We start from the raw sequence: 72089 nt of genomic DNA, 5'->3' as shown, positions 1-72089 counted from the left end.
GGATTATTGCAGTTGTAATAATGGATAAAGTGTGGACGTTTTCCATCCTTTTCCAACTGAAACTGATTAACTCTGGATGTCTGTGCATGCAAGGAATAACTCAGAAATTCAAAGGTTACTGTCAAAGATTCTAAGCTCCTCCAGATGTTGTGCTGTTGATGCACTCCAAGAGTGCAATCAATGAGCTATCTTATGAATTAACACAAATTTATGTTCATCTACCTGTAGAAAATCACACAACACCAGGTTATAGTCCAACAGGTTTAATTGGAAGTACACTAGGTTTCGGAGCGCCGCTCCTTCATCAGGTGGTTGTGCGGCACTCCAAAAGCTAGTGTGCTTCCAATTAAACCTGTTGGACTATAATCTGGTGTTGTGTGATTTTTAACTTTGTATACCCCAGTCCAATACCAGCATCTCCAAATCATGACTACCTGTAGAAAGCCTTGAAAATATTACACCTGCTTTATTTAACATTGGACTAATTTTATAATTACTATTAACATCATCAATTTTCTACTTGTGGAATGTTATCTTTATCCATAATAATGAAAACATTTACATAGTTTATAAAGAATGAACATTTCTGTGTCTATACTTTAGTTTCTATCTTAATCCCAAAACAATTACTTATTTCACTGTTTGAAGATTTAAATTAAATGGAAAAGATATTAATTATTGTGAACTTATTGGTTTGTGGTTGGTGAGAATATTTCAGAATGCTTAGCTTCCTACCAATTTGATGAAATCACTGCTGCCAAACACCAGGCATTCCTCATCAGATTTAAATAGTCATTGAGAAAAAGGGAAGGTTATCACTGGATCTTAGTAGGCAGCTTTCATTGAGGTCAATTGTGAGCACTGTTATCTCTATACTGGCAGCAACATCGAGTCCATTGTTTTCTGAGGTAGAAGAATGATAAATAGCTTGTAAATACTGTGAAAACATCTAACTGTCACTATCAAGGAAGTTACTACCATTTCACGGACCTGTTATATACACGTTAATATATACCTGTAGTATATGCATTAATAAATGAAATGCCAGTGCAAACATATCATATAAAAAGAAATAATTCTCATCCATTAATAGTGATGCTTTCACAATCAAAATATTAATAGTTCTGTTCTGCCATGGATCCTGATTGAAGTGCTAGGTATGTTCGGCTTTAACATTTTTATTTTCAATTTTCAGATTTTAGATTTCTTTTACATTATTGAATGTTAGTGCTTTTTAATTCTCTAAGAGGCAGTGAGTTCTGGATTTAATACTTCATTTATCATTTCAACAAATTAGAAAAAGAAACATTAAAGGGAAAGAAAAATCAATGTTAGAAATTCCAAGAATCACAAGTAGCATAACATTGAATTTTTGATATTTCCAAATAAATCTAGACTAGCTCTAGATGTGAGAGACACTCAGTATTTGGAACTTAATAGAAGAACTTTATGATAATGATGGATTCACCAAAACATATTACACAATATGTGAATGCTATGTAGCAATATGATGCCAAGGTGAGAAAGCTGGAAGGCATTCTGCATCTTCAGAATAAACTCTTAAGATATTACCTAAACTGCTGTTAACAATGAAACTATCTTCAGCTGTAAAATAAATTTTTAGTATGCACTATAATGAGCTTGTTCACTAGAAAGTTCTTGCACCAGTCATTATCTTGCTGATAATGAGAGAAAAAAAGATGAACTGCACGGATGCATTTATTCAAAGCCAATTAATACACTTCAGATATAATTAGTATGCACGTCAAGCTATTCAGTCTGGCTGAATAAGTGAAAGCCAAATCACATGGTTCTGAATGCAAGGAATGAATTTTGCCATGCTATATTTGATGCAGAGTTGATTCTGCTAACCAATACTTCAATGCCATCTCCAGCACCTGAAAAATTTAAGTGAAGACTTGAAAGTCTTTTAGTTTAAAATACTAATGAATTAGACAGTTGTCAGATACTGCCAACCCTGTTTAAATGATGGTAATGAGAAAGTATTGAACTTGTCTTTCTCCTTATTCAGTTAAAGGAAGGAATGCATAGTTGAATAGTTGATAAAGTTAAAGTAACATTTAGATGTTTCACCAACTCAGATCAAGGTATCAGGAGAATTCCTCAAGTTACTATATGCTGTCATTTGCTCTTCTTTGTGGCACACTGGAGAATTAAGTTGATGTCACATGGGATTAACATGAGTGATGCTTGTTTAAGAGAAACATCTTTCAAGTACCAGAATAAAATATTTTGAAATAATCCAAGGTGTCCTTTTAACTTCTATATCTAAAGGAAAATTTGCAGGGAGATTATCCTTCTGTAAATGGGTCAACATCTGGTTGATCCTCGAGATCTATAACTGCAAAGATATTTTTTAAAACTCACTTGCACCTGTATTTCTGTTTTGACACATTTCAAATGATTCATCTCAAGAATGATCTCACTGTGTAAAGTGCTTCAAGTGTAATTAATGCACACTAAAAGCTCAAGGGGATTATGTTGCGTCAAATCTGATTTGTTCTGATGCGTCTATGCAAATACTTCATTTCATTCACTTGTAAGCCATGTGGCACTCAAACTGCATTCAGTGGTGCAAAGTGAGAATCACCATCATCTTTCTTCATCTTGTCATTTAGCTCTGTGCTGGACCTTTCACCTAAAATACAATAGAAATGCATAAATATTTCATTCATGATGCACTTTGGCCTGCTTATGCTATAAACACTTGCTGAAGGTACTATTATCAACTTTGTAGGGCAAAGCCGTGGCTCTAATTTACTCCTTTCTTGGTACAAAATAGACAAGAACTACAATGTACCTTCCCCAGCACAAGATGGAATGTTCCAAATTTCTTTTAACGGAGCTGGCAATTTGTTCATGACATGGGTTGCATTCTGCCATGATTTTCAGACCATTAATATGAGTAACCTAACTAGAAGTATAGCTGTTGCCTAGCCTGCTGGAATCCATGGACACAATCTTGAAAGGCAAATATAGGAAATGGAAAACCATAGATATAAGGCATGTATCTATCAATGTAAACTTTATCTCCAACGTGTACAAATCTTTTCAATAATTTGGCTTTTTTCATAACAAAGCCATTTCCTGGAAGCGATGAGGCCTGACTCAGTCAAACAGCTCTTAACAAGCTTCAGTCATATGGGGTTTGCATTTTGTTGTTAAACACTTCCAGTACAAATGGTGAAACCTCACCAAGTCAAACAGCACATGAGTGGTCTCAATTGCATGCGTGTTTTTAAATGCTTACAGTATAAGGGATGAAGCCTGATTTCAAACATCCAAATCATGTTCAGTGATTCATTTAACTGTAGGAAGAAGGGTTTTTAAGTTTCACAGTGGTAATGGTGCTGGGGTTCGGTGTTACTTCGCATTCACAGGACCATGTATCTGAAAGGAGGAAACTACAATGCAGACTGTAGATTCCAATGTTGTGGGGCTGTATTGCAGGATTTAATGAAAACCACCAGGAGTCAGACATTTCTTAGATCAGTAATTGCATGCAAAAAGTGTGAGAAGGGCATGAAAAATGGCATTAGAAGCTAGGCAGTTGTTTTTGACTCACATAGACTCATTGAGTGGAAGGACATTTTTCTGTGCGTAGACTGTATATATAGATATACACTTGCAATGCTGAGGCATACAAGACTATTGGCCAAGTGCTGGAAAATGAGATTAGAATTGATAGTTGGTTGTTTTTAATTTGCACAGACTCAATGGACTTAAGGATCTCTTCTGTGCTGTAGACCTCCATTAACATGACCCTAACTCAGCAGCCGCCCATGCACTGCTGAAGTTTAAGAAGCAGGAGGAAAAGAAGGAATACCCATCACCAACAGACTCAGCATCATGAGATTTAGTGGCCTGCAATTGTGCAAGAACAAGCAGCACATGAAGGGGAAAGCGAGGCTCTTTAGCACTGTCAAACAGTGGCTTTTGCGACTCAATCTTAGCCAGCTTTATCACCAAGCCTGCCTCATGAAGTTGATTGAACAATTCTGATAGATGCTTCAGATGTTTCTTCCATGTTTGACTAAAAATCACCATATAGTCAATGTACTCCACTCAACTGGGTAATCTAGAAACAACTTTATTGGTTAGACTTTTAAAATGTAGCTGGTGCATTTCTCATACCAAATGGCATGGCTTTAAAGTGGTACATTCCATTCAGCATCACGAAAGCTGAAATTTCCTTTGCTCTTTCGGATAAAGGTACCTGCCAGTATCCTCTGAGTAAGTCCAACTTCAAAATATAAGCTGCTTGTCCCATTTTCTCAATACAGTCTTCCAAGTGTAGAATAGGATATGAATCACATTTTGTAACTGCATTGACTTTGCATTAGGCTACACATAATCATTAAGCACCATCTGGTTTTGGCACTTTTACTATGGGTGAGCTCCAGTCACTACAACTCACTTTGATTATATTGTCTTTGAGCATGGCATGTCCAGCAAAATTTAATCATATGCAGTCCAGGCCAATAAAAATGTTTTTGTATTTTGGCTGGACTTTTCCTTACATTCAAATGATCTTCTACTGGTAATTCATGTGCTACCCACAACACCTCCTTTCTATAACCCCCTGGTAATACAACTTGATGGACTTCTGCCCATTCCTCATCCTCCTGAATATGTGATGGTCTCCATTTCCTCATCAAGATGTCATTTTTAAGCTCGTAACATTCAGATTCTTCTTCTGCGTATGATTTTTGATTAACTGCTTTAGTCTTTCATCTTTCTGTTGTAATTCAGCTAATGTCTTTGAACTAAAAATATCCACTTTATCCTCTAACTCTTCCTTTTTTTTCTCAACCCTTTGATCAAACATTGTTTCTGATAATTGTACATCAACGTCCTTAACTTTATGTTTTGATTTATCCTTCTGCTTCAACCTGTGGCTTTGTGATCTTGTTACCACACGGTCAGAAATAAATATGGGGACATATTTCCTGTAACACCTCAGTTTCCTGATTTTCCACTGGCTTTTCGACCTCAGTAGGCATCACTCCCATGTGATGCAGCGATATTGTTACTAAGGATAAACTGTATTACTGGAATTCAGAATTTCTCTGTTACTCCTAACACCACTTCACCACTTTTTACTGGACTCTCCAACCTCACGTTATGTAATGGAAGACTGCCCTTCTCTTCATGAATTCCACATATTAACATCATTTCTAGCAATAGTCCTTCTGAATTACATATCTCCTTACCTCTCACCATCAAAGGTTGACTTGCTCCTGTATCTCTAAAATTTAACTTCTTTATATGCTCCTCCTGTTTGATTCCAGCCTCAGGAGACTCTCTGTGGTGAATTTACACATTCCCCCTGTTTCTGCATGGGTTCCCTCCCACAGTCCAAAGATGTGCAGGTTAGGTGGATTGGCCATTCTAAATTGTCCATTCTGTCCAGAGATGTGCAGGCTAGGTAGATTAGCCACAGGCAAATGTGGAATTAGGGAGATAGGGTTGGGATGCTCTTTGGATGGTTGGTGTGGACTCGATGGGACGAATGGCCTGCTTCCACACTTTAGAGATTTGCATTGAATTCAAATTCCACTATCTGCTATGATGGGATTTGAACCCAGGTCCCCAGAACGTTGACTTGCTCTCCAAATTAATAGTCTACTGGTAATATCTCTAGACCATCACCTTCCCTCTTTGCTTTGCGCTGCTTCTGTTAAGATTCATTATTATAGCTTGGATCTTCTGACAGGAGGATAGTCTTTGTAGTACTGTGGACAGGAGCTGCATGTCAGGACCATGCATAAGTCCCTGTATAACTGATTCCATGGGAATTGTCCAGTGATTTTGAACTTTTGTTGGGTAATTCCTTGGCACCTAAAACTCTCAGAAAAAGTCCCCAATTCTGAATTAGAGTTGAAGATTTTAGAAAGTTCTGACTGACTGAACTTCATTGTTAACCAGCAAAAGTTAGAGAATTTGAAACCTGTTCTGACTCCTGGTTTAACTATCAAACTGAACTCCCTGACTCACCATTGATTCCTCACCACCCACTCCCCAGAAGTCCCATGGAGCCAGAACCCCACATCCCTTCTTTCTGTACATGGCCCCTTGACACCCCCACAAACCAACCCTGACGTAATCCTCACAACTCTCAACCATGCGTGCAATTCTTGTCTCCTTCCTATCAGAAAGATGATATGAAACTTGAAAGGGTTCAAAAAAGATTTACAAGGATGTTGCCAGGGTTGGAGGATTTGAGCTATAAGGAGAGGCTGCACAGGCTGGGGCTGTTTTCCCTGGAGTGTCGGAGGCTGAGGAGTGACCTTATAGAGGTTTACAAAGTTATGAATGGCATGGATAGGATAAATAGACAAACTCATTTCCCTGGGGTCGGGGAGTCCAGAACTAGAGAGCATAGGTTTAGGGTGAGAGGGGCAAAGAGACCTCAGGGGCAACTTTTTCACACAGAAGATGGTACTTGTATGGAATGAGCTGCCAGAGAATGTGGTAGAGGCTGGTACAATTGCAACATTTAAAAGGCATTTGGATGGGTATATGAATAGGAAGGGTTTGGAGGGATATGGGCCAGGTGCTGGCAGGTGGGACTAGATTGCATTGGGATACCGAGTCAGCATGGACGAGTTGGACCGAAGGGTCTGTTTCCATGCTGTACATCTCTATGACTCAGTGACTCTATCCCTGCAACTGACACCATGGCTCAACCTATTTCTCTTGAACCTGTCAGCTCCCCCAACTCCATCTGATCTGTCAAGCTAATCCCCTTCGATTTGCCCCCTTCACTCCGGCACACACTGACAGCCCTCAACTACCCCTACCGTGCCAATTTCCCAACCCATCCTAGCCCTCATCCATTTGCTTGCCACCCTACTCTCTCATGTAACTGGCACATAGAACCTTTGCACACCTGTCCAATGTAACCATCACCCACCTGGTCCCCTACCACCTCAAGTACCTGTCATTTTATTTATTCATCTACCTGGCACCTGTAACTCTTCACAAACTTGGTATCAAACCCTTGACCTAATTTCCACTCTGTTCCACCATCCACTTCAGACTTTACCATTCCACCTCACACACTTGCCACCCTACTCCCTCACTCATCTCTCACTTGTACACTCTGCCTCAGCCCACCCATCCCACCTCACTTACATATCTCACTTGTCTTTGTTCAATATCTATCAAAGTGCTTTAAGACCTTTAATCTGTAGAACTATTTTCTGAAGAGGGGGCATGATTTCTGTTTCAATCCTCTCTCTTGCTGCTACCTCTGAAGATTGTTGGACTGAGAAGGGGTACTTGGGGATACTTAAACAATCAATGGTTTCACACAGAGAAAAAAACTGGAAGTAACTGGGATGAGTCAGCATAGTTTAATCAATGGGAAATCATAGTTAACCAATTCATTGGAATTCATTAATAAAGGAAATAATGGAGAGCTTGTAGAAATTCTATGTTTGATTTTGCAGATGGTATTTGATAAGTTTCCACATAAAATGTTATTCTGGAAAATTAAAGCTCGTGGTATAGGAGGTAACATCATAGCGTGGATAGTAGATTGGCTGGCTGGCAGAAAGCAAAGCATGCATCAGTGAACCTCTACATGATTGGCAGGGTGTGATGAGTAGAGGACTGCATGGATCTGTCCAGGGGATGTCTGAACATTTCCAATTTATATCAAAGACTTAGGTGAGAGGAGTGAAAGCACGTTAGAAACATTCATAGAACAAACTAAGAGAGGTCGGAAAATATGTTGAGAAGATAATTAAGGAAGCTGCAAATGATTATAAATAGTTTGAGTGAGTGGTCAAAAATCTGGAAGTTGGAGTCTAATGTGTGAAAATGCAACATTATTCATTTTAGCAAGATAAATGGAAAATGGAAATTGTTTAAATGGTGAACAATTGCAGAATCCCAAGGTACAAGAGAGATTTGTGTGTTTTGGTGCATGAAGCATGAAGTTAATATGTAGGTATAGCACATAATCAAGAAGGCTAATGGGCTACTATACTATTTTACAAGCGAAATTGACCTAAGGATGTTATGCTTCAGTTTTTCAGGGCATTAGTGAGACCACATCTTGAATACTGTGTAGTTTTGGTCTCCTTATTTAAGGAAGGGTGTAAATACATTGCAGGTGGCTCAGAGAAAGTTTACTAGATTCATACCTTGAATAAAAGGTTATCTTATAAGATTAGGTCAGACAGGCTAGACTTACTTCCAGCAGAGTTTAGATGAGAAAATGGTCTTAACAATGTGGACATTGAAAGAATGTTTCCTCTTGTGGATAAATCACAAAAAAAGATCAGCCATGATTCAGGTATCTTGTCGAATGATGGAATAGGTTTGAGAGACCAAATGGTCAACTTCTGCTCCTGTTTCCTATATCTGTATATAAAAACTAAGGCTACAACTGCAGGTTAGAGGCTAGGAATTCTGTGGTAAGCAAATCACTTCTCTTCTGCCCAGTGCCTATCCACCATTGACAAGGCACAGGTCAGGAACTTGATGGAACACTCTTCATGAAAGCCCCAAACCACTTGGGAAACCTGACAGCAGCCACTTGTTTGGCACTACCTTGAACAGCGGCAGCAGTATTGTACCAGCTACAAGATGCTCTGCAGCACCTTACCCTGTCTCCTTTGACAGCACCTTCTGAGCCTGTGACTTCCACTATCCAGAAGGACAAGAGCAACAGACACATGGGAACATCATCCACTGCAGGGTTCCCTCCAATATAGACACCATCCTGAGTTTGAATTCTATTACCTGTTCCTTCACTGCCACCAAAAGAAAATCCTGAATTTTACTTCCTAACAACACTTTGGGTGTCCCTGCATACCAAGAACTGCAATGGTTTTATAAAAGATGTTCACCAGAGCAGTTAGAGATGGGCAATGAAAGGTGGGCAATGAAAGCTGGCCAAACCTGCAATGTCAATATACCATGTATGAATAAAAGAACTCAACATGTAGATAGCGTGTGATCATTTGTAGCATTTTAAAGCAAATAATTATGACCTCCCCTTCCTTTAATGAATTGAATAATGCATTGTTTCTGACTGAGGTTTTGAATGTCATAATTGTCATAAATGCTGAGATGATAATCTCTGCATTGTGCGCAAGTTATATGAAAATAAAAAGATATAGCATGCAAGTTAATACTCAGTAAGCTTCTGAAGCCTTCATTCTGTGATAATCCATTTGCATTGGAGGCACCACAACCAGAGGATGGTTCCTGAGTGACCAAGTCTATCCTTTGACATGTCCTGAGTCCATGGGCAAGGTCACATTTAAATAAAATGTCACGTAGTCACAACAAATGTAGCGCAGAAACTACATAAGGTGCACAACTGCACTTCTGCAGTGTGGACTACTTTATAAGAGTCCTACAGTATTGGGCCAAACTCATATCAATCATCATGATGGCCTGTTGCATGCTGCACAATATCATCATGATCAAGTTAAAAATCACACAACACCAGGTTATAGTCCAACAGGTTTATTCGGAAGCACTAATTTTCGTAATGCTGCTCCTTCATCAGGTGGTTGTGGAGCATAAGATTGTAAGACACAGAATTTATAGCAAATGTTTGCAGTGTGATGTAACTGGAATTATATATTGAAAAAAACCTGGATTGTTTGTTATGTCTCTCACCTTTTAGAATGAACATGTTGGTTTCAGTTCTTTCATATGTAAATCGCAAAACCTTTTCAAAGTTACATTCTCAAGTGAACTTTAACAATTGGTGTTGTTGATGTATGTTTTGTTCCACAAATCCGGATGACACAAGTTTCTGTACAATGGGAGATGCTTTATTATCGGACAGCCAGCGAGAGATTCAAGATGTCCCCAAAGTAGCCGTGTGTCTATTTGTGGTGATACTTCTCCACGAATCTCTGCCCTACACACGAAGACAGTATTTTGTATAGGGATTAAACAAAAGGTTTGTCAGTCACATGGTCGATTGTTATTTCATAGTTTAAGATAGATAATTATGAATTTACAAAACCTGATGAATGTTGATGTCCTGTGATAACTTGTGCATGATTTACAGGTACTGATTATCGTATTCTTCATGATCATGTGTTGATGGGAAGAGATTAAAACAGAAGGGTTTTGCCTGTACTTCATGGGGGATTCACATACCTATGCTAAAAGGAGGGGAAGTAAGACTATGGGAGCAGGAGGCAGTTTAACAGGGTTGTTGTCAAGGCTCTCAGTCTTGTCTGGGAAGGGCAAATACCTCTATCTGGGGCTACAAGGGGAATCCACATGTGTGTCTCCACCTGGGTCTGTTTCTGAGATACAATCAGCCTCCCCCCATACTGTCTGTATTGTAAGAGTACAGGCTTTCAGTTGATACTGCAGTAAGTCCTTTGGCAGTGGAATGTTTACCCTTGAGTCTCCAATGTGTCCTGAAAGAAAAGTAAAGCATGGAACTGACCCCTCTTTGGCATTTTAACTTGCTCAGTGTCATGTCGGCCCAGATGATGCATTTAAGGTTTGAGGTGCCCTGTGTGAGACTGTCTGTGCCACAATGTTCAGATTGATTCTAATAAAAAAAAAACAGATTTATGGAATCTTACATGAATTCATGCAGTTTTTGAGCAAAATAAAATGCAATTCTGCAAGTACAAATTCACCCTACAAACCTGTGTGTGTGCACATGCATGTAGGGAGGGGGCAGTTATGAGTGCCTGTGAGAGAGTGTGTGCACGTGTGTGAGTCTGAGTGTAAAGAGGTATAAGTCTGTGAGAGGGTGCATGTACACGTGTGAGTGTGGGAGTGTATGCGTTGACGAATGAGAGAGAGCTTGCGCATAAAAGAGAGTCTGCATGAGTGTATGGGTCTATAGGTGTGTGTGTGTGTGTCTGTAGGTGTGTGTGCATGTCTGTGTGTGTCTGTCTGTATGTGTGTGTGTGTGTGTGTGTGTGTGTGTGTCTGTGTTTGCGAGGCGCAGTGGGGTCTTCCGTAGTGTATCATGAACCTAAGGTTGAGGCTGTCCCCATGGGCACCGATCTTGGCTATCAGCCTCTGCTTGGCCACTTTGCGATATTGCCTGTCCTGAAGTCTGCCTTGGAGGACAGTCAACTGAAAGTTTGAGGTCAAATGTCCCGCTGAAGTGTTCTCCAACTGGGAGGGAACACTCCTGTCTGTTGATTGTTGTGTGGTTTTCATTCATACATTGCCGTAGCCTCTGCTCGGTCTCGTCAGTGTACAATGGGTGCGGACCAGTCGAACTGAGAGCATTCCTTGTCACAATGGACATTTCAGCACTCTGCATCAGCATCCATCACAATGATGGTATTGCGGCAACAGCCTCAGTAGTCAACACCAACAACTGCCAATCTCCAAGCACTGTCCCACAAATCATCCGTTTTATCCCCGACCACAACATTTTCACCTTTGACAATCAGTTCTTCATCCAGACACATGGAACAACCATGGAAACCAAATGTGCATCCCAATACATTTTTATGCACAGGTTCAAACAAGACTTCTTCTCTACACAGGACCTCCAACCAACACTATACATCAGGTACATTGACGACATTTTCTTCCTCTGGACCCATGGCGAGGAGTCACTGAGAAAACTATACAATGATATCAATGAGTTTCATCCCACCATCAAACTCACCACGCTATCTGCCCCATTCTTGGACACATGCGTCTCCATCAAGGATGGGCACCTCAGCACCTCACTCTACTGCAAACCCACGGATAACCTCATGATGCTGCACTTCTCCAGCTTTCACCCAAAACATATTAAAACAGCCATCCCTATGGACAAGCCCTATGCATACACAGGATCTGTTCAGATGAGGAGGAACGTGACGGGCACCTGGAAGTATTCAAGGATGCCCTTATAAGAACGGGGTACGATGTTCAACTCATCCACTGCCAGTTCTGACGTGCCCACAGCGGGAAACCATAATGACCTCCTCAGGAGGCAAACACGAGCTACAACCGACAGGGTCCCCTTCACTGTCCAGTACTTCCCAGGAGTCAAATAACTACTTTTTCGCAGCCTGCAACACATTATCAATGAGGATGAGCACCTCACCAAGACCTTCCCCACACCTCCATATCTCGCCTTTAAACAACCACCAAGCCTCAAACAGATCATTGTTTGTAGCAAACTGCCAGGCTTTCAGGACAATACCATACAACCTTGTCACAGTAGATGCTGCAAGACATGTCAGAATGTCAACACGGACACCACTATTACGCATGGAGACACCTGCCAAGGTGTATGTGGCAGGTATTCATGCAACTCAGCCGATGTTGTCTATCTCATACACTGCAGGCAAGGATGCCCTGAGGCCTGGTACATTGGTGAGACTGAGCAGAGGCTACAGCCATGGATGAATGGGTACTGTACAACAATCAACAGACAGGAGTGTTCCCTCCCAGTCAGAGAACACTTCAGCGGTTCTGGGACATTTGACCTCGAATCTTCGGGTGACCATCCTCTAAGGCGGACTTCGGGTCAGGCAACAATGCAAAGTGGCTGAGCAGAGGCTGAAAGCCAAGTTCGGTACCCATGATGATGGCCTCAACTAGACTTTGGCTTCATGACACTCTACCGGGGACCCCACTGAACCACACACACACAAGCTTGGTGGGGTGAATTTGTGCTTGCAGAATAACATTTTATTTTGCTCAAAATCTGCATGAATTCATCTAAGATTCTGTATATCTGTTATTTAGATTAGAATCAGTCGGACCATTGTGGCACAGACAGTCTCACACAGGGCACCTCACACCTTAAATACATTATCTGGGCCGACATGACACCAATTGTTAAAGTTCATTTGAGAACGTAACTTTAAAGACATTCTGGGATTTACACCTGAAAGAACTGAAACCAACATGTTCATTCTAAAAGATGAAAGACTTAACAAACAATCCAGGTCTTTTTCAATATATAATTCCAGTTACATCACACTGTAAACTTCTCCTATAAATTTGATGTGTTTTACGATCTTGTACTCCACAACCACCTGATGGTGGAGCAGCGCTCCAAAATCTAATCCTTCCAAGTAAACCTGTTGGACTATAACCTGGTATTGTGTGATTTTTAACTTTGCCCACCGCAGTCCAACACCAGCACCTCCACATCATGGCCAAGGTATAGCTCTGTCCACTGCATATAAGGCAACCAGCTGAGCGGGAAGAAGAGGAAGGGGTAAAGTTACCAAGCAGTCTCTTTGTGACCACCTTGACTATGACCACACATCTGACCATGATTTCAGTAAAATTAATCCCAATTCCCAATTCAACAACAGTCCCATAATCCTTCATTTCTTCCAACACCGATCGTCACAGTATCCCTGACCATAATGCAAAAGCAAAAGGAGAACCTATGAACTATAGAAACAAGATGAATAAGTCAAACATACAATATTTGATTAAAACTCAATTAATCACTCTTGCTCATTCCCTTGACAGAAGTTACAGCTTGCTGACTCATGTGCACGTAATATACATATATCTCACCTGATGAAGGAGCAGCACTCCGAAAGCTTGTGATTTCAAATAAACTTGTTGGACTATAATCTGGTGTCATGTGACATCTGATCTTATATATATATATACCTCCTTAGAGTTGATCAGCCTAGATATCTTCAGTTGCCCATTATGGGTGTTTGACTGGGGAAGTAAACATTTTCAGCCCCACACCTGAGAAATTGAAAGATTGCCATTCACTCAGCATTGGCTCTGTCACTGATAATGGCTGATCTGGAGGTATTGCAGGTATTCTTTCTAATGGAGGCAAGAGTTTTACTGTGTAGACCTTTTACTGTGCAACCAGTAATTCTGCTGTTCTGAAACTGTGCCCTACACATCTTCTAGAAATGACCTACAGTTTTGAAGGTATAGCATTCCTTAATGATGGCAGGACATTGTCTATGCCTGTAAACCTTGTTGCCCCTGAATACTGATCCTATTTTTTTAATATTAGGTGTTTGACTTGTTATGTACTTTTGTCATCTACTTCTCAACAATGTCCACAATATTAATAGACTTTGCTGCCCTCTTGAGGTAGTATTTGTCTTCTCTGCTCAGGAAAGTACACAGTCAGAAAACATGGTTAGCTTTCTCCAAAGTTAATTCTTCAATGGACTGTAAGAAATCTGACAAAGCTTATTCAAGAATTCCAATAAGTCTAATTTCAAACTTTAATTATCACAATTTAAATTCAATTGCTCAAGAATATTATTTGCTATTAAATTGAAATAATTATCAAAAGGTTTTAAAAAATCTTCAAATGTATCTGGTTTCAAAGTTTTCGCTGGTAATGACAGCATTGGTAATTGAACCCACTATTACTATATGATCTTGCTCAATTTTTAAGTTGTTAATGTCTCTGCTGATCTTATGACTGGATAAGTCTGGCTGAAACATGGCTTCGTAGAACATATTTTGCTTTGTTGTGACTTTAACAAAGTGGTCTGTTGCTGAAACATAAGTGTACACTGTTGCAGTGTTTGCTTAGGGAGATTGTAATAACTCATCTACTGAAAACTCAAGGAAAACTCTTTGTTTCCATCTGCAGTGTATGTGCATTATCAATAAAATGGCTGAAGCCAATGTAACATGAATATAAGCCCTCCAGAACTATTACTTTATACATGTATATCCAAGTAATGTTGGGAGGATGGTGTGTTGAATAGTATATGTGAGGTTCATGGGATATTATATTTAAAGTTACATTCAATGATGTTGACCAGTCATGTGAGGATATTGAACTTTTTGCAATACTATGTTAGATATTAGCTTCCTAATTTTTGAATCCTGTCATGGAATGCCACAACAATCCAGTCCAATCATCTTTGCAATCTTTGCTTGAAGGGTCTCCAGTAGTTAGTTTACATTTTCTCTACCTACCCTTTCTTCCACCTAGGTGTCTAGCATAGCATTGGAAAATCCTGGAGCATCTTTACTCCAATTTTGCACGATTATTGAGCATTGCCTAAAATGTGAGTCAGTTACAGAATGATTTTGAGCAGTTGATTCAATTAGAATGCTGCTTTGCTATAAGGAGTGCAGGTTGCCTTGCCTTGCCTTACATCAACTTAATCCATCTGCTGAACATGCTGTTACTAAACTGTTTGTTCATCACTGGTTACATGCAACAATTGTGCTAATAAGCATACAGCACGATGTTGATTTGCTGCTTGGTTTGAAAGTATGGAACATGGCTTAATAATACATCATTAATCCTATGTTCATTTTTAGGAGCTGTTACATCTTGTTTCCCATTTAGCGCCTGCCAAATTCTATAGAAAACACAATGTTTTAACCACTGTCAGAATTGAAACTTACTTGTGCAGAAATTGCAGCTTATAAACCCATTTGTTAAGAAGTGGCGTGGATTCCGCAGTAACAACAGATTAATGAGGTAGAAATAAGATGAATAGACAGAATAAAAAATATAAACAAGAATGCCAATTGTTGCAAATACATCAATGGTATGACAGATTTTTTTTTCTTCTGTTCCCTTCTTCAACCATGGAAATGAAAACACCCACCTTAACAGACCAGACTATATTAATATCAAGTGGAGTAGAACAACAATATCTCACGGAAGTCACATTGATGATGTTACCTAGCATGGTGACAAAATGTCTGAATAACAACCCACCAACTCAGCGAGCAAACCAACACCTGCATCCACATAAGCTACAAATCTGATCTATAAATTTTCGCAAAAACCTTAGGAAGTTAAGCTTGCAGAATATAATTTATGGAGATCCTGTGTTGTCATCAATATTGAATTCAGCAAACACTCAACTGCTTGCTCACAATATTCAAGTCAATGGAGACAGCATTAAAGCCCCTCATTCCTGATGAAAGGCTTTTGCCCGAAACAGTGATTTTCCTGCTCCTTGGATGCTGCTTGACCTGCTGTGCTTTTCCAGCACCAGACTCTCAACTCTAATCTCCAGCATCTGCAATCCTTACTTTCACGTACAGCATTACAAACTATCTAACCTCCATTATGGTTGTAAGCTTTTGCTGCAAATATTATCTTTTTTATAAAGGAGTCAGTGTGAAGTCCAGAGATTGGATCGTGATTGGCAAAAGGATATTTGCAGTTGAAGAAGGAACAATAAATTAAACAAGTATTCCTCACATGCAAATTTGTTATAATTCAGTCATTCATTTTGCAATCAGGTAGCCATGAAAGAGTAAAATAAAGTTAATCTGCCTTTCTGAATGGCACTTGATTATGTTCTTTGTTTTTAACAAACAGCAATTTGTTTCAGCTTATGTTCGTTTCATGTATTTGTCCAATTTTTTTGCAGACATAATAACCCGTGTGAATTTTTAAGTCGCCAAATTAAAGGTAACTTGTCAGTTGTTTTAAATATATTCATCCTGTAAGACACTGTGAATGAGAAATAAAGTGAAAAATGAAAAAAGTTATCACCAACAGTTTATATGGAAACCATTGCACAATTTTGAACAAATTCATTTATAATCAATATTGGAGAAGTTCATACTTTGTACAAACACTATAAATGTGAGAATAGATTAATAACAATATTCAAAAACAGTTTAACCATGCATAAAATTACATTGGGATAGGAAGAAGTGAGAAAGTGAATGTAACAAATTTCCAGATTATAAATAAAAGCTATCAACATGGCTGCATTTCCTTTTCATTATTAGAATAATGTAACTTATTCCATTCTTTAGAGAAGCATTAACCAAGGCTTGGGTGTTTGCAAGATGGTAAGATTGTCAACATTCACCATCATTACTCCGCATGCACATGCACAGAATAACAGGTCAATTGTAATCAGTGCTTCTAAGCTGCTTCAAAGGGTATGGTTATGAGGTTGTTCCAGACTACAGTTCCTGAGCAATAAGTGAATCAATGAGAACTACAGTATTGCTTTAACATCAATAATCTTACTGTAAGAGTCCTTTAAAAAGGTTATAGTTGATTGTTGAATAAAGTGTAATTGAGTTTTAAACTGTGTTCTAACTTCATGTGGCAGAATTTTTCACATGACACGATTTCCTGTTTTGATACCAAAAATAACAGTAAGGAACGCACCACAGTTCCTTAACAGTTGAACCACAGCTATTGATGCTGGGATGAATCATTAGTTGGAAGTGGGCCTTCTGACACTAGCTGGGATGGAGGTTATGCCTTAACTGAGCAGCTTGCAAGTCTTTAGTTCTGGCAGTGCTTAAGGGCCAGTGCTGACTGCTGGAAATAGATAGCATCCCACTGAGCTAAGTGCCAGGAGCCCAGGTAAATCTGAGAGGTTCTTGGTAATGCCGAAAGAGGGCATTATGGATGGACTCGGAGTGTAGGTTGGTTGCAAAGGCTAGGAATCTCATCTGGATAGAGGTTGGAGTGTCTGATTAAGAAAAAGGGATCATGACCTCCCATCCCTTCCCAACCAAGTAGAGTGATCTTTCAGGCTTCACTTCTGTCCCTAACAGACAACTGGGCATGAAATAATTAATGAACGGCCAATTATTATTTTTTGAGTGGGAGCAGCAGCGGAGGTAAGATGAACCAGGAAGGCTACAGCCAAGGTAAGGGAGATTTGTAAAATTACTTACCGGTAGTGGCCAGCGGTGCTTTCCCTCCACAGTAGGAGCGGGAGCAGCAGCGGAAGTGACGCGGACCAGAGGGGCTGCCAGGAAGGAAAGTAAGTGACCATATATATTAGCAAGGTGGCTAAACACGAGGCACTAGTACTGTAGTGTCTCCCACCCGCTCTCCTCCTCTAACCAAGTTAATAAGGTATGGTTCATTTCTAAACTTCCTTTATTGAATATAAGTTTATTGCTTGATTTTGTAGCAATTGAATTAAGCTTTCTTGTTTAGTATAGTGTGGGCATTCAGATAAGTGGGGTATGGATGCTAGGGCAGTTGCTTGCTCCTCCTACAGAATGTGGCAAGGGAGAGACATGACATATGTCTCTGCTGGCTATATCTGCGGGAAGTGCACCCAACTCCAGTTCCTTGAAAACAGTGTTAGGGAATTGGAGCTGGAGCTGGATGAACTACGGATCATTGGGGAGGCTGAGGGGGTAATTGGGAGAAGTTACCGGCAGCTGGTCACTCCTGAGGCTCAGGATAAGGATAGATGGGTTACAGTCAGGGGGAGGAAAGGGGACAGACAGACAGTGCAGAGATCCCCTGTGGACATTCCCCTCAGCAATAATTATATCATTTTGGATACTGCTGGGGGGGGGATGACCTACCAGAGGAAAGCCATAGTGGTCAGTTCTCTGGCACTGAGCCTGACGCTGTGGCCTAGAAAGGAAGGAGGCAGAATAGAAAAGCGTTAGTGGTAAGAGATTCGATTGTTAGGAGAATTGACAGGAGATTTTGTGGTCAGGATCGGGATTCCCAGAAGGTATGTTGCCTTCCTGGTGCCAGGGTCCAGGACGTCTCCAATCGGGTGTATAAGATTCTGAAACGGGAGTGCAAACAGCCAGAAATCATATTACATATTGGCACCAATGATGTAGCCAGGAAAAGGATCAAGGATATAAAAAGTGATTTCAGGGAGTTAGGGTGGAAGCTGCAGAGCAGGACAAACAGAATAGTGTTCTCGGGTTTACTACCGGTGCCACGAGATAGCGAGGTGAGGAACAGGGAGCAAGCGCAGCTTAACATGTGGCTGCGGAGCTGATGTAGGAGGGAGGCTTCAGATATGTAGATAATTGGGATGCCTTCTGGGGAAGGTGGGACCTGTACAAGAAGGATGGGTTGCACCTGAACTGGAAGGGGACCAATGTCCTGGGTGGAAGGTTTGCTCGAGTGGTTCAGGAGGGTTTAAACTAGTATGGCGGGGGGGTGGGAACCTGAGCTATATACCAGTGGTGAGAGTTGATGGAGATGAGGCAATAGCAAGAGGTAGCGCAGCCAGTGGGAAGGAATTTCCTGGGAAAGAACCAAGGGATCGGTTAAAGTGTGTTTGCTTTAATGCAAGGAGTATCAGGAATAAAAGTGATGAGCTTAGAGCATGGATCAGTACCTGGTGATATGATGTTGTGGTCATAACAGAGACGTGGGTTTCTCAGGGGCAGGGTTTAGAACATTTAAAAAGAACAGGGAGGGGGGAAAAGAGGAGGGAGTGTAGCACTGCTAATCAGAGAGGATATCACAGCTGCTGAAGTTACCATTGTTGAGGAGGGTGTGCCTACTGAGTCAGTATGGGTGGAAATTAGGAACAGTAAGAGAGCAGTCACCTCATTAGGGGTTTACTACAGGTCTTCCAATAGCAGCAGGGAGATTGAAGAAAGCATAGGTCAGCAGATTTTCGAACAGTGTGAATATAGTCGGGTAGTTGTAATGGGTGACTTTAACTTTCCCAATATTGATTGGAACCTCCTTCGAGCAGATGGTTTGGAAGGAGCTATTTTGTAAGGTGTGTTCAGGAGGGTTTCCTAACTCAGTACGTTGACAGGCAACGAGGGGAGAGGCCATTTTGGATTTGGTGCTCGGCAATGAGCTGGGGCAGGTGTCAGATCTTGAGGTGGGAGAGCATTTTGGTGATAGTGACCACAACTGCCTCACATTCTACATGGCTATGGAGAAGGAGAGAAGCAGGCACAATGGGAGGATATTTAATTGGGGAAAAGGAAACTATGATGCTATCAGACATGAGTTGGGAAGCATGGACTGGGAGCAATTATTCCATGGAAAGGGCAGTATCGACATGTGGAGACTGTTTAAGGAACAGTTGTTGTGAGTGATGCACAAATGTGTTCCTCTGAGACAGGCAAGAAGGGGTAAGATAAAGGAACTTGGATGACGAGAGTGGAGGAGCTTCTCATCAAAAGAAAGAAGGCAGCTTATGTAAGGTGGAGGAAGCCAGGGTCTTGCTCAGCTCTAGAGGATTACAGGCAGGCAAGGAAGGAACTCAAAAATGGTCTGAGGAGAGCCAGGAGGGGGCACAAAAAAGGCTTGGCAGGAAGGATTAGGGAGAATCCAAAGGCATTTTACACGTATGTGAGGAATAAAAGAATGATCAAAGAAAGAGTAGGGCCAATCAGGGATAGCATACTTGTGTATAGAGTCTGAGGAGGTAGAGGAAGCCCTAAATGAGCTTTTTGCTTCTGTCTTTACTAAAGAAAAGGACCTTGTAGTGAGTGAAACCATTGAGGAGCAGGTATGCATGCTGGAACAGATAGAGATTGAGGAAGCTGATGTGCTGAAAAAACTTTGAAATCATTAAGATTGACAATTCACCAGGGCCAGACCAGATTTGTCCTCGGCTGCTTTAGGAAGTGAGAAATGTGATTGCTTCGCCGCTTGCGAAGATCTTTGCATCCTCGCTCTCCACCGGAGTTGTACCTGAGGACTGGAGGGAGGCAAATGTAATTCCTCTCTTCAAGAAAGGAAATAGGGAAATCCCCAGCAATTACAGACCAGTCAGTCTCACGTCTGTTGTCTGCAAGGTGTTAGAAAGGATTCTGAGGGATAGGATTTATGACCATCTGGAAGAGCATGGCTTGATTAAATACAGTCAGCACGGCTTTGTGAGGGGCAGGTCATGCTTCACAAATCTTATTGAGTTCTTTGAGGATGTTACTAGACAAGTTGATGAGGATTGAGCGGTGGATGTGGTGTATATGGACTTCAGCAAGGCATTTGATAAAGTTCCCCATGGTAGGCTCGTTCAGAAGGTCAGGAGGAATGGGATACAGGGAAATTTAGCTGTCTGGTTACAGAATTGGCTTGTCGACAGAAGACTGTGAGTGGCAGTGGAAGGAAAGTATTCTGCCTGGAAGTCAGTGGTGAGTGGTGTTCCACATAGCTCTGTTCTTGGGCCTCTACTCTTTGTAATTTTTATTAATGACTTGGATGAGGAGATTGAAGGATGGGTTAGCATGTTTGCAGACGACACAAAGGTTGGAGGTGTTGTTGACAGTATAGAGGACTGTTGTAGGCTGCAGCGTGACATTGACAGGATGCAGAGATGGGCTGAGAGGTGGCAGATGGAGTTCAACCTGGATAAATGCAAAGTGATGCATTTTGGAAGGTCGAACTTGAAAGTTGAGTACCGGATTAAAGACAGGATTCTTGGCAGTGTGGAGGAACAGCGGGATCTTGGTGTGCATGTATATAGATCCCTTAAAATTGCCACCCAAGTGGACAGGGTTGTTAAGAAAGCATATGGTGTTTTGGCTTTCATTAACAGGGGGATTGAGTTTAAGAGCCGTGAGATCTTGTTGCAGCTCTATAAAACTTTGGTTAGACCGCACTTGGAATACTGTATCCAGTTCTGGTCGCCCTATTACAGGAAAGATGTGGATGCTTTGGAGAGGGTTCAGAGGAGGTTTACCAGGGTGCTGCCTGGAATGGAGGGCTTATCTTACGAAGAGAGGTTGACTGAGCTCGGTCATTTTTCATTAGAAAAAAGAAGGAAGAGAGGGGACCTAATTGAGGTGTACAAGATAATGAGAGGCATAGATAGAGTTGATAGCCAGTGACTTTTTCCCAGGGCAGAAATTGTTAACATGAGGGGGTAATAGTTTTAAGCTGTTTGGCGGAAAGTATAGAGGGGATGTCAGAGACAGGTTCTTTACGCAGACAGTTGTGAGAGCATTGAATGCGTTGCCAGCAGCAGTTGTGGAAGCAAGGTTATTGGGGATATTTAAGGAGACTGCTGGACATGCATATGGTCACAGAAATTTGAGGGTTCGTACATTAGGTTTACCTTACATGTGGATCAATGGTCGGCACAACATTGTGGGCTTAAGGGCCTGTTCTGTGCTTTACTGTTCTATGATCTATGTAACTCAAGGCTACAAACTGACAAGCGGCTCTCCTATAGTCTGTCTCTGATTCACTGCCAGCTCAGCGACAGGCCCACTCATCTGGAAGTGTAACATGAAGATGGGCACAGCAGGGGATTGGTATTGGTTGGTTTGCAGTGTTGGTTGTAAAATTCTGCCCGGCATTTAGCACCTTCATTGACCCAGAAAGACTAATTTTATATTTATAGAATCACAAATGTCTCCATTATGTTGAAAGATTCCCATATTTTGAAATGTGTTGACACTGGACCTTTTACTGATGAATGCAGCCTCAGTCATATCACAAAGAGACAGCAGGAGATTTTAAGTGCTGCATGAGTAATGACACATTGTGCTCACAGCCTCAAACCATCCAAGAAAGGTAACATTGTGTAAAAGAGCATTGTGCATTAGTTGCAACCTACTTACAGTATAGAGTGGCAGGAGATCAATTCCATGCTCCTGTGCAGCCTTTGAGATCTTGCATTAGCTTTGTGCTTTGTGGCCTCCTGGCGCCACTGTTAAGATCACTTCTGCTTCACAGAGATGGCTATCTTCAAACTACAATGATTAATGGCATGGTCAAGATTGCTTGTGACATGCAGTTGCAACCCACAGAGAGCACATTTCACATGCAGGATAATATGATTGCAAGGGATTTGCAGTGTATCATACAAATGATTGATGCTAATGCCCCTGGAAGGACCTCCTGTCACTCAAAGGTGGAGCCTGCATATGTGGAGAGAAGGGAAAAAAAAACTGGTGTGGTCACGGGGATTTTCCATTTGGAGTTCATATTTAAGATTCAATATAATTATGAAATGCAGGTCATGCTCCAAGGTGACCTCTAATAAACCACCTCCTGCAGTATCCCATGTCCCCCACTTAACTGTTGAATTTGCATTCCTCCTACTGTCCTTGTCCCCTCTTTTTCCCAGGTTTATCCCTCTAAGCCCAAGTAATGAAATTGCCCATTTCCCTACCTCAGTAGTATCCAATTGTAACAATTATCCATCTTATTTTGCCTCCCAGAGCTGTGGATAAGCTGACATTGATCTCATGATAAGTGATATCTTGGACAGAATGAAACGTGCAGTTATGTAAATTTGCTTACTGCGAGTAGATGTGTGGCAGGATTTCACTGCATATTTTTCCATGCCTCATTTATTTCTTCCTGTATATTCTGTCCGGCAGTGCAAGTACTGTTAAGGGGTCTGTAACTGACACCCACAAATGATCTCTTATCTTTCCTATTTCTTATCTCTACTCCTATTCTACACCTTGTGTTTTTTTGAGTTCAAGCTATCTTCCACAATTGTAATAATCACATCCTTAATTCACGAGACACCCAACCATCATTTCCTTGATTCTTATTCTTCCAAAGTCCCACTCATGTTTATTTTTAATAGTTAACAAGTTAAATTTATTTATTTTAAGTGTGCGTACAATTCACCAATCTTATTATGATTGCTGCACAAACGTTTAGAAACACTTGCCTTATCTGCCAGAGTACTATTAAATTTAGATTCTCTCTCCTTCCTGCCATACTTAATTTATTGTTACTATGCTGCTCTGCTGCTTTGTTTTCCTTTGACATCCCACGTCACCTTTGACATGATTCCCTCCTCTACCTTTTAGATTAAAGCCTTTCCTACTACTGGAGTTTTATATAAATCACCTGAGCACTGGTTGCTGCATGGTTTGGGTGAAGACCACCCATTGATATTGCTCCTGCTTTCCCCAATATGTTTTCAGTAACCCATGAATCAAAAGCATTTCTCTCATACAAAACTTTGATCCATGTATTCATCTCTCTTCAATTTGCTAGTGGCTTGATCAAGTAATCTGGAGATTATTACCTTTTGAGGTTTTGCTCTTTCAGTCCTCAGTTGCACATTATTACCAAAGAGAATCATCTTAAAGCTGACAACAGTCAGTTCTGTCTGAAAAAAAAGTGGACATTATGACCTGATAAGTGTTATGTTTAGTCTGGAGGGCTATAAGGCAACTGAGTGAAAGATAATGTACTGCTCCAGAAATTTATGTCGATTAGAATAGCATGGGAAGCCATGGACAGATCATAGTGGGAGTACGTTGGAGAATTAAGAGTGAGACTATCAGATTGAAAAACATGAACTGAAAGCATACAGAGTCAAAATCAGAAAATATTAATCCAAATTAAATCAAGCATAGAAAGCAAAATGAGGACTCAGAAAGACATGGAATCTAGACGGAGACAAAAGAGAAGCAGAAACACACAGATATATACATTCAAAATCCCGAACATTAGCAATTTTGAAAGAGTCAGACCAACAACAAATTACATTTTTAGACCCAAAAGGTTGTATGTGGTAGCTATTACTTTCCATACCACTAAATGTTTTCCTGTCAAGTACATAAACAATAGCTTAATGGCACTAATGGGAGGTAATGGGCAAGTACCTCCAAGATCAGACCATTCCACTTGCTTTAATGTAGAATCTATCAGTAAGGAACGGTTACATGCCCCAGTGGAGGAGCACAGTACTATGTATAGCAACCTGCAGATTTCTGCTTGAAACTGCACAAATCTGGATCGAGGGTTTGATGTTTGATTTAGTCCAAACAAACCATAAGCACAGTTGTTGTCACCATGATTATAAACACAAATCAGAATTAAAAACTATATCAGACTGCAGTAATGAGCTCTTGTCACTGGATGGCACTATCAGATGAACTTTAATCACTTCCCATGTACTGATGTTGGTTTCCATTTTGAGGTATAAGTAAAAGGTGAATGTTGATAACTGTTTTTATTTTGTTTTGGTGATTATGTGACCATCCAATTTTGAGAGTCTAGTCACCTTAGTTAATTGAATAGCGAGTGCATTCTCCGGCTATGTGGCCATTTTGGAGAAAAACACAGATACAAAGTGACTTTCCCACATGGTGTGAACTTCTGATAGCCCACACCATAGCACCCCAACACCATCAACTTAAACCTGATCGCAGGATCCTGAAGACCACAGGGAAATCCTGCTCTAATTTGTGTGACTCTGATCGCTAATCCTCCCAAACCAACTGTGCACCTTTTAGTTTTGTTTGAGAAAAAAATTATAAATGAAAAATGATGCATGTTTCTGTAAAACTTAGATAGCAGAAAATGTGCATAAGAAATTGGCATATGATATTTGAAAGAGACTGGGTGGCGAATTCGACCACTACACACTACATTCGGTGTTCACCCAGATGACACCAAATAAGACCTTGCCAGGAAACATCACCCGTGTTTTGAAGTTCAAGTTCCATTACCACTCTATGCATAATTAATTAATCACGAGACAAGTATTCAATATGTTTCAAATGCAAGCTAAGGTGAAAACTGTTGCATATTTTGGCATCAAGTGTGTTAATTAAGAATTGTGTTGATAAGGGTGAAGTGAGAGATGCGAAGACCGAAAAGTGATGAAGGTGTTTTAGGGTTACGGAAGGCGATTGGTGTACATTAGGCAAAATGTACTCAATCTTGGCCTGGGTTCAACATGACAAAGGACTTTACTGTAGTGAGGGAGTTGTATTATGAAGGTGAAGATTGTGATGGTTTTTCAGGTGGTGAAAAGATTGGGAGAGTATACTGCACTTGCACGATCTACCGCACTGTTTGATCAGTTACGCATTGGAAAGAGTTGGGAATCAGGGCCAGCAAAATCATGCTGGTGTCCGGTTTGCTGGAAGGAAGACTTATTATCGTGAATCCCCAGTTTTGGACTCCTTTGATTAGGGCTTGGAGATCATCAGTCAGTTTGTGAGTTATTTTGGCACAGTGCCCAGTGAGCGCAGCAAGTACTATAAACTGACAGACTGTGGGTAAGTAATGGACAGAGTTTGGCAGCAAAACCATCAGCTCGTCACTTGTCTTGCTGATGGACAGTGATCTGATGTTACTTGAAATCTGTTGAGTCTTTTAAAGAACAATAGAGCTGAAACTTACATTTTTATTTGGTAAGTATGAGTTGTGTTGAGTGTCTTGGGGGGGATTCTCACAACAATGCCAATGAGTGTTCTTGCCATTGCTTACCAAAACATACCTCAATAATGACCTACCCCACCTCTAAGGTATCCTTCACATTCTATTCTAACTCCATCTTATCATGTGCCACTCCCGGAACAACTCAACACTTACCAGGTATCTGCCAAAAGACGAGCATCTCTTCTGCTGCACCATTTTTAAAAGGTCGTTGAATGTTCAGAAAAGGACTGTCAGTCTGAATGCCCGGCTTGGTTCCTCACATTGGCCCCATACATAGTAGATAGGGAGAAATCAGCATAGAGATCCTGCTGGAAGGTGTGCTACAGATGCAGGGCATCCTCTTTCCCTATGACCTACAGTAGAAGTCGTGACCCCAAATCATGCCAACTAAATTCCAGGTTGCTATCTGACTTAAAGCAGTCTCAGCCTTTTGGAGGATTTTCCAAGTGCTGTAAGAAGAAGGTAAATAACACTCTTCATTCAGCTAGTACAAGTCCTATCATCTCTCTCATACCTCATACTGACTCCATCCCTACTCCTGTACCCACTTGCCTCCGAGGATCATGCCCTACCACTCTCACTATTGCCTGCAATATCTTCCATCACGTGGCCCAACAACAGCAACCCTGCATGCCCCCTGTGCTGCCTACTCACTTGCCTGGGACATCTCCCCACCAGCACCAAAATTCATACCTGTGCTGTCCACGTTCATCCGCTTTAAACCTACCTCTCTCATTCAAAGTAGAAAACAGCCCCCAGTATGAAAGGAATAATCAGGACGGGTAGTGTGTTGCCATACAATTCTCTCACCTGATATGTAGAGGATCCTGATACATACTGCCTGAATTGGCTGACTGACCATGTTCAAGCCCCTGGGCAGATATTGGAGGGTGCCTTGGCTTACTGTACGGGCTATCTTCCTGGTCTTGACTGAAGCCTGCCAACCTCCCTTCCTCTGTATCCACAATAAATGGAAAGGAAATACAGTGGCATTCTGAGCCTGGTATTTATGGCTGAGGGAGCAAAGTGCAAAAAAAAGTAAGGGGAGGCAAAACAAAGCAGGGATGCTGTGACCACCTGGGTAGGCTCAGAATGAGGAGCTCTATGACAGAGCCAGAGATGCAGCTTGATCCAGTCCAAGCACACAGTGTCCTCCCAGCAGCATTACAATGATAGTTACTGTAGGGGCAGCGTTGAAACATAAAAGTGTCCTGTAAGTGGATCAGAGATGTGCCATGAGGCCTCATCGAGGCTGCCATGTGTCAGATGCCAAAGTCCGTAGAGTGGATTGTGGCTGATGCCCGTGGAGCATACAATGAGATGTTGGTCCTCAGTGTCCAACTTGGAGATCCTTTGGAACAAGGAGAGAGTTGAATTTGCCATGTACCTACTCTAATTTCCATGTGGAGATTTCCCAATGTTGAGCTTGTTTGGCAAGTTTGGTGAATATTAATGAGCTAAGTTGTGGTATGAACAAGATTTTTAATAAGTTTTATTACCTATTAATTGGCAACTCGCCACGCCACTCAGCAAACACATAGAAGATGCAGTAAGATGCTTCCAATGCTCCCAATGATGTGATTCCACCACAAATCTCACTATAGCCCACATCCCTTGAACCCTGATAAGATTCCATCCACAGAGTTATTACACAGAATTCTGGCTGATAAAGTCAGCAACTTACACAATTTCGATATTCATGTATCAGGGATGCGCAATAAATATCTGCCTTGCCACTTCATATGAGTAGATAAAAACTCAAAACACAAGGGTTATGCCAGAATTCTGAGGAATGTCAAAAAAGGAATCTTTACACAATGTAAATATCAATCATGTCTAGAAACAAAAGTGATAACATGAAGGTTAAAATAAGCAAGGAATGTGAAGTTAAGCAAGATTGGGGAAAATAATGCAGTACATTTCAGAATCTTCTATTAGTCATAGAGCTATAGAGTCACTAAGATGTACAGCACGGAAACAGGTCCTTCAGTCCAAATCATCCATGCCGACCAGATATCCCAACCCAATCTAATCCCACCTGCCAGCACTTGGCCCATATCCCTCCAAATCCTTACAGTTCATATACGCATCCAGATGCCTTTTAAATGGCACAATTGTACTAGCCTCCACCACTTCCTCTGGTAGCCCATTCCACACACACACCACCTTCTGTGTGAAAGAGTTGCCCCTTAGGTACCTTTTGTATCTTTCTCCTCTCACTCTAAACCTATGTCCTCTAGTTCTGGATTCCTCCACACCAGGGAAAAGACCTTGTTTATTTATCCTATCCATGCCCCTCATGATTTTATAAACCTCAATAAGGTCACCCCGCAGTCTCTGACGCTCCAGTGAAAACAGCCTATCGCCTTCAACTTCTTCTGCCCATAAGAGCAGCACGAAGAAAGGAAAGCACAGAGGAATAAAGCATATTTGAAAAAGCTTTACTTTAGACAACAAACATCATAAACAAGCTTTTTGCTCAGGCGTCCTCCAAATACATATAATTTACTTCACACCCTATTTTCATGTTCCCCCAGATTTGACTTTGTGAAGAAAAAAGACAAAACCCTATTATGCTTTGAATTGATGCTTCATGCTCAAATTTGACAGCCATCAATGTTAAATGATTCATTCACCTTTAAAGCTCCTGATAGTTGAATATTGATGACACCAGGCCACCCACGTTACCATTTCATGGAAAACAAAAACAAGACCAAAATAGAGTAGTCAATTGTTTTAAATTACCTTCACAATTGATCAAAATTGAAAATGCAAGGTCAAGGATTCCTTAATAAATTAAATGCTTCAGGTGTAGGTTTGCTCGCTGAGCTGTAGGTTTGATATCCAGACGTTTCATTACCTGGCTAGGTAACATCATCAGTGGCGACCTCCAAGTGAGCTTCACTTGGAGATCGCTACTGATGATGTTACCTAGCCAGGTAATGAAACATCTGGATGTCAAACCTACAGCTCAGTGAGCAAACCTACACCCTAAACCACAACCTGAGCTACAAACCTTGCAAATTAAATGCTGCAACAGCGGGGTCATTTTGTTTTTCTTTTTTAGGGGGTCTCCTTTGTTATGGTTTTCAAGAGTTCATTTTGCACTGTCACCGACTCACGTATTAGATGATCCAGTCAGATACTAACAATTGCTTTTGTATTTGAGTTAATATGAGGGGGATTTGGACTTCCACAGATTTTGAAGAATTTATCAATAGCCTGAAGAATGATCAATTGTCCATTAAAGCTAAATTCACAGTACACTAAGAAAAGCATTAATTACTTAGAAATCATACTACTTAAAGTGTTACAAGACATCAGGCAAAAAGTAGAAATAAATGTTTTTCTAAATAGCTGAACACTCCTATACACAATAAGCCTTCACTCTAATCATATCTTCCACAGACTGGTGAGTTCACAATTCATGAGCTTCTGTCACATCTGCACAAAGGTTGGAAGATTTTAACCAGGTAGTAACTATTCTTTTTATTAAACTCAGATGTCAACCATAGGTTTCATTTTAACAATGACACTGTACACATTATAACAGCATTTCCCCCATATGTGGCCCTCAGCTGGAAATTCAATATCCATGATTTTAAGGATTCATTTTCTCAATGATTTCAAATTTTCCCTCTTTTCCATCCCCATGCAGCCTGCCTCTCCCCAACCCATTTGTAACCTTCTCCCACCCATTCTCCTCTTGCTTTCTTCTGCCCAAAACTGCCTTCCACAACCTCCTCTCCTCAATCTGAAAAGGAGAATCCAATTCATAACCTAACGTGTCATAAGAAAATATTCAAGTTTTGCCAGATCATACCAAAATGCGATGAATACAATGTGAAGGCATCCTCCAAGTCCTTTGAGAATATAGTGGTACAAATTAATTGGCCAAAGGGAACCTGGAGATGGCTCATTCGATGTAAGTTGATAGGTAAATCACAGGAAATGATGCTTCATTGTCAGAGGAAGTTTCTAGGGGATTATGCCCCTGTAAAGTAAAACTGTAGGGCCCAAGACGAATAGGGTAAATGTTTTGGAAATTTAAAAAAAATTACAGTTTGATGATGACCATGAAACCATTATCATTTTTAAAAATCCATCTGGTTCAGTAATGTCCTTTAAAAAAATGGAGCTTTTTGTCCTTAACTTCTCAATTTCTCCACTCAAAAACTTTGTCTGAGTCTGTGTGTGCACGTATAGGAATTTTAAAAAGTTTTAATTTGTGGAGCCATATGTTAGTAATTCATAGCTGTTTGCGATTGGAAATTGCTTATTTATAATAAATCACAGTTCCTATTAAGTACAGGAAACAGGTCAGTGTTTTCTGTTAACTCAATTCCAACAGACATGTAAATCGAGCCTGTGGGCTTTGATTTAATCCTGAACTTTGGCAATGACCATGGTAGTAGGCCTTGAGAATCAGCACATTCTCCCAGGTGGGTGGTAACAATTTGTCTTTCTTTATTGTAATGCTGTGTAGCCAGGGATATCCATTTCCCAACCACAGTCAGCTCAAGACTATATCTATGATAGGATGTCTACACCCAAACCATTTGTGTTTGTGCCCTTCTTCCAACCGTTTCATTATGGATGCACTGCATATTCAGCTTAAAATGACTGGTTTTCTTTTATGACTATTTTCTGCATGGATTTTAATCTCTGGTGCACTATTCATCATGAACTCTGACAGGAATAAACATACCTGGGCTTTCCTTGCCTATGCTATATACTTTTCTATGATCTCAAACTTTTTCTTTGGATTTCTAAATCTCTCTTCATTTAGCTATTGTGCTCTCCTCAATCCCATTTTTTAGTGCAAAGCCCTTCTCCCTCCTTTGCTTGTATTTGCTGGTATACCCTTTTGTCTGTATGCTGATCACTCTTGTAACACATTGGTTTTCATTACCCATATTGTTACCCTGCACGATGGTCTTGCCCCTTAATTTTTCAAATGTCACCACTAATGAGTTTAAAATCTTTTCTGTGGCCCTTGTTATAAGGCCCACTCAGAGACTGGCCCCAGAGAGATTCATTTGAAGATTGGACTAATGGTAAAACGTTATTTTCCAAGTAATCACTTCAGCACCTTATGAACGAAAACTCATCACTTCTATATCAATCTTTGGACTAAGCATTCAACGTTCTGATCATATTTGCCTTTCACAATGTCTACTGCCCTTGCCAGCCTCAATTATGGAAATGGACCATTCAAGCCTCTGGAATGTTGATGAAGTTGAACCTGTTCCAATAGGAGTCATTATTTGGTACACCCCTCAGCTGAAAAAGTCATTTGCTTCCTTGACTGTAGGCCATTTGCTTTGGAATACAAAAAAAATTCAATAGTTATATTTTAAATGTCAATATACTTTCATTGCAGTGACTGATTTCAGCATTCTGTCCTGCAATGCTAAGTTGACCAGCAAGTTGGCAAATTTGTGGAGATATATGAGATTTTAAAAGTACACATAGGATTTCAAAGTTTTGATCTGAATTTAAATTTGAACATAGCTGGCTTTCAATCAGAAAGAAAAACACACACTCATTGACTACAATTATTGGCAGGCCAGCTGTTGTCGGCGAGACAAAAAAAAACCAGGCCACGTTATTTTAGTTTAATGGTCATTAAAAACATGTAGAAGGGAAAAAAGCAAGTTATGAATGTTTTACTAAATTTCAAATACTGCCCTGATTAGGGAGTAATAGTATGTTCCATAGGTGGTTTGACTTTTTTTTTTAAAAAAGAAAAAGGATTCTTTAATGTGATTACTGAATAGATGCTTGTTTTCACACCTGACCAGATTTATCTCTTGAATGGATTTGGTGTTTTTCTTTTCCAGTAGGGGGTTTGTTTGAATGCTATCAAATGAAGTTGAACCAAGCTCATTTCTCTTCAGCGTCCATTTAAAATATTTCCAATTAGTATTACATGGCTTCCAATGTGGAGACAGAGTGAAAAATCATTGTGCTATGAGGAAGCATGGGACAAGTATTTGGGTAGGTGGTGAGGGGGAGATACAAGGTCCTTGGTCCAACTGTCATAACGAAGGTTAGGACCTATGTTCTGGGAAATGGAGGCAGGTCTTCTAGCCTGACGACCTTGCTACATGCTTGGCTCCATTGCCACCTTCAGCCTGCGACAGTACTGAATCATTAATAAATTAAAGACGACAATTTGGATGGAAACTTTTTTTTTAAAAAACAGGGTTTTTAAAAAAGGGAATTAGAGGTTGTTTGCCTCTACCTGCCCAGTTCCTCCACAAAAAAAACAGAGTCTAATCACACCTACACCACTCAAACGTTAGAGAAGTCTAATTTTGGAATATTGCGTGCAATTCTGGTCTCCTTTTTATTGGAAAGATGCTGTGAAACTTGAAAGGGTTCAGAAAAGATTTACAAGGATGCTGCCAGCGTTGGAGGATTTAAGCTATAGGGAGAGATTGAATAGGCTGGGGCTGTTTTCCCTGGAACGTCAGAGGCTGAGAGGTGACCTTATAAAAAGGTCTATAAAATCATGAGGGGCACAGATAGGGTAAATAGACAAGGTCCTTTCCCTGGGGTGGGAGAGTCCAGAATTAGAGGGCATAGGTTTAGGGTGAGAGGGAAAAGATATAAAAGCTACCTAAGAGGCAACTTTTTCATGCAGAGAGTGGTATGTGTATTGAAGGACCTGCCAGAGGAAGTGGTGGAGGCTAGTACAATTGCAACATTTAGAAGGCAGCTGGATGGGTATATGAAAGGAAGGGTTTGGAGGGATATGGGCCAGGTGCTGGCAGGTGGGACTAGATTGGGTTGGGATGTCTGGTCAGCATTGAAGAGTTGGACCAAAGGGTCTATTTCCATGCTGTACATCTCTATGATAAGTCAATGTCAATTAGGGCTATTTCATATTGATTACATATCTTTAATTTTATTAAATGAAAAAGATTGCACATGGGTTAAAGTTCAATTGAAAGATTACAAGGAGCATTGTTGTGTGATTTAGTTATGTCAAATTATTAAAAGTGTCATCTATTACAGAGGAATTAACAACAAATCAAACCAAAAAGACCCACAAGAGGACAATTGTCAACACTGAAGACCATAATTGCTGAAGCTTGAGATAGCCAGTGGGGAAGACACTGACCTTTCTCCTCCACAACCTTGAGTCAAATAAGTTAGGGATTACTTTGATAGCTGAAAGTCTGCGATGCACTGGTTGTAAAGATCCTCTGTGCAATGGATATTAGTGGTATCAATCTATTTCCTAGAATCATGATTGTACTGCACAAAACTAGCCTTAAATCTAGCCTTTACCGGCTCTCGGATAACCTGAAAAGGTGTTTGATGTCGGAAATTGGAACATTCGCATTATGTAGAAGGGAGGCTCTTTCTTAAATTGGTCCACAGATCTCAGCAGTTGTATCTTATTAATACTTGTTTAACTATTACAGTAAAAAAAAAGGAAAACAAACCAAAGTAGTTATTAAAAATTTAATTCAGGTCAATCTTATGGAATGGAATGGAACACTAGTCAATGTTAAACAGACACACTTACAAATAATGCACAATGCTTTCAGATATTCTTTACACAACATCAAAACTGGTAAGACAAATCATTTTACAATACAAAAGTCTTATTTATGAAGTATTCTGACTGACTGAATGCAATGCTAAATTCCTTTTCCTTCAGATTAGATAATTCTAACATTGGGCAAAACCTTTTGCCCAGTACAAGAATCAAGGGTGGTAATAGTTCAAGCCTTGACTGCACACTGATGGGCAGGGAACCACCTGGATTGATCTAGACATGGCTAGGATGATAGATAAGGTTCCAAGTCCACAGGGCCAATCAGAGGACCCCAGCAGCTTTGGTAGGATGACAGTCTCTCATGGTCAGAGGTAATCACTACATCATGGGGGTTGGGAGGGTCCCTTCACCTTAGGAAGGCATATTAAACTAAATATGGAGAGCTCTGCTACTGGGCTACCTCTTTGCAGAGGCAACGGTTTCACATATGGCCTATGGCTGCAACTATGGCCTGGTGACAACTTCAGATCCTGTGCCAGGAGGTGTGGGTGAGGAGTCACAAGAGGTAGTTTTATGGGGCAATCAGGCCAGCTGCAAGTTGCGTCTAGAAGTTCCTGGTGACAATCCCAATCAACCCACATACGTGCAGTTAAAAATTCAAACTGGCTATCTACCCCTGCTGGGTTCATAGCCATTGCTTATCATGGCCTGCCTTGTGACAAGATCACTCAGATGTGATAATGCCTTCAAACCCACCACGAGGAAAAAAAAATCACATCCCTTATGAACAGTGTTAGTATTAATTCAATTTGTAATACAATGGAATAAAGTAGACAATGAGAGAGTTCCCAGTCACATTCTCTCTGCCTTTGGCAGATTTAAAACAGATTGTAAACATTTAACTTATATTGTGCTTAATGCTAAAGTTCAATATATTATCGGACAGAGATCCTTCAGGATTTTAAGACAGGATATGAAGCAACCAGAACTTTGTACTTGGACAAACCATGATTTGCAAAAAGAAAACAGCCGGGTGCTTACAAGTACAAAAGATAATGTTTGATTTTAACTGAATATTTTAAAAATACACACCAATGCTGCGTTCCAAATAAACCTTAAGGTTTCATTTCCTGTGTACTTGTTAAAAAACTAAAATATTTTCAAGCAAATTCACTTGGTTTAGATTGACACCATAATAATTCAGGGTCTATTCTATATACAATGTTATAATTTGACATAAGTACAGGATTCTGAATGTACAGTAATAAGTTTGAGACTGCACCATTCACAAGGTTTAAAAATAAACAATTAAACAGAGCCATGATTATATGCTCCACTTTGCACAACATTTTAAATTCAATACTTTCTTTAAAAAAAAAGTTTTTCAAACCTTTGAATGGGTGGATTAATTTATAGTAGATCTGCATTAATTTTAAATGTCAAATTACATCAAATACAGAAGAAAAGCAACTGACTAGTGTTAAATAAACACTTTTTCCACTGACAATGGGAGGGAAATGGCAGTGAGTAATAGTCAACAAAAATGAGCAATAACTTGTGCCATATCATGAGTTGCCAAGGTAAACCAGCAAAAAAGACAAAAGCATGGGTTTATTAAAAACAAATCCAAAATAATTAATACCAATTATAGTTTATTAGAGTGAGGGGAGAACCAGACATTCAAATGGTTAAGATGAAGTAATGTAATAATGCAAGGAAACTTTTGTTTAACACAGATGTTTTTTACTATTAGTTGCTAGAAAGACTGAATTTATAAACTTCAAACATTTGAGACAAACAAACATTTTGATTTTAATTATTGTTCAGTAATATTTAGAAAATATATTCCATTAATTATTAAAATTACCCACAAACTATATTATATAATTACTAGCAACTGGTGTGTATTTTGGCATTAAGAAAAAAATGAAATACTTCAGACTTTAAAGGCACATTCAAAATTACCTTTCTAATCCTTTAAAAAATTTGGAAAAACAATTGTGAATTAACGCTTAAAAAGTTGATGAAAAAATAAGTCACCCAAATCAAGTGTAGTCTTAAAAATTATTTTTCAGTGATAATACAGTGCATTACAATAACAATTTAGTGCTAGAAAGAAAAAAGGTAATTTTTATCCATGGGAACATGGGAAGAGAATTGTACATGTTAACTCAAATGGTAAATTACAATACCAGCAGTCCAGTAATATAATTTGGCACTACCTTTTTCATTAATGAGGTACAGTATACAGCAAACAAAATGTTTGCAGCCAAGCATTAGAAAATGAAAATATTGCATTATTGGAATATTACTATTTATCAACTTAAAATGGATAGACAATACTTTACTATTTTCCAAGGCCACTGCCCTCCTTCAATTCCAGCCTCTGTTGCATTGTGAACTTTCTTTTCCAAAAAATTACAGGCGGTGTTTTCAGCTGCCTAGGTCACATTCACTGGATTTCCCATTCCTAAACACCACCTTTCTGCTCCTCTTACTCAAATCATTAGGTTTTGAAAGAATAAGCTTTCACCATTCCAACCTCTCCTTTGGCCATTCTTTTGCTATTTGCTTCTCTGCCTGTGAAGCACTCTGGGACGTTTTACTCCATTCAAGGGGCTACACAAATGCATGTTTGTTGAATAGTAAAGCATCACCAAAAGTATTTAGTACATCAGTTGACATTTCAGTAAAAAAAAAATTGGTTGAAGATGAAAATGTAAAATGATGAAAAGGAGTACTTTATTTAATTACTTTGCTGTATTTTAAATATTTACCCAATGAGTCAGTTTTTAGGCCCTAGAATAAACTTACAATAGTGTTTTCCACTCTGTTTCCACAGTCAAGAGTAACATTTTTTGGTCCAGAAGGCAGCATCAAGTCTTTCCCTAGGTTCATTCCAAAACTTCTGCCTTGCTTGCACAGAGCTTATCTGGTCTTCGATGCTTACCTAGAGTTATCTGGATCTATTGCACTAACCTGTTGAGCACCTAAATTTCCCTACCTGGCTTCTGTTAGCCAAATATGGCACCACTGCAAACATAAATTCTGTCTCCCTAGAACTTGAGCCCATGAGTCTTCAGGACTCTGGTAAGAGAGAATCATAGAATCTCTATCGTAGAAACAGGCCATTCGGTCCAACAAGTCCATACCAACTCTCAAGAGCATCCCACCCAGGAGAGGCACCACCCCACCCCACCACTGTAACCCTGCATTTCCCATGGCTAATTCATCTAACCTATACATCCCAGGACACTATGGGAAAATTAACATGGCCAGTTCACCTAACCTGCACATCTTTGGACTTTAGGAAGAAACTGGAGCACCTAGAGGAAACCCACAGGTACAGGGAGAATGTCTGTGTGGAATTTGCACAACTGCCCGAGGCTGGAATTGAGCCTGGGTCCCTAGCACAGTGAGGTAGCAGTGTTAACCACTGTGCCACCCCTAACACACTACTATCCATGGTCTGACATACTTTAATTAAAGTATAGCACAACCTGGCAATATAGTAGTAAACTGTTTAATTTTGCTGCCTACTCCACAAATCATACTTTAGTGATAGATCCACTTGGCCTTAAATATTAGATTGCTGTATAATCTCTTCATAGGAGCAAAGATGAGCTACTTCCACCATTTTTCCTCATAACAGTACTGTGATCCAAATATTCTTAGTACACATCTGGCCTTAATTTATTCATGGAATTACAGAAAAAAAAAAGGGGGGGGGGGGGGAAGAAACAAAAGGAAGAATCAGCAGAGAAATCTATTGTGCCTTGAAATGCACACCTCGGTTCATTTATAAAGGTCTCCACAATTTTAATTCTCTCAAGTCTCTCTAAAAACAGAAAAATCAAATCAGGAGGAGATGGGGCAATATGTTTGAGTGGAATCTTATACACAGGCTATCACATTTGGAAATTAACAGTTTACTGGAAAAATTTGTTCACGAAGAGTAGGAGATATGGATTAAAAAGTGCTCATAATCATTTTGGGTGAAAAATGTATAGAGATTTTGCCTCCAGAAGAAAATGCTCTTATTTATACAGTAATTAAATCACACCACATAAATTTAAAAATTTCATAATCATAGGCTACTTCAGTACTAAAGGCATAAGAGAAAAGACAAAATGAAAATTACACTGCAAAGTGAAAAAAATTATTTTCTGCCCTTTTCAGTTAAATGACAATGTAATAGAAAATGAAGTAGCTTTTACAATCAATGGGTAAACTAAGAAAAGTGAATACCCTCACTTTGTCAATGTTTCATGTTGACATGCAGGATTAAATTCTAATTTTGAAAAAAAATCAAAAATTGACTTATATAGGACTTTGAAGAAAGGCATGATGTGTCAAATACACATGATTCCAATGAATTACAAGTTCAACTTTTTAAAAAAGTAGCTGTCTTGACCTTAAAAGATAGTACCAACATTTTCGATTGCCTTCATTGCAGATAAAGTAGAGTACTTACGTGAACTCAGTCCAATAAAAAAGTTATGAAAGTTAGGGCTTCTAATAGCTACAATTTGCAACATCATTAAGATTTTCTACTCTTGGTGAATGCCACATTTTGGATCAACATCTTTTGAATTTTTTTTTGCTAGATACCATTATTTTGAATCTATTATGGAATATTGGATATATTTTTGTGCAGTCAATACCATTTACTGTTTGACAAACTTGGTTTCTTGGCACTGCTACATTTATTTTTATTGGGAAGTGATGTTTATGGATTTAGAGAGCAGCTTAATATTCTTTTATAAAGCCTACTCTTGATGTAAAATTACTGTTCAAGGCATATTGTTAGTGGATTTATACACATTATTATAAAAGTACAAAACTTAAGTGGAGTTTTAAAGATGCAAGATGAATGGATGGGAAACATAATTTAAAATAATGTCAGGACAAGCAAAAATGTATGCGCTTACATAAACATGTGCTCACATAATAAGCATAGTTTCTGAAGTTATTGAATAACCAGCTCTTCAAGTTAATCTGGAGAGCAAGATGACAGTACTAAAGTATTAAACTGATCATAGGTATTTTGGTGGTGTTTTTATCTCTTATAGAATAAATTTGCTACTGTTCTTAAATTTTAACTTACACAATAGGTTTCCAAATCTAAAAAAAAGGTTCTTCTTGGTTTATGTTTTCATAATACAAAACATATCACTGGCATCTTCATTCCATCATTAATACTTCTTTAAGTGGCTAAAGCATCATTCAGATCAGAAAGTGTAACATGCGATTTCTGGTCAGTTGAGCCAAAATATAGGATCTCAATGGACACAGATAATTTGGCCTTATTATTTCTAGGTAGGGAGGAAAGTAATGTCAAATCAGTTAGGCTTCTTTCATTTGATTCCTTTATGGTAGAATGTCTGTACAACCAACAATTGGGGCATGGTCAGGCTCAGCTTTGCTCAGTTCCATAATCAATATCAAAAGAAAAGAAATGGCTGTAAGCTTGAGAGAAAGATATTTCATCAAGACACAACAACATCTATTGAGAGGGAAACAGAACAGAATAGGAAGAAACACAGGAAAAGTTTGCAATAATTTACAAATTCATATCTTTAAAAAAGGCTATTCACTTTCAGAACAGCTGTTTTTGATCTATGCCACCACAGAAACATATTTTCTTTGTCTTAGGGCACTTAACCCTATTTGCTAGTTATTCCATGGTAGGCAGTGATATTATATTTGTTACTGCACAAAACCTTCATTTAAAATGAAAGTAAAACTGAGTTACCCTATAAACAATGTAAAATTAAACCAGATAAATCTGGCTTTTTTTGAGTAAAACACTTCAGGTATGATGAAGGCAAAAAGCTCTGAGTTATAAAATGAAATACATTTTAAAATCCGTATTCTACCTTTAACCAGCTAAAAAAACATAGATCTATTAATTACTGCTAGAAGAATTTTTTTAGATACATTTTGCAAGAGTAATTTCGCAACTGAGTCTACACATTTATTTTTAAATCTATAACAACCTATTGAAAAATTAACTTCCTCTGCATTACATATTTAATCAGGAGCCTCTCTCTCCTTTCAAAAACATTTTAAAAGATTTATCAAATATCATTGCTTAAAAAAACTCTACAGGTCCTAATCCATCTCATAATATTGCAACACGATTAGAAATATACAGAAACATGTGTTAAAACAATCTACAGATGAAATAAAGTAATTTAGTTAAGTTAAAATGGAGAAATTATTTCAGTGTTCTTTGAAACAACATATTCAAGTTTCTCAAGCTAACAATGAAGACCAGTTTTCTTGTATTTGGTCATAGTCAAACATTAACAAAAGGTGTTTGCTTCCCAGTCACCATTCTTTTGGTGTATGTTTGATGCAAACATGACAGCATCATGAACACTGTAAAATACCAAACTGTGGATGTTACCATTTTCGAAATAGCCTCCTTTGCGAAGGCTATCAATAACACAGGCATTACAATTTGACAGGAGAATTGAGATTCCAATTTGTTTATAATCTTTAAAGACTTCTTTCACTGTAGCTATACCTGCAGTATCCAAGAACTGAATAACTGAGCAATCAATGATAATTGTATGGAATTCAAACTCTTGCTTGGAAAGTTGCACTGTGACTTCGGTCTTGATGGAAATACCAGAATTTTCTGTCACTTTGTGCTCCAATTCCCGACTTACTTTCCTTTCTGCTTTCTTCTTTGCGACAATTATTAGAGTGGGGTCAACACCAGTGCGTTTGTACAGGGACCTCTTGAAGAATTCTTTGTTTGCATAGTACAATGGAGCCTCAAATCTAAATATTTTGATACCAGTCAAATTTTGAAGATTTTTATATCGTCCTAAGTCTTCATAAATGTCTGTTCCCTCCAGGCGGCCAAGTGTAGTGGCTCTTGGTACTTGTGTTCGCACAATGACACAGATCACAGAAAAGCTAACCCCAATCAACAGTCCTATTTCTGTGCTGATTAAGGCTGATGATAGCATTGTGACAAACCATATGACAGTGTCCACCTTGTTCACTTTCCACATTCTGGGCAAGTCATTGAATTTTCTTAAAGCACCCCGAAGATTTACAATAGTTATGACACCCAAGACACATTTCTGAAGGGAGTAGAAAAGAGGTGCAATCACAAGTAGCACAAGGAGAAGCACTAAAGCAGTCACTATACTTGATAATTGTGTCTTGCAACCGGTGGACTCTTTCACAAGAGTTTTTGCCAGGGCAGCACTGGTTGTGAAGCAATGAAAAAATGCTGGAATAATGTTACAGGTGCCAATAGCAAACATTTCTTGATTGGCTCTAACAGTATACCCATGCTTCTTGGCAAACATTTCTGAAAGAGAAACAGTAATTGCAAACCCAATGATAGCAATTGGAAGGGCATCTGCAGCGATTCGAGGTATCAAGCTCCAGTCTGGAGAGGTGGGAACCATGAATCCAGTGGGAATGTTTCCGGCAATAGTTGAATTAAACTTCTCATTCAAACGCCCATAATGAGAGACTAAGGTAGCAATAACTACAACCAGAAGCTCACCTGGAATTGGTGCTTTTAACTTTGATTTATAACATTCATTTATTTCTTTTAAAGGCACTAGAACAAGAAGGCATAATGCACTGGTTATGACATCACAGGCGTTAGTTCTATGGATATTTTTAAAAATGTACACCCAGGTTTGCACAAGTGAACCAGGACCATGGGCACGTGGAATGCTGATCCCAAGAAGGTATTTTACTTGTGACGTAAGTATGGTGAATGATGCTCCAGTGGCAAATCCACTAAGTAAGGAATCAGACAAGTACACGGATATAAAGCCCACTTGGAAGATGCCCATGGCAATCTGGAAATAAAATTAAGAAAACAATTATAAAATGGCATAACAGTCAGAGAGCTGGAAATAACTGAGAGTTCCTATGTTTGCATCGTGATTAATGTGCTGTATTTTGCATGCCCTTCATTTCCAACAGCCTTTACACTATGGAACTAAATAATCAATTATCAAATTCTGTTAAAACCTCTTTATTTAAAACAAGTACATGCTGGAAATGAAACAAAAAACAGAAAATGTTGTAAATGCTCATAGTTAATTAATACCTGTAAAAAAAGATAATTGACACAGATATTTATCTATATAAGTTATACACAGTACAAAGAGGTTTAAGCATGCAATAGTGGCTATTGTTAACAGTTTGTGGGAAGTCTTAATTGATTGCATTGAACTTCATGTCTTTACTGCTACAAATAGTAATGTTTTTGTCCAAAACAAGAACAGTACAATGGGAATCACAGCTTGTACTAAGGCATTATTTACTGTGCTCAGTTTACCTTTAACTGAGTTTAAGTCATACAATTTAACGTTCTAGTAGCACTTTTCTCATTTGTGAGGTAGATTGAGAAAAAAAAAGTCAAGTGGAATTATAGACAATTATTTTGTTGAATCTCCTCAATGTCTTTTGAGAAAGGCGGTTGTCTTTTTTTTAAACAAAGGCTTTATACATACACAGCAACCATGCCAACATTGTTGCTTCACTAATATGAAGTGATCCAACATTCAAAAAATGGATACAGCTTCACATAATTAGAATTCATAAGTTTGCAACCAGCAAAACTGAGTTCAAGTCGCATACCAGTAACTGCATACAAAATCTAGTGTGAAAATTCTGCTGATTACTAAGACAGTGCTATACTGTCAGAAATTCCTTTTAATGGATGGGGCAACCTACATGTCTACAAGTGAACATAAAACACCCATTTCACTATTTTGAGCAAGGAAGTTACTCCCAGCGTTAGCTGTCCCTCAATTAAAGTTGAAAGCAGACCCATAGCTGATCATCATATTGCTGCAGGTTGGAGTTTGCTCTGTATATATTGTAGGAGGTATGGCAACCATTATAACACTGACTCCACTTCAGACTCCTGTTTCTTTTTTAATGAAATTATTGATTAACCCTGTCTAATTATACATTCCCAAGTCTAACATAGCATGTTCAATAGTTGGCTCCACAACAAACGGAAAACAGTCAGAGTGCAATTTATGAACTCATCCTAAAAGCTATCTTTGTTAATTTGATTGTCCAACCATATGAAATTTAAAGTTGATATGATTATTGAAGTGCTTTTTCTTAGATTACTATAATTTGTGATTTATGTTCTATCCTACAGTGTCACTATTATGGGGACTATGCACAATTCCAACTAATGATTTATATTGTTTATTTCTTATTTCCACCTAATCCAATTCTACACCTTGCTCTGAGTTAAGATCATGTCTCACTACTATACTGATGTCATTTTTTTGACAGAGATACATGATCTCCTTTTCGAGCTTTCTATTATCCTTGAATATTCAGCTCCCAACCATGATCATTTTGCAAATAATTTATATACTGGTTAACATGAGCACTACCTTATCAAGTCATAGAGTCATAGATATGTACAGCATGGAAACAGATCCTTCGGTCCAACTCATCCATGCTGACCAGATAGTCTAAATTAATCTAGTCTCATTTGCCAACACTTGGTCCATATCCCTCTAAACCCTTCCTGTTCATATACCCATCCAGGTGCCTTTTAAATAAATGTTGTAATTGTACCAGCCTCCACCACTTCTTCTGACAGCTCAATCCATACATGCACTACTTTTTGCATGAAAAGGTTGCCCCTTAGGTCCCTTTTAAAATCTTTCCCCTCTCACTCTAAATGTAGGCTGTCTAGTTCTGGACTCCCCCCACCCCAGGGAAGAGGCCTTGTCTGTTGACCGTATCCAGGCCCCTCATGGTTTTATAAACCTTGAAAGGTCACCCCTCAGCCTCTGAAACCCCAAGGAAAAACAGCCTATTCAGCCTCTCCATTCAGCTCAAACCCTTCAACCCTGGCAACATCCTTGTAAGTCTTTTCTGAACCCTTTAAAGTTTCACAACATCCTTCCTGTTGGAGGGAGACAGAATTGCATACAATATTCCAAAAATAGCTTTACTAATGTCCTGTACAGCTGCAACATGACCTCCCATCTCCTATACTCGATGTTGGATTGATTTATTCTTTTATAAAATGGGTAAGAAATCTGAATTGCATAAAAATCCAGCTTAAAATCCAATTTGACCTTTTGTTTGTATTGAAATGGATAACAAAAAAGGTAAATAAAATAGAACGACCTGATAAAGGGGATGTGAACAGCCCATGCCACTATAATAACGTAAACCTGCCAACAACTTGCAGTGTCCACACAAGTGCTGCCGAGATTGGAAATCTGGAAGGTGCCTTCAGAAATACTGCTCTACAGTGTAAGGGGCAACAATCCTCACAGAATGATTTCACTGCCAAATTGATATAATGTAAACTCATGAAAATTAGAATACTTCCTCACTAAAGATGGCTGGGAAATTTAGAAGTACATTTTTAGAAGGCAATGACAACAGATCCTGCAGTAAATAATCTCTCTGGCCATAAAAATTTAATTTACAGGACTAAATCCCATTCTTCCAGAAATTGAAGATGGAAATGTAAAATCTTGAAATCACACAGCAATTTAGAAGGCAACCATTTGCTCCATTAAGCCCATTTTTTTTCTCCAAAGCTATGTGTTTCTTTTATCATTATCTTGATCTTTTCTTTCCCAATCCTGGCATACTTTTCTGTACATGAATTAAATTTAACTCCAAATCCATGCTTTATAGCACTTGGCTTAGACTTTGCATGTCTCAATGAAGATTCCATAATTTGAATGATTGTTGAGACTGATTGCTTCATGCCCTATTCTGTGCTTATTTAGAAGATGTGGCAATGGGTAATGATGATAGATTTGAGCATGTTACGGTTCTAAAACTAATGAAAACTCTTTTGTGGGCCACTAAGCAAGACGCTTGGGGGAAGTGGAACCATTCCAATGGTGCTTTCTGAGTTTAATAACTTTACTGATATAAACAGTCTTAAAATTTCCACCATTATTGTACCCAGGGATTTGTGAGCATAATCAATTATATGGCTTATGGTTACAATATTTTCAGTGCAGATCATGCAGGCAAGTATAATCATGCATCAAAATATTAGTCATCTTTTACAGTTATCCAAACAAATTCTGCCTGATCTAAATTTCTTTGTGATGCCAAAACAGACCCATCTCCAAATTATACAATCTTGCATACTTTTGAGCCTCACTGATCCCCATATTTTAACTTCTTGCAAATGCACTTGCTCAGGGGCTGTGTTAAAATTATGACCAGATTTCCTGGTACAGCTTGAGAAAAGATTTTTGGTGTTTTGTTAAGTTTTGCTGAGAACTTATTTTCACCTACCCTCACGCTGCCTTAAGTGAAGGCTCTCAAAAACACTGTGCATAATGTTCACAAATGAAACCCAAATAAGTTGAAACTTCAAGTTTTCACTAAAAGTCCCATGCCTTCTCTATCCCCAATTTTCTATTCAACCATATTCTAATGAGGAGATTTAACTGTCAGATAATTAGCAGAATCGATGTATTTTTAGTTCTAACTCTCATGGAATAAGTTTCAAATCTATCAAGTAATCATTATATTGTGCATACAGTAAGCATCTATTTAGATTTAGATAAGTATTCAACTTACCTGATAGACTCCAGCCATAAATGTCAAAGTGGAGCCAACGCGAATGGCAAAACAACTTCTGTCACAAAAATCCGTGGACTGGTTAAACATTACTGATTGGGCAGTTTTATTAACATTATTGAGGTCAAACCCAAAGTACTGAACTTCTCGATCCACAACCTGGCCAATCATTAAGCAAAGCACACCAAAGATACCAACTGAAATATGCCTTGATGTTCCCATCAGAAAGTAGATGATGCAGGCAAAGAATGATGTGTAAAGCCCATATATTGGTTCCTGCCCTGCAAGCAATGAATAGGCTATTGACTGAGGGACAAGTAGGATGCCCACAATCAGTCCAGACATAATATCACCCAAAATCCATTCTTTCCATTTGTACTTTGGAAACCATCGTATAACAGGAAAGAGATCAACAAAAAAGTCTTTTGCCTTTGTTGGGGTGCAAGAACAGCACTTCTTCAGCTTTTTCACTGCAATCTTCTTCACATCTAATGCTTTCCTTTCTTGCTCTTCCAATATAACGGGAGAATATTTCCTGTTTTTCGCATTGACAGAGGGTGGTGTACTGAGAACCAACGTGCTGTCAGCATTATTAGCTTCCAAGGAAGTCATTCTGCAATTTGTCTAAACAAATAGAACGAATTAGTTAGTTTTGCTTATGCTCACTGAAGTAGCAAATCTCAACATATGTATGTAGCAAGGGATTACATTATCAAGTTTGATTCAAATAGTATAAGCAATATACTAACTATTATGAACCATAATCATGCAGTTGTCTTCCTTCCTTAAGAAATATTTAACTTATGGATCTAAGTTTGCTCACTGAACTGGAAAGAAAATTTCAGACTTTTTGTCACCATACTGGGAAATATCAGTGAGCCTCTGGTGAAGCATTGATGTTATTATCTGCTTTCTATTTATGTGTTTAGGTTTCCTTGGGTTGGTGACATCATTTCCCATCCTTTTTTCTCAGAGGGTGGTAAATGGGGTCCAAGTCGATGTGTTTGTTGATAGAAGCATGGCATTCCAGCCAGAACTCTATCAACAAACAGATCGACTTGGACCCCATTTACCACCCTCTTGAGAGAAAAAAAAATGGGAAATGACTATACCACAGGAAATGACATCACCAACCCAAGGAAAACTAAACACAAATAAAAAGTGGATCATAACGTCAGTGCTCCACCGGAGGCTCACTGATGTTACCTAGTATGGTGACAAAATGTCTGAAAATGAACCTTCCAGTTCAGCGAGCAAACTTACATCCAGAACTTCCACCTGAGCTACAAATCTTCTCAAAACACGCTAATATTAAATTTCTCAACTAACCAGACTATGTCTGCAACCAAGAAGCAAAAGGATATTAAAAAATTGAAACAAAAAAAATCATTTGGTAAGAACACGCACTTATTTTCAATATGCCCTTCAGAAATAACGATTTACACATTTATATAATATTTTTGTGGACACATTAAGTTTACATTTAATGTGCATAAGTTCATAAAATACAGAAGCAGAATTAGACCATTTGGCCCATCAAGTCAGTACTGCCGTTCGATCATGGCGGATATGTTCCTCATTCCCATTTTTCTGCCTTCTCTCCACAACTCTTCAACCCATTACCAATTAAAAATCTGTCAAACTCCTCCTTAAATTTACTCATTGTCCCAGCATTCTCCACCCTTTGGGATAGTAAATTCTACAGATTCACAGCCCTGAGAGAGAGAGAGGTAGTTTCTCCTCAACTCAGTTTTAAATTTGCTAACCGATAGTCTTATCCTCTCATCCTAGAATGCCCCACAAGAGGAAACATCCGCTCCAATTCTATTTTATCCAAACCTTTTATTGTCTTAAATACCTCAATTTGATTTCCCCTCATTCTTCTAAATTCCAGACAGTACTGCCCTGAACTGTTCGATCTTTCTTCATACGACAAACCCCTCATCACTGGGATCAATTTCATGAACTGCCTCTGAACTGCCTCCAATGTATTACATCTTTACTCAAATAAGTGGACCAAGACTGTGTACAATACTCGAGGTGCAGTCTCAGCAATACCTTGTAAAGTTGCAATAGTGGATCCTTATCTTTATATTCTATCCCTTCAGCTAGAAAAGCCAACATTCCATTCGCTTTCTTTATTATCTGCTGTACCTGCATGCTCATTTCTGGTGACTCATGAATGAGTATACCTAGATTCCGCTGCATCAGACCACCCCATTGAGAGAATAGGTCGCCTTCCATTTTTTTTGACCCAAATGCATGACCTCGTAGGTCTCAGTGTTCAACTCCATCTGCCACATTTGCCTCACTCTCCTAACCTAGCTATATCCATTTGTAAGGTTCTCATTTCAACTGACCGGCCTGCCTATTTTTGTGTTGGCCACAAATCTGGCTATCGAGCCTTCTATCCCTGTATTCGCATTGTTAATGCGGATTGTAAATAGCTGGGATCCAAGGACTGAAGCCTGTGGCACCCCACTAGTTATATCTTGCCATCCAGAGAAAAAAAATTACCATGACTCTTTGTCATCTATCCAGGCTAAAATTCCCCCTAATCCCATATGATCCCACCTTGTGATTAACCTTTTGTGCAGCACCTTATCATATGCCTTCTGCAAGTCCAGATAAATTACATCTACCACATCCCCATTATCCAACTTGCTTGTTACATCTTCGAAGAACTCTAACAAATTAGCCAAACAGGATTTGTCCCTCATAAAACTGTACTGGCACTGATGGATAGAGTTTGACTTTCCAAATGTCCCTATACTGTGTCCTCAATAATTGATTCTAACACTTTCCCAACAAATGTTAAACTAACTGGTCTGTAATTTCCCACATTTTGGTTACCTTCCTATCTGAATAAGCGCGTTATATTAGCCATTTTCCAATCCACTGGAGCCTGTGTGCATGATGTTTCATTTTCTAAAAATGCTTTAAAATGTTTAATACTATTTCATCATAGTCTAATGAGATTCTGTAATCAAGTGAATCTAAGAGTACATGGAGATCTTGATCAGATGGGCCAATGGGTATTAGATGCAGTTTAATTTAGATAAATGAGGCAAGATTTACATAGTTAATGGTAGGGAGTTGGGGTACTGTCAAACAGAGGGACCTATGGGTGCAGGTTCATAGTCCCCTGAAAGCAGTATCGCATGTCGTCAAGTTGGTGAAGACAGTGGTAGACATGCTTGCATTCATTGGTCAGAGCATTGGAGTTTCAGAATTAGGCCATCATGTTGCGGCTGTACAATACATTGGTGAGGCCACTTTTGGAATACGGAGTACAATTCCAGTCGCCCTGCTGTAGAAAGAACATTGTTAAACTAAAAAAGGTGCAGAGAAACCTTCGAAGCTGCTGGGACTGGGGAGTTTGAGTTACAAGGAGAGTTTGGATAGGCTAGGACTTTTTTCCCCTGGAGCAGAGGCTGAAGGGTGACCATACAGAGGTTTAAAAAACCATGAGGGGCATAGATAACGGGATTACAAAAGGTCTTTTTCCAAGGGTAGGGGACTACAAACCTAGAGAGGGTACAGGTTTAAGTGAGGTGAAAGATTTTTTTTTAAAAAAACAGGACCTGAGCAGCAATATTTTCACACAGAAGGGTGCATGTGTGGAATGAGCTACCAAAGGAAGTGGTAGAGGCTAGTATACTTACAACATTTCAATGACCTTTGGACAGATACAGGAATAGAAAAGATTTAGAGGGATATGGACCAAATACAGGCATATGAGACTAGTTTAGTTTGGCAAATTGGTCAACAAAGACGAATTGGACCAAAGGGCCTGTTTCTGTGTTGTATGACACTGTGACTCAACATTAGAGAAGACTGTATAGCTCATAGTAAAAATATTGTTCATTCTATACAAGTAACTCCAGTAAATTTAATTATAAAGTACTTGTGGTTTTCAGCTAGTAGACAAGTCTTAGAAATATACACTATAGGCCAACTTCATGGAATGAAGTGTTGATTTTACTACACAAAATGCTAATCCCTTCACAAACCAAAGAAAATCAGCTGCTGCTCTATTTTTACAGAAAATGTGTACACAAGAGTGTTCAAGGACAATGTGTATATAACTATTTTAAAAGATGATAAATACTTCATTTACAAAAGTATATAACCCTAAAGCTAGAACTTACAGCAATTTGTTGGTTATTACTACAACACAGATTATGATCTCGATTTAAACTTTTCTTTACCATTGCCTCTCAAGTTCCTAAAGGAAACTTCAAGGATAAACAAATCCTACAAGTCATTAATGAACAATTAAAAAGTCAGTGAAATTATCAATTGGGAAAATAAAACAGTAAATTATTTACAGCTTACTCTGCTTGCTTTGCTTTGAAGTTATTCAATTGCCTCAATACACGACAGACAACCAATAGTCTGGAATATGCGACTGTTGTGAAGAACCCAGTGGGAAGGATCTACTTAATCAAGCACAATTTCACAATAAAGGATACAGTTCCAATTTCCCAGTACTCACTAGTTAAGGGCTATTTAAGCATTGCAGCATTCCATTGCTGATTGTTGCAACATATTCTAGTTGGAAAAACAAGTGCAAATTAAACCAACTTCTTGAGATGCCAAACTTGATCAATACCTATAATTTCATATATTCAATGCATTATCTTAAATGTTAATTTCAGACATCGATTTTGAATTATATAATATCTTTCTGACTCATCTATGTACTTGCCCAAACATTTTTCCATCAGATTTTCCTGATAAGGTCTATATTGTCAGGAAATAGCATATCCTCTGACTCACAAGTTGGTGAATATTGCAATTCCTTTTCAGAAATTAACATGGCTGTGATAAACCTGATATCTTTTATTGTCTGAATGCTTACTTGACAGAAGCTTAAAGTGAAGCAGGTCTTATTGCAAGCATAAAGATACCTGAGCAATCTTGATTGTGATGTACTCTCTTCTGAAAAAAGCCAAACTCAATTTCAAGCATTTCATCTAGAACATTTTAAAAAACTTCAACTTCTACCAAGTAGGCTGCTAGTTTTAAGTTGTTAAAGGATACAACTGAATTTCTAGCTTTAGTTGCTACTTGTACTTGGTCGGTCATGACAGGAGATTATTTATTTTGGAAGGGATCCCATCCAGATATATCTTAAGCATCTCTTAATGAACTAAATTTAGCCACGAGACAGAGACAGACAAATGAGAGACAGACAGACAGACAGACAGACAGAGAGAGAGAGAGATGTCTATGGAGACATCTACAGGCTGAGCAATAGGAGCCTATCTGGAAATTTCTCTAAATTTATAGTAGCCAAGGTGAGTCTCAAATACAGAAATTGTCAGCTCTTTTGTGTAATGTGTGTGCAAGAGGCAGTTTAGAGTCATAAAGATGTACAGCATGGAAACAGACCCTTCGGTCCAACTCATCCATGCCGACCAGATATCCTATATTAATCTAGTCTCATTTGCCAGCACTTACCCCATATCCCTATCAACCCTTCCTATTCATGTACCCATCCAGATGCCTTTTAAAAATGTTGTAATTGTACCAGCTTCCACCAGTTCCTTTCTTGGGGTGGACTATTTACTTTTCATTTAAGTATACACAAAAGGACTCAGCAGAGTGCCAAGAGGTAAGTTGTGAGAAGGAGGTGCATTTATTCCACAGATCACTGATTATGCCTCCATTTATTGTTAGCAAAAATGGAGTTTGAAAAAAAAGGTACCATTCTTTCTCAAGGAATTTTTCTCTATGTGCTCCACCCAGAACATTTACACCCAAATAGGAAAAACTGACTCAAAAATGAAAGATTCAACTTTACCCTAAATGTGTCTCATTTCAGATATGGGAAGTATCAGTAATCCTTTGCAAATGGCTTTGCACAGTTCTGGTACAAAATCAAGGCTTTTCTCTTTAAAAAAGAAAGTGACACATTCAACTGAACTCAACTTTTCTTAGCACCTCCTACTCTTTAATATTCATCTTGGTGTTTCCTCTAAAAACCCTCATCCTTGTTCTTAACCCCCTGCAAACCTGGCCATCGTTCATTGTTTCTGGACACTACAGATCCACTACATCCTTCTGTTTTCACCACTGCCCAAGGAAGGCCTCTTGCTCCATCTCCCAAACAATTCCAACAGCCCCATTCCTGCAGTCCATTTGTCAGACATTTCTGCCATTGTCAATCTGGTTTAGCTGGATCTTGACCTTGACCTTGCCTGTGATACTTTGTTCAAGACAATTCAATCACTGCCTCCTTCCTTAAGCTCACTTCATTGTACAGACCTGATCACCACTTCATTGGACATTAGAGAAGGACTAGCTTCAGCCCACTGAGCTGATAACTCATCTCCTTATAGAATCAGATGTTTATAGCACAGCAGGAGGCCATTCAGTCCATCATCTTTATGCCGGTCAACAAAGATTGGATTACACAAATCCCATTTCCAATTCTCAGCATATAGCCCTGCAAGGCTTTGGCAACATAACTAAATATATAAATAGTATGAGAGTTTCTGACTCAACCACCCTTTTAGGTAACGTGTTCCACACTTCCACCACCCTTCAAGTAAGAACATTTCTCAAGTCTCCTCCTATCTCTTATCTTAAATTTATGCCTACTAGATATTAACTCCTCTATTACTTGAAAAAGTGCCTTCCTATCCACCCTATCAATTCCTCTCAATCTTATAAGCCTTCATCAGTATCCCTTCTCAACCTTTGCTGCTCTCAGGAAAATCCCAGCCTATCTTTCCTCACAGCTTAGATCCCCTACTCAGGCAGCATCCTGGTAAATCTCCTCTGCATCCTCTAAAAGGGAAAATCACATCCATCCTGTAAAATGTGATTACCAGAACTGCATTAAGTATTTCAGTTGTGGCCTAACCAGAATTTTATATAGTTATAGCATAACCTCTTTGCTTTTGTATTCTATATCTCAGCTAATTAAGATGAATACCTTGTATGCTTTCTTAGCCACCTTTCCTATTTGCCCTGTTACCTTCAAGGATCTTTGGATATGCATATCAAGATCCTGTTGATCTTCAGTACTTTCTAGGGTCTTATCATTCATAGTGTAATCTCTATGGCATTACCTCATGATACTTCAGGCTGAATTTCAATTGCCCACCTGACCAGCTGTGGTTCTCCTCATTCCACTTACAGCTATCTTCACTATTTAGCACTATTAATTTTCATGTCATCTGTGAATGCTTTGATCATACCATGTACATTTAACGATTTGGACTTAAATGTATATCATGAACAGTAAAGGCCCCAGCACTGACCTGAACCCATATGATATCTCAGATTCCTAGTCAAGTGCCAGATCCAACTTAAACAGATCATTCGTCATTTTGATTTATTTTAATTAGCCAAATTATCCACTACTTTTTTTTCAGGCTTACTTACAGTACAATGCCACTATTCAGTTTCAATCCAGAATAATCCATCACTTTAACCATCATCTGACATTACTTCCAACATTAACTGTGGTGTGCACATCCTTTTCAGAGTACCTCATCCTCTTCCAGCATCTGACCCAACCAAACTAGTATCTCTATCTATTGGCAATTTCTTGCTCACCTCTCTTTCTTTTGAACCTAGTGATTCATTTCATCTTTTCATCACCTTTCCTCTCAACTGCTTTCCTGACCTCCTCATAATCCAATCTACTCAAAAATTTCCCTTTCCTCATGCACTATTTCAAAATCACCGTCAAAGCCACTCTCTTCAAACCCACTTGTCCTATGCAACCAATAGCCCATTTCCCCATCTATTTCCTCTTAAATTTTCAAAAGCATCATTCCCCACCAGCATTGTGTCCGCCTCTGGAAGCTGACACCCAATTCAGCAGAAAAGACATCAGCCAGTTACAAGTGGTACTCCATGTGTTTCTAACAATCATACAATCAACCTCCTCAACCTTTCCACAACCACTGAGATTTGATGACACTTTTTTAAAAAATATAAATATTTTTATTAAACATTTTTTTCAAATCCCTCACAAAACAACTATAAGATAAAGATGGTACAATGATGTCATATCACAATACTATTAATGATAAACTACCTACTATTCTACCAGGACAAACTACCTACTTAACTTAAACGAAACTACAATCAAATTAAATAAAAATTAAATAAAGCTGAATTCCAAATTAGCTTAAATCACATTACTTTATTCTATTTCACTCACCATACCTCCACTAAAGCTCCCAGCCCTAGGGGCACCAGTCATTGTACCTGTTTTCCACCCACACACCCCCCCTCCCCCACTTCCCCCTTCAGGACCCCACAGGCACCCAAACTGATTCCCATGGTTATATCACAGTTCTATGCTGATAAATCTGCGTCAATATAATTTAGAAAGGGCCACGTCTTATAAAACTGTTCGGTTTTGTGGTGCACCATATTTGAGAGGTAGTCTTGAGGGAGATGCTCTATTACCAGCCTGCGCTACCCCGTAAGACCTGGGGTTTTGCCAACGTCCAATTCATTAAAATTTTCTTCCTCGCACTTTGTGTAGCATTCTTGCCCAATCTGTTCTAGTGTTTCCCCAAAGATGAAAAATTTGGCAACCTCAGAAGAAGAAATACCGGGTCCACTTTGACTTCAATTCCCAGGATTTCCTTCAGCTTCCTTATTATGGCACTCTAGTATCTCCAGATCTTGCAACATGACCAATAGCCGTATGTGAGATTGCCTACACTAATTTTACATTTGGGACGCCCTGGAGATGCTCCCCTCTGAACTTAGCTAGCTTCTCTGGCACCATGTGAGCCTAGTGTAAAATCTTCAAGAGCGTGGCCTGTGCTTTGTTAACATATTGAGATTTTCTCTACATTTTCCCATGTATCTTCCCCATGTTTCCAATGAAATATCCTTTCCTATTTTCCGATTCTAAGTCCTACAGAGTCTCTCCACATCTTTACTCAGAGTGTAGTAAGGGTATGGAATGCTTTGTCTGCAAAGGTAATAAATGTACTTAAAGTTGGCAAATCTAAGTTGTCATTGGACAAGCATATGGACATACATGGAATAGTGTAGGTTAGATCGGCTTCAGATTGGTATGACAGGTCGGCGCAACAGCGAGGGCCGAAGGGCCTCTACTGCACTGTAACGTTTTATGTTGTATCTCCTAAGGCACATCCTTTCTGTAAATGATACAAAGTACTAACTGAAAGAGCGCCCGTGCACCGGAGCACTCTTCTCCACGTCTGACTTGCAAGGGTGAGCAAACAGTGTGGTCTTCCTCAGTATATAATCCCTTATCTGAAAAGTACCAGAACAGATCCCTATTAGGCAATCTATATTTCTTATTTAGGTGGACAATTAGATGATGCCTTGAATACATCTCCCAAACAAGAGATTCCCTTATTCTCCCATAGCTTAAAGCTGGAGTCCGAGGTCTTAAGCCAATTGCCCTCGTCTAACCTCATTATCCTCCAAAGCTTTCACCGAATTTAAAAAGAAATGATTGGGCTCTTATACTGCTCAATCATGGATTCCATCTTATCCATGAATAATAGATTAACTAGGGGACATCTTGACTGAGAGGTTTCAATGTCAAGCTAAATCGATTCAGAATCCTCCTGTATCCAGTCACCCACACCTCCTAACAAAGCGCTTACTTGATATCTCTAAATCCAGAAGGTTAACCCCACCTCACCCTGAGGGAACTACAACTTAGTCAAATTTAATTAGGGGGTGTCTGCGACACCAAATAAAGGATCCTAGCTAACCATTGAGCCTCCGTAACACTTGTCTGGGTAGCAACAATGGGATCATTCTCATGGGGTACAACAGGCGAGGAAGAACGTTCACTTTAATCAGGGCTAATTGGCCTAACAATTACACTACACTCCTTAAATGTACAGAATTAGTAGGGAAACTAACATTTCATGATTAATTTAGCTTAGTTATAATCACATAATTAAAAACACATTTATTGATTAATCCCAGTCTTCTGCTTAACAATAGCTAATTTAGATATTGACACTAACTTCATGTGACACTGTTTAACCTCATTTGACAAAAAAAACTTCTTTGTTGTACAATCTGAGAACAAATTTCACAGCTGAATTTACCGAAATTCAAATTAAGCCAGCATATTAATAGTTCTTTATTCCTAATGGACGTGGTGCACCATGACAATAGATCCAAATCCATTTTAACATCTACACCAAGCTCTACCTCTGCTTTTGACTCCTTAACCAACACCTATGTCTATCTGATATCAACTCCTGAATGAGTTAAGACTTTCTAAAGCTAATTATCTCGAAGGTCAATATTAGTTTTGGTTCCAGTAACAAGCTCTTCTGCTTTGCCACTGATTCTTTTAGGACAGTCACAATCTTTAGGTTGAACCCTGGTTATTTACATTCTTGACATTCTATTTGACCCTGGACTGCTTGTTAAACAAATCATGTCCTATCTAATATTAACACTACTCTATTTATACCATTGAAACATTGCCCACCTCTGCCCTGAGCTGAGCTCCTTCACTTCCAAAAAACATTACACAAGCTTTTAAATTTTGATCTATCATCCAAAAACAAAGAAAGTCACTCCTTAGAAGCTGGAAGAATCACGATCCACTTTTACAAAGAGTTAATCGGACAGTTTGGCGAATGAATCAGTCCTTGACTAATCATCAAATTAGAACTTAACATCAGGAATGTAATCATAAATGTTACATAAAATATTCCATACCTATCTGCTTTGTATTGATTGAATTGAATTAAATTGAATAATCTCATTTCATTTCAAGATATTTTCATTCAAAGTAATTCAAAGAAAGCTATCTTCACAGATTCTCGAGATGTAGGGTTGCCTTACAAGCAAAGGTTGAGCAGGTTAGGTCTATTCACATTGCAGTTTGGAAGAATGACAAGAAGTGCATACAAGAAACTGAGGGGAATGAAGGGGTGAATACTGAGAAGACACCTTCTCTTTGTGGGGGAGTCTAGCATGAGAAGATTCAGTTTAAATACAAAAGCAAGATAGAGATGAGAACTTACTTTTCCAACTTAAAGTATTATTAGTCTGAAAAATTCCATTCCCCAGATTACAGTGGAAGCTGCTGCCATTGAATACAGTCATGGCTTCGGTCCAATCAGTCCATGTTGGCCATTATTCCAAACAAAACTAATCCCACCTGCCTGTGATTTGCCCACACCTCTCCAATCATTTCTTATTCGTGTACTTATCCAAATTTCTTTTCAATGATACAACTGTACCTGCATGCACCACTTCTTTTGGAAGTTCATTCCACACATGAACCATTCTGTGCATGGTTTGTCCCTCCTTTCCATTTTATAAATTTTTCTTGTCTCACCGTAAAAATATGCTCCCTAATATTGAAATCACCCACCACAGGGAAAATACGTCTGCCATTCACCTTATCTATATCCCTCATGATTTTATAAACCTCAATAAGGTCACCCCTTAAACCTTCTACATTCCAAATGAAAAAAAAAGTCCCAGCCTATTTTTTTTTAATTCAAATCCTCCATCCTAGTAAAACTTTTCTGAACCTTCTTCAAATTAACAATATCCTTCCTATAATAGGGTGACCAGAACTGGACACAGTCCCCCAGAAGAGGCTTCACCAACGTCCTGTGTAATCTCAACATAACGTCCCAACTCTTATATGCAAATGACAAAAGTTATTAGCTTGACCCATTTGGTAGCTGAAACTCTCATCTGAATCAAATGTTAAATGGGGTCAAGCTCCCACCCTGGAATTAAGTTTATGCCTTACACAGTTTCAATACTAAGAATGCTGCATTGCTGGAAAATATCAGACTCAGAAAAAGGTCCATTTGAGCAGCTCAGATGGATGGTTAAGATTGCGTGGCACAGTTCAAATAACATCAAGCAGCATGCCAAGGGGTCGATCAACATTTCTCCTGAAAAGAATATCACCATTTTAGTCTTAATGCATAAGGTGCTTAAAAAAAAAGCAGTAATAATTCAAAACATTTACTTAGCAATTCTGGTACATGTCCACATCACAAAATGTTCCTGGCTGGTGATAGAAACTACCCCACTGTTTTACCATCAGTAACATCTTCCCGTCAAAAATCCTCCAGCCAGGAACATTCAATAGTGCTGACTGAATATTGGACACTATCCACTGCAAATTAATATTTTACAATGTTACTACATTCTGATAACTAATCCGATAGAAAATGTGGGAACCTTTCCAAAATGTGCTTTCATACAGAGCTAAAAATTTGGGAGCCAAATTCAAAGTCATTCTTTTCAGAGATGTTAAATCATTTTATAAGCAGCAACAACAGCAGTTTCTTGTAATGCACCTGACCTGCTTAATTTTAAGCAGTTTTACATCAAGATAAAACCATTTTATTATTTGCATAGAAAGTTGTGAAGAGAATTATGGAAGCATGATAGCAATTGAGGATTGACCATGAAACAAATTTCAATCCAGACATTATATATGAAACAATACACATTAATAATATCTTAAAAAATACTGGTAAGTCTTTTTTTTAAATAACATTTCAGTGCAAGGGGCAATACAGTCAAAGAATATGAATTTACTAATTTTATCTTTCACATTTTATGATGAATGGTAATATGACAATAGTCAGGAAAGAATCTGGGACTGCCTTACTTTCTGAATAATATTGGAAAAATCAATGCTTCACAATAACACAAAATTAATTTACAACTAGTCACCATTGTACATGGGTGAATACAGCAGTAATGATCAGCACAAAATGATCCAAAATATAATACTCTGATTAGCACCAAATAAAGAATTAGCCATTCGTCAAGCTCAGAAGATGGCCTAGATATGTATTCCTGTCTTAAATGCATAAACCAAGAGAAAAAAAAAGGCAATCTGAGGTCTTGGCTTAAGGCTTAATGGCTCATCAGACAATAAAAAAAGCCTTTCCTGTAAATTCCGTAGCAAGTCCTGATAGGAGATTGGAAATCAATTTCCTCTGACTAAGAACCCAGGATTCTACCAGTTAAATCAAGCCAACTTTATCACCTAAATTACAGGAAGAAATGTTTCACTGAAGTTTACTTACGTTTTGATACACTAGCATGGTCTACAGTCATGCTCAAGATCTGAAGCAATGCAATTACAAACCAGCTAACTTAATGAAGTTATCAAGACCATGACACTGGTGTATATACTACACAAATGTAACAGTTGGTTGTAATCACCACAGGGTGGCAATACACTGTTGAAACTGTAATTAGTAATAAAAGAGATTGTTATCTCTGTTCCAACAAATTGATTCAGATAAAAATGATTAAAGTAAATTAAAATATTGTTATAATGTAACCTTGTAATCATCTTAGTGAACTTCTTTAAGTAGCAGCATCTAGACTTGCTGTCAATCCACCTCTTCAACATTGCAGATTATTTCCATCATCTCATTTACAACAGACAAACAGCGAGGTACACCTATTGCTTAACAGTCATAACTTGGACTATTTTCTGCTCACCAAGCTGTACTTAGCAACTGAAATAATCCAAATAGACCAGTGCTTGGGGAGTGCATTAATGAATCCACATCTCATCTGCAAACAGTATCCCCAGTAAAATAAACTCTGTTGCTACTTTGGAATTTATGCCAACTTCTCACGAGGCAACAGACATTGTTTCAAAGGGATCCTGCATTCTGCAGAGGCAGAGCTACCAGATTATCATCTTATGATTGTATTGCTGAATTATTTGTACAAGTCCACCATCTCCTCATTCTGTGCCATTCATGTCCAGTCATAGAGTCTTAGAGATGTACAACTCGGTCCAACTCATCCATGCCGACTAGATATCCAAAACTGTCCCATTTGCCAGCACTCAGCCCATATCCCTCTAAACCCTTTCTATTCATATACCCATCCAGATGCCTTTTTAAAAAAAGTTATTATTATACTGGCCTCAACCATTTCCTCTGGCAGCTCATTCCATAACGTACTCATTGTACAAAAAGATTGCCTCTTAGTTCCCTTTTAAATCTTTTCCATCTCACCTCAAACCTACGGCCTCCAGTTTTGGACTCCCTTAGCCTCAGGAAAAGACTGACTATTCACCGTATCCATGCTCCTCATTATTTCATCAACCTCTGCAAAGGTCCGCCATCAGCTTCCAACACTCCAGGAAAAATAGCCCCAGCCTATTTAGCCTCTGCCTATTGCTGAAACTCTCCAATCCTGGCAACATCCTTGTAAATCTTTTCTGAATCTCTTCAAATTTCACAACATCTTTCCGATAGCAGAGGAATTCAATGCAGTATTTCAAAAGTGGCTTACCCAACGTTCTGTACACCCAACTCCTACACTCAAGTACTGACCAATAAAGGCAAGCATACCAAATGAAACAATTAACTAATCAAAAAATTACATTGCAATGCCTGATGTAACATTTGGGCTTTGAAAATTCCACAATGTTAAACAAATAGTTAAAAGTATTTGGATATAATTATAACTGCACTTTTGACTTAGCAACAGTTATGCAAGGCATATTTACAGTAAACAAGTGCCACAATAACACAAATATTATGGAATTATGTCCTTTGATGGGAAGTGGGGGTAGTGGTGGTAGCTCATTGACAAAATAACTAGCATGTGGATTAGGTTAAAGCCAGCGACACAGAGTTTGATCCAAATTCCAGCCGAGTAGTCCTACCCATGAAATAAAAAGCATCACAGCACATTCCCAAGGATCCACAACTAATTGCCAAAGAACAACCTTGGGGTAAGAATTCAATGTCCTGATCTTCCTTGAAGAAAGTTAAAAACTGAAGTTATTTCCTTACAATTTGCCTTTTACAAACAGGCTTCAAATGCTTACAAAATTCTTATTCAATAATCTAACAATGATTTTGAAAAAGCCCACCACCACCACAACAGAAAATATTGATCCAGCCTAACTTACGAAGCCATGATCAGATTCGTTTTTTAAAAAGAAGAATGATAAAAAGTTTATTTTAGTTTCCATATATGCTGAAATGGTAATGGGACATTAACATTTCATAAAAATAAAAAAAAAGTGTGACTTGCTATATGACATTGCTGATCACGTCTGCCATGACAATATTAAAAACATTTAGCACCAAGACATATCGGTTAAACATAACAGATGGAGCAAAACAAACTTATTGGAATCACTACAGCTGAGCTGATAACATTTTCACTGAGTTCCGAGAGTCAGCGTACAAGTTCAACTCCAGATTAGAGTAGAAAAATCAAGGCTAACACTTCGTATTGTACTGCGCTGTTATACTGTCAGAGATGCCATAATTTGGATATGACATTAAACCAGGGCCCGGTTATCCCTCTCCAGTGGGCATAATATAATCCCAAGGCACTATTTCAAAAGAAGAGCAGGGACTTATCCCCAGTGCCCTGGCCAATATTTATCCCTCAAATCAACAACAAAAACAGATTATCTGGTCATTATCAGATTGTGGGAATTTGTTATGCACACATTAACTGGTATGCTTCCTATATTCCAAGCGTTAACACACTTCAAAAAGTACTTCATTGGTTAGAAAGTGCTTGGACACATGATCGGTAATGAAAAGCACCAGATAAAAACAGATTATTTTTATTATTACCCTTTTTAGGTAGGGAGTTCCAGATCCTATCATCCTCTGGGTGAAAAGATTTGCCTCCTCTCCCGTCTAACCATTCTAACAATTTATTTAAACCTATGTTTTTTGAGCAAGAGCAGTTGTTAGCAAGTCCAGAAAGTTAGACCATTTTTTGAACAGCGTCACCTATACCCCCTCCCCACAGCCAAATAAAAACAGGCCAATTTGTAATACATAGTTCAAACTGTTGGGCCTTAACTGCCTTGTCCAATAAGGATTTGGCTGAATCCAAGCTCTTTCTGGAAGTTAATCACCATCCTAAGGAAGATTGCATTGTGTCCCTTTTGGGCAACTGATGTTTCTGTACCAAAAGGCCATGCAACAACAAAACTGCATTAGTTTCAGCAATTAACTAACTGAAAAAGTTTGTGTCACTCCATTAAGGTTTGCATAGTACATGCAGAACTTCATTCTGCTCTGTCTGTTACTAAACTTTCCGACAGGGAAAGGTCAGAACGTGCAAACCCAGTTTCAACTAATTGCCAACAGATCAAGCCGAAAAGCCAACTCTGATGAAAGGTGACCGACTTGAAAAATTAACCGTTCCTCACTCCATAGATGTTGTCAGGCCTGCTGAATGTTTACAGCAGTTTTTGATCTTAATTTTTACATTCCCCTGGGTTAGTTTCAATTTCACACAAACTCGCACAAAATTAACTTGAATATCCAATCCGCTTTCGCTTTAAGATAAAACAAGAGGTGTGTCACAGGTCAACTTCAGGCACAAAGCATTAATACAATAAACTTTTCCTGTTTGACAGGTACCTGCGACATCACGAAAGAACCTACTGTCACACTATCAGACAGTGGTATTGATAACTTAATCAGATGCCCCAGTAATCTTTAACTTTCAAAAGGACAGCGTCTGACACCCAGAAGGAATTATTAGCAGATTTGTTTTGAAAGGTGCAGAAGTGGTTTTGATCACGGTTAACTAAGGAAACTATTAAATTATTGAGTAATTAACAACATGGAAACAGAAGGCGCGATTCCGTGCTGCTCAATTTCAATGAAACCAACTCACGGAATTGCATCGCTGCACAATAAAAAAAACCACACTCACCTACTGCCAGGTTGAGCAATGATTACAACGTAACAAGTAATCACAGCCTTGTTACAAGTGAAACAATGTAACAAACGGGAGCGATATTTCTTGCCGGCGACAAATACCCACTGGGGCATTGGCCACGTACAGCCATCCCCGGCCATACGCCGGGAAACGTCACCGTTGGGGGGCGGGGATGGCTGCGGCCCCGCCCACCGCTCCCACCTGATTGGTCAGGGCTCCGATCATGCGCCGCCGCTCACGGACCTGTATGAGGACCGGCCAGGATGAGCTCCGCCCACTCATTGAACATGAGTGTGACAAATGGCTCCTGTATAAGTACAGCTGCTTTTGCCGCTTCAACTGTTGCAGATTTACTTTTTTACTAATTCAGATAATATCCAATGCATACTTTGTAATACTTCAGAAACTTACATGCACGTCAGTTAGTATCGCCGACAGTGAATGGCAGGTTGAATCTCACCTGTTTCAATCTCAGGATCCTTGCCCAGCATCGCTGTCAATATATTACCCATTTAGGTTAAGAAATATGATATATTTGTGTTCATGCCACTGTGCGCTCAAATGTAATAGCAGCTCGATATGCTTAAACGAGTTTACAATCTGCAGCCAGTCAAATATTATTCACTCAATGTTGCCAAGTTTAGAAGCAGCGTTAGATTTCTGAATATAAAATCTCAACTGCGTCAGTAATAACACTTTGAAAATGTGGTGTTGTATTCATCATTACCAGTATGATATTGCAACAGTAACTGTCTTATTGTATTGGTAAATACAACGAATAATGTTTGACTTCGAAGATTAGCCAGTAAACTGACTATCTAACTATTATAGAACATGACAGGGATGAATGTTTCTCAATAGTGACTGTATCAGCCAAGAAACAAATCACTTGACCTAATCCAAATTTCCAGCAGCTGGTCTGTAGACCTGCAGGTTACAGCATTTAAAACAATTATCCAGACACTTCTTCAATGAGTTGAAGGTTTCTGCCTTTATTATCCTTTTTAGGCGGGGAGTTCCAGATCCTATCACCCTCTGGGTGAAAAGATTTGCCTCCTCTCCTGTCCAACAAACCCTAACTCATTGGCGGCACAGTGGCACAGTGGTTAGCACTGCTCCTCACAGCGCCAGAGACTGGGGTTCAATTCCCGACTCAGGCAACTCTCTGTGTGGAGTTTGCACGTTCTCCCTGTGTCTGCGTGGGTTTCCTCCGGGTGCTCCGGTTTCCTCCCACAGTCCAAAAATGTGCAGGTTTAGGTGAATTGGCCAAGTTAAATTGCCTGTTGTGTTGGGTAAAGGTAGGGGAACGGGTCTGGGTGGGTTATGCTTCGGCGGGTCGGTGTGGACTTGTTGAGCCGAAGGGTCTGTTTCCACACTGTAAGTAATCTGATTGTCCTTCTGTTCCCCACATTCCTAATCTGTTAAAATTCCACGTGTGGGAAATGCTTTCCAATTGTGTTTAAGGGTCCACACATGAAACAGGATCAAATCTGCTCTGTCTACACATGCTGTCTGACTTCATAGAATCATAGAATCCCTACAGTGTAGAAGCAGGCAATTTTGCCTATCAAGTCCACACTGACCCTCCGAAGAGCATCCCAGCCCCCCCTTTCGCCCTCCCCATGACCATGCATTTCCCATGGCTAACCCATCTAGTTTATACATCCCTGGACACTATGCACAATTTAGTATGGCCAATCCACCTAACCTGCACATCTTTGTACTGTGGGAGAAACGAGCACCTGGAGGAAATCCACACAGACATGGGGAGAATGTGCAAACTCAACACAGGTTGTTGCATGAGGCTGGAATCGAACCCGAGTCCCTGGTGACTTGCTGCAAGTCTGATTTTCTTCCAGTGTGTGTCAGTTTAGCTGCTGTTGAGAGAAAGAAAAATCTCCTGCCTTCCAGTGAAGATCTAATCATCAAAACTGAGATTAAATTATTTGTTTCTTTCTCAAGGTCTCCACCAGTAATTTCATTATATAATTCTGCACAACGTAACACTTATTTACTTCATGTTAGATAAAATGTAGAATGAGAATTCAATCGAATGCAAACTTCAATCACTGATAGTTGGTTTTATCAGCTGCCTCTTCATAGCCACTACCATTGTGAAAATAAAGTCACTTTGTACAAATCACAAAACAGTTAGGGTCAAATTCAATTATTGAAGTTCCACTAATATCAATGTACTATGGGGAGAGGTCTTGGCAGCAGGACAGGAGAAGGACCATACAAACTTATAATATGTAATTAAGTGTCAACCTTGGCTCAGTGATAACACTGTTCCCCATTGAGTCAAAGGTAATAGGATTAACATTTTCTCTCAAGATCTGAGCTTATAAACTAGAGTGTTGCTTCGTCCCAATACTGTAGCATGTTAGTGGTGAACAGTGTGTCGCTGTTTGAAATGCTGTCTTTTAGATGAGACATTAAATTGAGACTCCATCTTCCTTCTCAGATGAATATAATGATTCCACAGTACTATTTGAAGTACAGCAGGAGAAGCACCTTGGCTAATATTAATCCACCAATCAACACTTCATTGCTGTTTGTTTGCAGATTGATTGCTGGATGATCCTGCATCATATTAGTGACTATGAAAAAATTTTATGTTCTGGATTAGGATGCTAAAGTCAGGGTAAAAAGTGGGTTCCTGACTCACAAGGTGCCAGAAGCAAACACCCAACAGAGATTTTTCCAGCATTGTCGAATTAATGGTCAAAGAGCAGAACAAAGAACATTATAGCACAGGAACAGGCCCTTCGGCCCTCCAAGCCTGGTCTGGTCCAGATCCTCTATCTAAATCTACCGCCTATTTTCTAAGGATCTGTATCCCTCTGCTCCCTCCCCATTCATGTATCTGTCTAGATACATCTTAAATGACGCTATCGTTCCCACCTCTATCATGTCCACTGGCAACACATTCCAGGGTACCCACCACCCTCTGCGTGAAGAACTTTCCATGTACATCTCCCCTAAACTTTTCCTCTCTCACGTTGAACTTGTGATCCCTAGTAATTGAGTCCTCCACTCTGGGAAAAAGTGTCTTGCTATCCACCCTGTCGTGATTTTGTCAGCCTCAATCAGGTCCCCCCCTCAACCTCCTTCTTTCCAATGAAAATAATCCTAATCTATTCAACCTCTCTTCATGCTAGCACCCTCCATACCAGGCAACATCCTGGTGAACCTTCTCTGCACCCTCTCCAAAGCATCCACATCCTTTTGGTAATGTGGTGACCAGAATTGTATGCAGTATTCCAAATGTGGCCGAACCAAAGTCTTAGACATCTTTAACATGTCCTACCAATTCTTGAATTTAATATCCCGTCTGATGAAGGAAAGCATACCATATGCCTTCTTGACAACTCTACTGACCTGCGTTGCCATCTTCAGGAAACAATGGACCTGAACACCCAGATCTCTCTGTACATCAATTTTCCCCAAAAGTTTTCCATTTACCATATAGTTTGCTCTGGAATTGCATCTTCCAAAATGCAACAACTTGCATTTGTCCAGATTGAATTCCATCTGCTGTTTCTCTGCCCAATTCTCCATTCTGTCTATATTTTGCTGTATTCTCTGACAGTCCCCTTCACTATCTGCTACTCCACCAATCTTAGTGTCATCTGCAAACTTGCTAATGATGCAACCTACACCTTCCTCTAAATCATTTATGTATATCACAAACAACAGTGGTCCCAACATGGATCCCTGTGGGATACCACTGGCCACAGGTCTCCGTTTTGAGAAGCACCTTTCCACTATTACTCACTGTCTCCTGTTGCCCAAACAGTTCTCTATCCATCTAGCTAGGACAGCCTGGACCCCATGCAATTTCACCTTCTTCATCAGTCTACCATGGGGAACCTTATCAAATGCCTTACTAAAGTCCATGTATATGACAGCTACATCCCTTCCCTCATCAATCACTTTTGTCACCTTTTCAAAGAATTATATTAAGTTTGTAAGACATGACTTTCCCTGCATAAAACCATGCGGGTTCACAATTCAGTTACAAATAGTAGATGGGTTCTTGAAACAGGAGGGGCAATAGGAGGACTTTCAGTACAGATAAAGCTGGGTCTGCCACTTCAGATAAAGCAGAGAGAGATTGTCTCCACCTTTACGAACCCTCGCAACAACTTCAATATATTTAATCGACAAGTCATCTAGACTCGAAACGTTAGCTTGCTCTCTCTCCATGAATGCCACCTGGCCAACTGCAATCTCCAGCATTTGTTGTTTTCAGTACAGATCCCAGTACCTGCAAAAATTTGCTCCTTCAAAATTTTTAATAGTAAAATGCGCACAGCTGCTGAGCTGAAGGGGATAACCCTGCAGTAAGTAACAGTGGGATACTACAGATGCTGGAATAAAGACATAAATATCTGAAAATAACCAATAGATCAGGCAGTGCATGTGAAGATAAATAAAATTTACATTTCTGGTTGAATAAATTCATCAGAATTCTCATGAAAAATCACTTGACCTGGAGTATTGGGCAGAATTTTGTGTTGTTCTTAAGGTGGAAATCTTGGTGGGCAAGAGAACTTTGAATAGGGACCAAAAATCAGCTTCCCAAAGGAGGGATGCAACTTAGATATTAAGTTCTCAGATGTTTGACTGTAAGCACCTGGAAGCTCCTTTGCATGTGTTGTTAATGTTGTGCTTGCTCCTTAAAAGGTTATCTCAAAAGAATGAATTGCTGCTCCCAAATTAAATAACGCACAAACAAGAAATATATGCCTCTGGATCTACAAATGTATTTAGGTAGCGTGCATCAGGTGAATTAATGTACTGGAGTTGGAACAAGTATAATATAAAAACATATAAAATAGGAGCAGGCTTGGGCCATTTAGCCCATCGAGCTCTCTCTAACATTCAAGATGATTTTTGCTCCAAGGCTCTAGGGACGTAGGTTCAAATCCGACAATGGCAGCTAGTAGAACTTAAATTCAACAAATAATATAAAATAAAAACCAAATCAGGAATTGAAATGTGACTCCCATTACTGGTAAGCTTGTAACGATATTTGGAAAAACTCATTTGGTTCACAAATGCCTTTTTGGGAAAGAAGCCTAATGTCTTTACCTGATCTGACTTACATGTGCTTCCAGACTGACAGCAATATTCTTGACTACTGGTTTCACGGATAATTAACAATGGGCAAAAAATGCTGGGTATGTCACATCCTATCAACAAACAAACAAAACTGTACAAAGTTAAATAATAATAGAAGTGCATGTTTAGTAGTTAAGAGTGAGGTGGGTGGAGGGAAGTGTCACTGTGCCAAGGGGAAGCGTAATGGTGACAGCTGATACGGGCCTGATAAGGAACTTATCTGACTTCAAGGCAAGGCTGTTGGACTGAGGGTCAAGGGTGATGGTGGCAAGCTCAATAGTGATTCAAGGAATGTGTACGATCATGGCTTCAAGTTCCAAGTTTGCTGCTGCAATGTCTGTACACATGACTGTATCAACAATAAGTAAATTGGACAGTCATCCTTCAAGACGGCATTGATAACAATGGGTGGATAGAGGCTACGCTTTATCTGGTGATAAACAAAATTTCCACATTGGGCAAAAATGATCAGGAAAGGACAGAAAGCTCAAACATTTATGATGAGCAGATCATTCCGGGCAATTTGTTCAAAGAGCACCTCAAGCAGATCAGTTGCTGTCATTCACTTGTGCCAGCTTGTCCAAAAAGACCTGTGCCCCGACTGGGAGATGATCCAATGCTGATAGATTTGAGTTGGATCTTGTACTCAACACATACCTGATGAAGGAGCAGTGCTCCGAAAGCAAGTGCTTCCAAATAAACCTGTTGGACGATAACCTGGTGTTGTGTGATTTTTAACTTGATAGATTTGAGAGTCACCATGGAATTGGACTTCTTTGCCTGTCATTCTTTCCATTACTTCATTGGGATGTGTGTGGATTATCCCTATCTACCACTCACCAATGCATCAGTAAGTTTATCAATGCCCTGTTCAGAAGAGCAAATGGTGATAGGGAATACCCACAGAAGACCGAACTAATGACATCAGTGTGGAATCTGCAAAATGTAGCTGAGGCAAAATACGGTAATGGTGCCTGTGCCTCAACAATAGACAACAAGAGAACTGCCTGCTGGACTGCGAGGCTTGAGGTTCCACTATTTGGAGCACTCGAGTAGAACACTAGAAAGTGTCCAGACTTATTGTAGTCTGCTGCATTGTGCACAACTTGACTCAGCAAAGGGGAAATATTTTCAGAGGGGAAGATGAAGAAGCCAGATGGATCCTTTAAAAGGGCAAATGATGCTGGTGATGAGGGAGTAGAGGGAGTAGATGGTGCAGATGGAGCAGCAACAGATGATGCAATGTGGTAGACAGCCCCGTGATATCCTCATGGCAATTAGATATAGGGATGGCCTGGTGGTAGTATCACTAGATTTTTAATCCAGAGACTCAGGTCATGCCCTAGGATCAGGGTTTAAGTCCTGCTGTGGCAGTTGGTGCAATTTGAATTGAATAAAAATCTGTGATTAAGAGTCCAATGACGATCATGAAACCATGCTGATTGTCAGAAAAACCCATCCTTCCTGGCCCAGCCTACATGTGACTCCAGACCCACAGCAAAGTGGCTGACTCTCACCTGCTTTCTGGACAATTAAGGATGAACAATAAAAACTGACCTGGCCAGTGTTGCTCTGTGAATGAATACAAAATATTCCAGACCAAATTAAACATCTTATTTTCTCTATTCTATTGGAGGTCAGCAACTGCTGGTGGCTGGGAACTCAGAGCTCTCTCGTGTTTGTAATGAGGTCAGTCAGTTGGATCTGTGTAACAAGAATTCCCTGATTGGAGCTGTTAACCTGGTCTAATCAAGGACCCCTAGCTGACAGATAGAAACAGGAGTGTCTCCTCCAACTCTATTTTGATTTAATTCCTGCCATCCCCTTCACTGTTTTGATCACACAGCATTGCCCTTTGATATGAAGGGCAGTGCTTGTCACTGTCCACTCGGGTGGTTTTCATATCTTCCTGGTGGTGGAAATTGAATAGAGATTTGTGCATCTTGTGTCTCTCACTGTGTCTCACACCTGCACACACACACACAACATGGGTGCTGGGGAAAAAAATAAGCACTACTGCAGTTAGGCGGTAGTGTGGGGAAAAAAAAGAAAAAAAAAAGAAAGAAAAAGAAATAAACAGAAGTGTCAGAGGTTCTGTTCACTCTAAGAGCCTGCTCTGAGCAAGCTGGGTTAGAGTTTTGTACTATGCATGTGTAAATAAAGGGTGACTTGATGACAGGACTCCAGCCTTCATGGAGTTATTTCAGCAGCAATGAGAAAACCAGAGGAATCCATATTGGGATTTTTAATGAGATTGTGATAATTGGCAGAGGCATGTTTAACCATAAGTGAGATGATTAGAAACTGTTTGGTATTTGGGATTAATGATGTGACCATGCAAAACTGCTTACTAGCTGAAGTCCAACTCGATTTTAAACAGGAACTACCACTCACTTTGTAATTAGAAAATACAACAAATGGCGCATATGAGTTACAGGCTATGCTATTGGACACCTGAACTTGGGAAATACTACTTGAGTGAAAACAATTGCATAGCCTTATCTGGAGCAGAGGGACCCTAGTTCAGCCCACAGCAAAACCTCAAAACAAAGAAATGGCCAAATGGTTAAAACAGCAAACGAGTCCCACTAGGCCTGAATTGAGTAAGATAACTCATATGCTGGTATCCAGGAGAGTGCACACCCTGGAAAGTCCACTACATTTGGTTTGGAACGGTTACATTGCTTAAAACATCCAAACCAGAACCAATTCAAATGGAAAAACATGGCCTAATTAGGGGCAGGATTCTGGATTAGTGGTGCTGGAAGGGCATAGCAGTTCAGGCAGCATCCAAGGAGCAGCAAAATCGACATTTCGGGCAAAAGCCCTGGACAGTCAGCAAGGCAACTCATGTCTTACTAACTTGCTTTAATTTTTCAAGGAGATGTCAAAGGTGATTGATGAGGGTAGACCAACGGATGTTATCTACATGGATTTTAGTAAGGCTTTTGATAAGGTCCCTCAGGGTAGGCTCATTCAGAGGATTACAATGCATGGGATTCATGTTGACTTGGCCACGCAGATTCAGCATTGGCTTGCTCATAGAAGGCAAAGCAGAGTGGTGGAAAGGTGCTTCTCAGGCTGGAGGTCTGTGACTAGTAATGTTCTGTTGGGATCTGTACTGGGACCTCTGCTGGTTGTGATATAAATGACTTGGATGAAAATGTAGCTGGGTGAGTTAGTAAGTTTCCAGACAAAACAAAGATCGGTGGAGTTGTGGATAGTGCAGAAGGATGTCAAAGGATACAGAGAAATATAGATCAGTTGCAGATATGGGTGGAGAAATGGCAGATGGAGTTTAATCCAGGTAAGTGTAAGGTGCTGCACTTTTGGAGATCAAATGTTAAGGAAAAATATATTGTTAATGGCAAAACTCTGAATAGCATTGACAAACAGAGGGATCTCAGGGTTTAAATCCATAGCCCGCTGAAAGCACAATTAGATAGGGTGGTCAAGAAGATGGATGGCATGCTTGCTTTTATTGGTCAGGGAATTGAGTACAAGAGTCATGTTGCAGCTTTATACGATTTTGATTCGGCCACACTTCAAGTATTGCATTCAATTCCAGTTGCCATATTACAGGAAGGCTGTGGAGACTTCGGAGAGAGTGCAGAAGACATTTACCAGGAAGCTGCCTGGATTAGAGGGTACGAGCTATAAGGAGAGAAAAACTTGGGTTGTTTTCTTAACCTTGCATAAGACCTTGGCCAGGCTGAGAACCTATACTGCATGGTATAAGCTGATTGTATCAGCTCCACCTCGTGTTCCAATGAGGATGTTGAAAGTTCATCAACTTCACTAACACCTTCCATGCTGACCTTAAGTTCACCTGGACTATCTCAAACACCTCCCGCTCCTTCCTGGACCTCTCCATTAACTGTGACCGACTCAACATGGACATCGACAACAAACCCACTGACTCCTACAGCTACCTGGACTACACCTCCTCCCACCCTGCCCCCTGTAAAAATGCTATCCCTTATTCCAAATTCCTCCACCTCTGCTACATCTGTTCCCAGGAGGACCAATTCCACCATAGAACATACCAGATGGCCTCCTTCAAAGACCACAGTTTCCCCTCCCACATGGTTGATGATGCCCTCCAGGGCAACTCATCCACTTCCCCCACCTCCGCCCTCGAACCTGACCCTTCCAACCGCAACAAGGACAGAACGCTCCCCCGGTCCTCACCTTCTACCCCACCAAGTTCTGCTTATGCCATTTCTGCCACCTACAAATAGACCCCACCACCAGGGATATATTTCCCTCCCCATCCCTTTCTGCGTTCCATAAGGACCATTCCCTCCGCTACTCTCTTGTCATGTCCACGCCCGCACCAACCCACTCTCCCCTCCCGACACCTTCTCCTGCCACTGAAAGAATTGCAAAACTTGGATCCACACCTTCCCCCTCACCTCCATCTAAGGCCCCAAATGAGCCTTCCACATCCGTCAGAGATTTACCTGCATTTCCACTCACGTCAGTTAAATTATCCATTGCTCCCAATGCGGTCTCCTCTACATTGAGGAGACAGGATGCCTACTTCCGGAACGCTTCAGAGAACATCTCTGGGGCATACGCATCAAGTGACCTCACCACCCCATGGCCGAACACTCCAACTCCCCCTCCCAATCTCCCAAGGACATGCAGGTCCTGTGCCTCCTCCATTGCCATACCCTTATCACCTGCCACCTGGAGGAAGAATGCCTTATCATCTACCTTGGGACCTTCCAACCACATGGGATCAATGTAGATTTCAGCAATTTTGTCATTTCCCCTTCCCCCCACCTTATCACAGATCCAAGCTTCCAACTTGGCACTGTCCTCTTGACCCATCCTACTTGTCCACCTTCCTTCCCACCTATCTGCTCCACCCTCCTCTCCAACCTATACCATTACCCCCACCTTCATCTACCTATCGCATCCCCAGCTACCTTCCCCCCAGCCCTACCTTCCCTCCAATTTATCTCTCAGCCCCCTTGGCCCATGGCCTTCATTCTTGATGAAGGGCTGATGGTCCTCAGCTGTTGCCAGACCGGCTGTGCTTTTTCAGCATACGCTCTTGACTCTTGACTCCAGCATCTGCAGTCCTCACTTTCTCCTGAGAACCTATACCGGATAACCCCTACAGATTAAGGGTACAATGTCGTTTCCAGTCTCTTATGAGAACCAGTTAGTTCAGTTACCACTGATGGTAGTAAAAGGCTTGGGACCAAGCTTGATGGGGTGAAATTGGTTGAGAAAGATTAGCTTAATTAGCTCAACATTTTTCGATTAATAAATAGCTGCCTGAGTGATGTTCTAATATATACCCTGAAGATTTTCAGGGAGGTCTAGAGACTATCAAAAGGGCCAAGACCACCTTGCATGTTG

The 72089-nt window shown here is 39.6% G+C and overlaps 1 protein-coding gene across 1 annotated transcript; it reads right to left on the bottom strand.

Annotated features, from left to right (window-relative positions):
• Positions 1 to 33269: 33269 nt before the first annotated feature.
• On the bottom strand, positions 33270 to 61742 carry slc26a2 (solute carrier family 26 member 2). The gene is made up of 3 exons (XM_072590947.1): positions 61584 to 61742; positions 44895 to 45518; positions 33270 to 41152 (listed from the first exon to the last, which is right to left on the bottom strand). Exons 2-3 carry the CDS (start codon positions 45504 to 45506, stop codon positions 39623 to 39625), a joined length of 2142 nt encoding a protein of 713 aa, XP_072447048.1. The 5' UTR covers positions 45507 to 45518; positions 61584 to 61742; the 3' UTR covers positions 33270 to 39622.
• Positions 61743 to 72089: the final 10347 nt, after the last annotated feature.

This window comes from Chiloscyllium punctatum, chromosome 20 (genome assembly GCF_047496795.1).
Source record: "Chiloscyllium punctatum isolate Juve2018m chromosome 20, sChiPun1.3, whole genome shotgun sequence".
Taxonomy (NCBI): domain Eukaryota; kingdom Metazoa; phylum Chordata; class Chondrichthyes; order Orectolobiformes; family Hemiscylliidae; genus Chiloscyllium; species Chiloscyllium punctatum.
This window is presented reverse-complemented; position numbering and strand designations above follow the sequence as displayed.

Bases quoted from the DNA above. Each gene is read 5' to 3' on its own strand.
- slc26a2 (XM_072590947.1), bottom strand. From the start codon at position 45,506: ATGACTTCCTTGGAAGCTAATAATGCTGACAGCACGTTGGTTCTCAGT. The intron at 41,153-44,894 runs GTAAGTTGAATA...TTTTATTTCCAG, and splicing joins TTATGGCTGGAGTCTATCAG to ATTGCCATGGGCATCTTCCA.